The sequence below is a fragment of the Lampetra fluviatilis genome, chromosome 7 (assembly GCF_964198595.1).
Source record: "Lampetra fluviatilis chromosome 7, kcLamFluv1.1, whole genome shotgun sequence".
In the NCBI taxonomy this organism is placed as follows: Eukaryota; Metazoa; Chordata; class Hyperoartia; order Petromyzontiformes; family Petromyzontidae; genus Lampetra; species Lampetra fluviatilis.
In genome coordinates this window covers 17,654,855-17,726,943 of record NC_136281.1, presented here as the reverse complement: position 1 = coordinate 17,726,943, position 72,089 = coordinate 17,654,855, and the positions used below count along the sequence as shown (strand labels likewise).

General features: G+C 52.8%; 1 protein-coding gene across 2 annotated transcripts; it reads right to left on the bottom strand.

The window, feature by feature from the left end:
- Positions 1-16,169: 16,169 nt before the first annotated feature.
- On the bottom strand, positions 16,170-68,560 carry BCL11A (BCL11 transcription factor A). 2 transcript variants are annotated; one of them, XM_078858743.1, is made up of 4 exons: positions 68,351-68,560; positions 67,846-68,044; positions 56,897-57,325; positions 16,170-21,105 (listed from the first exon to the last, which is right to left on the bottom strand). In XM_078858743.1, the coding sequence occupies exons 2-4, from the start codon at positions 67,898-67,900 to the stop codon at positions 18,857-18,859; spliced, it is 2,733 nt and encodes a 910-aa protein (XP_078714869.1). In that variant the 5' UTR covers positions 67,901-68,044; positions 68,351-68,560; the 3' UTR covers positions 16,170-18,856. The 2 variants fall into 2 exon arrangements, with proteins under 2 accessions (XP_078714869.1, XP_078714868.1); XM_078858742.1 differs by lacking the exons at positions 67,846-68,044; positions 68,351-68,560 and adding an exon at positions 58,646-58,730.
- Positions 68,561-72,089: the final 3,529 nt, after the last annotated feature.

The window sequence follows — 72,089 nt, the reverse complement described above, 5'->3', positions numbered from 1 at the left end:
TGCCTTTTCTCCCCCGGCTATAAGGCCGCTTCAAACGCGGTAAATCTATATTGACAAAACTCCGCGTTACCCTCGCTTTAGCACACCCGCCATTAGCATTTCCTTAGCCGCTGGACACGGCCGTTCCAATAGAGTGCAAGATGCGGCTGAACTTTCCTTGTATATATGTTGTTTTACTCTTCGGCCATTCACCAAAATAATTTTTAGAGAGCCCGCGGTGCTACCGGAAATGTTTCAGAGGTGATGTGGAATTCAAATGAAAACACTCCATCTATTATTTATCTTTAATATCAAATAAATAGGACATTTAAAAAAAATGTCAAATCAATAAATGACTACGTGCATAAATAGATGGATAGGCATTTTGGGGGGTTTTACAAAAAAATAAATACAATGAGAGACAAGCCCACTGCGGGAGATGAAATTGCGAGCGCACTTTCAGCTTGTGTTTTTGAAAAATGTAAAACGGCATTTTTTTTGACGAGCAGGTGAATTTTAATCGCCTCCCGGGATGGATTTCCGTCCCTCATTGATCACCGTCTCGCTAGGAGCGTGACTTTTGCGAGGCGCAGCAATCAAACGGCAGAGCCACATATGGCTTGGGATCAAAAGGTGCTAGGTACAATGTGGTTTTGCTTTAATGCCAGCCAGTGCTGTTAATTAGACAACAAGATCAGAGGCAGCATTAAAATCCAATTAAATTGATATGAACAGATTGCCGAGTGATGTACGCTAATGTATAATTGAGTAACGCGGCAGAGCTGGTCCCCTGTCTTTGGGGTCCTGAATGAATAATAGAGGCACAGGAGATGCAGATTTGGGAATAAACAATTCTTGCGGTCATCAGAATCCGGATTTCTGACAGAGGATGAGGAATGACCACACCGCGTCTTAAACTGCTGAACCCGGCAAAAGCGTCATTTGCATGCAGCGAGAAATCTCCCCTTGGCCGAGATGAGGCCGCGGAAAGCAGCGGCTTCTTGTACGTGACGGCTCCACAGTCTGTGTGTGAGAACAACAAAAATCCAATTTAGAATCAAGATTTGCATTTGTTTTCTCGGATTTTTGGTAGCTCCAGAGGCCTCTTTTGTGGACAAAGGCATCCGAAGTGGTGCCGAGATGAGATAGTGATATTTTAATGATTCAAAGCAGCACGTAGATGCTGTGAAGGAGACGTTAAAGACCCTGTGATGCCCCTTGCCTGGCAGCGTGACTGTGCTCCTCTGTCACAGCACAATTTTCATAGAATTAAAACTGATAATAAATTGTCAAAACAATTATTGAATAATCTAACATCCTGGTCCCTTCCTTCCCAAGTCTCCTCGGTAAATTTGTTTTTAAGCGAAGACAGCTTTCATCTAATCTTAAAAAAACACGCATTAAAAAAAAAACCTGACAATATATTCTCCTTGTAAGCTCTCATGAAAAGATCATCACTGCTCAGTTGCTCGTGAGCTCTGCTAACTCCGCTTTCCAAGCCAATTTGTGCATTTTATCATCGCGGCCTCATCCTCAGATATGTCGTCCCCATGGCCATCCAGAGTGGAGTGTGATTCTCACGCCATTGTTTCTTTAAATGCCTCGCTGTTCAGAGGAGCCATCTTTATTGCACCGTAAATAATTGCTCCGTCCCCACTTACGTCCAATATAATGACGCGTGTTTCACATCATATTCCATAATTTTAAGGGTCACTTACGCAGGTATGAATGTCACATGGATTTCTCGTACTTACTGAATGAAAGCCCGCGCTCACGGACGCCCAGAACAGATAAACGCGTCCCAGGAAACGGAGTCAGAGTCTCTCCCGCCAGGGAACGAAACGTCGACTCGAGTGCCAGCGGTCACGTGACGACCTCTAACCCCGTGCTTCCCCAGATATTTCCAAAATCCAAAACTACACTAAACCATAAAAAAACAATCCATTTTACATGTACTTGTCCGTCTACTACAATTCATTATTGTTCATGAATCAGAATAATTTTGTGGTGGAGCGGTGGTGCACTAGTTAGCGCACCACACTTTGAACCTCGCGATGTAAATTCACGACCAAGACTCACAATGGTGGCGAGTGATAACCACCAGCCTGTGGGCGCCTCTTCACCAACCCACGCTGACCAGCATGGTGAAGTATGGTCAAATAACTGCCATGACCAACTCGGCATGGGGAGGTTTTCATCTGGCAGCTTATTCATAGAGGGGTGTAAATTATTGAATCATTATTTAACAGTGGAATCCCGATTTTTGCTGATGTCCTTTTTTCATCTTTACAGCAAAGTTATCTCGAATTTCAGAAATAAATAAAAAAAATGTGAGTGACAAAATCCTGTTGTAACACTTTAAATCGTTCAATAGCTTCAAGTGTTACATTAAAAATAATACAAGACACCATCGGGCAAGAAACACGGCATGTTTTAATAATGTTCACGCTGCCAAATGTTTCTGTTTATTTTATTTTTAAAAATAAATGGATCGGCAGCGTCTGGAGTGATTTGGTGGCTTGCTCAGTGCTCACGTTTGAGAAGTAACGGGCAGAGAGGTAACTAAAGCTAAACTAAACACGTTTTATTTGACCAGGCAAGGCCCACTTAGCTGTGTAGCTCTTTTTCAGAGGCGACCTGGCCGCAAATGATAGCTCAACGAAGTGGCTTATCACGTGGAAATGCATAGCAGCAGTCAAATGTTCTACACGGGGAGAGAGGTAGCGTGGAGAGCCATGTCTCACAATCAGCCCAGCACGTGACCTCGCAGTGAAACCCTGCAGGCGGCAACATTTCACAAACGTATAAAAAAAAAGCATGCAGATGTTCAAACAGGCGAATACATCACGAGGTACCGGCGGCACTCACTCCTTGGCAGGGCGAGTGTTATTCAGGAGGTTCGTAGCCTGGCAGTTGTGAGCACGTCTTTCTCTCGCCAGGGCTCATCAGTGAGGCAGTCCCAGCGACACGCCGCGAGAGATGCGCCGGGTGCTCGGTGTATCCTCGGAAGCCATGCTCATCTACGGACTGCCATGAATCCCGTGAATGACTGCGCGTGTTATGCATGCGGAGACCACAGATACACCGGGGGTGATCCCTGAAAGCCGGAGAGATTTTGAAATAGAGCGGTGGCGCAGTGATTCGCACACTGCGCTGTGAACCCGGATCCCTGAGTTCAAATACCGGCCACGGTTATAACATCGGCGGCGAGTGGTTCTGGTGGTGGTGGCGGAGACAGAAATTTCACTTGGATTCATCCCCTCCGAATTGATGAACTCGGAGTGAGTTGACGGACGAGGGGTAGACGAGAGATAAAGATGCCGTGAGACGGGAGAAATGTATAGAAGAATAGAGATGAAGTGAGATGAACTGTGCATGTACGCAGGAGAGAAATGCGACGAGGCGAGAGGAGAGAGATACAGACGAGACAGAGATGTCTTGCCGTGAGAGACGTCGGCAAGGTGCAAATGTGGGGAGAGGCGAAAGAGGAGATGCGCGGACGAGACAGGGATGATAGCACTCTATTATTTGTTGACGTTAATTGTCTTTATTTCGGTTTCAATTCGAGATGATATTCTTTCTCATGGTTCCGTGGCCCCGTGAGTTGCTAGGGGCCCTAACCGCGTGCTCGGTTTGCTTGAGCCAAGCACCGCCACTGGGCTCTGGCCAGCCCCTGTCACAACCCCCACAGCGTGGTGAAGTATGGTCAAACAGCCCCCACTCTATGTGGAAGCCTTCATCCATCAAGGGAATTGAGAAAAAGCCGAACAATATTATTTAATATTCATTATAAATGTGACTTGAATGAGATTTACAAACAAAAAAATTTAACGATTTTTATTATTATCACCAGCCATGATCTACCCACTGCTAGATGAATGCTTATTCAGTTATCCATCGAGTACCTGCACAAGAGGGCCGATGCCTCTCTCCTTGCTGCTACTCCAGGGCTCGTCTCGACCACTCTCGCCATACTTTAGATCCTGTTCCATGTCCTGTGTCAATGTCCATGGTCCTGACCCTCACTTCAGAGCAGGGGATTTGGATGGTTTGTTTCACTCAGCGACAGTGCTCGGCCTTTTTGCCAGACAGGTATGTATACAAGACAAAGATCCCCCGTATAGCCTTTAAAACAGACTGTTGGGGCAAGTGCTGTTATCGAGCACCTTTAAGTGCCGACACGTGGGGGTGGGAGGCCAGGACCACGCCCGGTCGCCTTTGTCTCCCTCGTGGAAATGTTTACACATGACACCAGATACGCATTTGAGGCTGAGTAGAGCTAGAGGAGACCTAGGCCTGGTTCAGATCATTGTCACTGGTGTTGGCCGTAAGCGGAAATCGATCTCGGGTGGCTGGGCTCGAAGGGCGGAGCGCTCGCCACGACACCACGACTCCCCTCTGTGTTTGTGTACACTCACACAAACGCAGCTTTCCAGATTATAATGCAGCAGCAGCAGTAATCGTGGAAATGTAAGACAACAAAAATCAATAATATGCATTTTACGATGTAGAAATGAAACTGTAATCGTTTGATCTGCAAGGGTGCTTCGAGATAAATATATTCACATTTTATTTTGCATGTCAACGTTTAAAAACTCTCATCTTTACGGACGTTTGAAAGAGTTACAATTAAATTAATCTCAGATTCAAACCGCCTCTTTATCTATTAGATGGTGTACAAACTTAGACAAAATGTTAGCTTGTTTGAGACCACATTCGACGAACACGTGTGTACGTACATTATCATTCTGAAGGCATCTAGTCGGCTCATAATGCCTGCAAATATCGCCACCGCACAGGGTCCTTATAAATGCATCGTCTCTAGCTGTCGTAGATACGCAACATTGCCTCAATGTAATGTATCCTTCATGACAATGAATCCAGGATGCACTTTTACCTTTCAGATTAAAACACTTGGGCAATGCGCCTCCTTAACATATCCTAAATGACTGTTGTTAAATTACGCCATTGCTCTATGGCAACGTGATGGCTTGCAACCTACAGAGCAGTTTCTATTTGTTCTTGCGAATCATGTCTCCGAGACGCTGTTCCAATATGCATCCCTCACGGCGAGCGGGCGGCAAGGCAGGACGCGACTCACGTGCACACTCACACGCCCTGAGCTTGGCTCTCTCTCCCTCTCTCTGTGCTTTTTAAGAAGCGCTCGCGAGTTGTAATTATTGCTTTGTTACTGCCTCGAAGTCATCCGCTCACCCGCAGCGCTAACCTGGACACGAGAAGCAATGCCATGTCGGGCTCTGTTCGTAGGCCCGAGTACGATGTGCTTGTCCATGACGAAGCCACCGACATCATCCACGTGCAACGTAGTTTATTTGTATTCACTCAAAGCCAAGGTGCCTTTCTGCTCAAATGAGCAGTGAAGCGGTGCTCATCTGCTACTTACAGCATTGAGCCAGTGGTGAAAATTCCACATTCCTATGACAGGTGCCGAGTCTTTAGAGAGGACAACCATTGTTGACTTTCCCACAAAATGGGAAAATTTGCATCGACCCCAGAGGGATGATGGGCTAGATCTACCCCCAGCCAGGATTTGAACTCGCAGCCCTGGGATTGCGAGCCACTTGCTCTACCACTGGCATCCACCTCGCCGGTTTGTCACGTGTATTGCTTTGAAGACGTTTATGGTAGGCAATGCTATGTTGTGGTGGACCATGCTATAATCTGGTGGCCCATGCTATGTTGTGGTAGGCCATGCTGTCGATGCAAATTCTTGGCGGGCTTGACACACCGATAGGTCACCCAGCCTGCTTGCTGTGCTTCCAGCGACATACCACCTTGCAGTTATACAGGTTCAATGACTTCCTAACAATGAGGTGATGTTTGCACGATCTACCAACCCAGAAGAATGACATGGTGCATGATGAATACGAGAGCTAAGTTAGATATGCACCATCAAAACACGGGCCGCTATTATGCCAGCGCGTATTGACTTATTTTGGTGAATGTCTTACCCAGGCCCTTTAGCACCCACTCTACGGTGACTGGCACGCTTCGGTGACACTGGCCCATTGCGTGGTGAAGTATGGTCAAAATAACCCTCATGTAGGGAGGACCTCATCCAGCAGTAGATTGACAAATGTGCTGTCTCACCTCCTCTTTGTCACAGAGTGGCACAATCGCTACCCACTGAGCTATTGATACGCCTGATATTCCTTCAGTAAGTGTTTTGAATTAGCTATAATTTACCTACAAGGTGGCGCAAATTGCACATAAAAAGAAAACAATTTCAATCGTAGAATAAGTTCTGACGAATATGAAAGCAAATGAAGGTTTGAAGACCAAGCTTCCGTTTTTCTCAGCAGGCTAAGAACCACTTGAAACTGTATTCTGGTGCACGTTAAAGTTCCACCACGCACTGCTGCCACACAATGCCAGTCGTACTCAGAGCCCCGAGCTGGTGAGGGACGCGCTCCCAGAGAAGGGCGATCGCATCTTTGTTTGTAAAAGGTGAGCTCGAGATCAGCCAGTGTCGGTTCTTTTTAAAAAGGCACAGGCTACAGACATTAGCTCGTAAGCCAAGCGAAACTAAATTCACGTCTCTCTCTCTCAACACATCCTTGGTAACGTGCCTTTGTTTATACATTTTTAGAGCTTCGTTTTTTTACGGTTATTTATTTAATTGTGCACACATTACACAATGCACAGACGTCTTACAATGCAACGTCTCATGCACAGTGTGTTCCCGGGGGCTCCATGGGGTCACGTGTCACAACGCACGGCAGTCAGCTCTTACAGACGGCACACTGCTATAGAAAAAAAAACACACACAATAAATTGTGTGTGTGCTGAGTGTAACTTATTTATTATGGAGTCAGGGCTTTTGGGGCTATTGCAGCAGTGCCGTCTGGCTGGTCAAGAGATCCACCGGCGTGCCGTTTGCCGATGACACAAAGCGATGCGCGCGGCAGGTCTGGTGCCCCGTTACATCGCCGCAGGAACGTTGTCAAATTAGCGTGGCGGCTGCCCTGCGCATTTACCGGCTTACGAACAGCAAAGATCCCTGGGCGCTGTGTGCGAGTGCAGAGGCAATTACGCGCCGTGTTCGTGGCCAAATGTGCCGACAAATTAACTTGCAGTTTTCTAAATCCTCCACTAGAGGCTGTTTAAAAAAAAAGTTTGTGCGTTTTGTGGAATGTGAGATTACCCACAGAAAACACTCAAGCGCGCCTACGAGTAACGAAGCATGCTTATGTGGTCAACTGCGTTTCAATCTCTTCCTCAGCAGTGACCGTCACAGGCGTGGATCTTTTTGATCGATGTTAGTTCCTCTCTTCTCACGAGTCTGGCAAAGACGGGCGTGTGATTAATAACGGAGATATCACTCGTGTGAATGATAACTGGGATATCATTCGTGTGATTAATAACGGAGATATAATTCGTGTGATTAGTAACGGAGATATAATTCGTGTGAATGATAACTGGGATATCATTCGTGTGATTAATAACGGAGATATCACTCGTGTGAATGATAACTGGGATATCATTCGTGTGATTAGTAACGGAGATATAATTCGTGTGAATGATAACTGGGATATCATTCGTGTGATTAATAAGTGGGATATCATTCGTGTGATTAATAACGGAGATATGAATCGTGTGATTTATGACGGAGATATCATTCGCTGAGCCGAGCGTGTCTCCCTGTGTCACTCCTGAAAGTAAAACGTGTTTTCAGCCACTCTCCTGGTCTCGCCAAGTCAAGTTTGAAACTTGCGATTATGAGAACACAATCTCATATTAACATGCATTTCTCGGAAATCTAAAGGTCAATGTGGACTGTTTCATGAATACCTGCATTGGTCAGCAATAATGGTAAACCCATGTACGTGTCTTTAAACAAATCTAACATCAAGGATGCGGTAAAGAGAACATTGCTTCACCGGCGTATTGATATTCACTCGAAATGAAAATGTGTGTGTATGTTGAACTTCTTTCGTACCGTACGTAGGCAACCGTGCTAATGGGAGGTGCGGGTGAGTCTGAAAAGATTGGATATTTAAACGCTTATGAGGAATTGGCCAATGTAGGAGAGGTTCTGCAAAAGAGTCTGAGGACTGCGTGTTCCCTTCTGGGATAAATAGAAACGTTATTATTATTATGATAACTGGAAACAAAGACCCCGTAGTAATGCCGGGTCAGGAAAACTCACGGATGAATGGCCGCACATTTCCTCAATCGAGCCCCGTGGTGTACAATTACCATACATTATGAAGTCTAAAATAACAAACTTCATTACATTTGGAGTAATTTCTGAAGTGAGTTAAGGAGAAACAGTACTGCACATTAGAATACGTTAGATTATCTGAGGGTCTTTGTTCTGCAAACTAGTGGTAACAAAAAGAAACCCACGTTAAAACATAATAATGAAATAAAATTGTGGTTTATAAAAACGTAGCATTTAAAAATATGGCACGCACCCACTGACCCCGCAGAGCATGTTACTCCGAATCATGTAGCGCTGACCAATATAGCCGTCGCATTCTCACTGCATTCTCCAGCAAACAATGCTTTTGTCAGCGGCGGCGAGAGATGAAAGGAAGTCCTTCCAAACACGCACGAATGCTGTGGTTTTAGCCGGGGAGGCTTTATTTTATTTCTCTCCGATAATCTGGAGAGAGAAAAAGACCCGGGGTGATTTTCCATGGCAAGTACCCCCCCCCCCGCCCCCCCCCCCCGTCTTGACCGCAGCACGTGACACGCCACCAGCAGCTCCTTGTTCCCCCCCCCCCTCCGGCAAGAGAGCATCTCCCAGGGGTTGCGCAAACACGCGGGACGTTCCCACTGTTGGCATTGCCACCGTCACAAGCTCTCAGCAGCCACGGGACTGCTACACCGATGCGCGCCGTGGCCAGTAAACAGAACCCCTTGACTGGGTGACTCAAAAAGCCTCCGACTCCGCCGCTCTGCTACCCCGCGAAAACGCCGCTCGCTCGCTCGCTCCCTACGCCGCCCCTCGCATGCTCCGCCCTCCCCTCCATTCTCCTCCCTCAACCCCCCGTGACACAGGATGTGCCTCGATGTGCCTCTTGAAGTAGCCGCCCCAACCCCCCACCCCCTCGATGGCTCAAGGGGGAGGGCCCCACGTGTGCCTCTTCCTCGCCTCTCCCCTGCCCGCCGCGCTCGTTAGTTGCTCGCCCGGTGCGGGAGGAGACTGCTCGGCTCCGGAACATGTGCTGCTGGGGAGCTCGCGCCGTCGCAGGGCGACGCGCCTCTCCGTGTTTTTTATTATTATAGGACGCGCAAGGCCATCGGGAATACCATTTGAAACACGAGCGATGCTGCGGCATTACTTATTCACGCCCGTTGTTTATCCCACACGGCGAATAAAACCATCCCAGGTTAGATTTAATGATTATTCCCCCTGACGTGAGATGTGGGTGTGTGTGTGTCATACGCTTAATTGAATGACTGGAAATAAAATCCATGCCCTGCTCGCCAAGTGGCTTTATTCCCACAAGCCTCTTGGCCATTTCTGCAGGAAATCACCGAAGTGCAGCAGCAGTAGCAGCAGTAGCAGCAGCAGCAGTAGCAGCAGTAGCAACAGCAGTAGCAGCAGTAGCAGCAGCAGTAGCAGCAGCAGTAGCAGCAGCAGTAGCAGCAGCAGCAGTAGCAGCAGCAGCAGCGTCTCCAAAGAGTGGGGCGCTAAAGATCTCGCGCTGACACCGCGGAGAGGAGCAGGCGGCTGCTGGGTGGCAATGTCACTTCCCATTAAACATTTTGACAATTAAAAAAAAATTCATCTCCATCGGGAACGACGCGTGTTCTTCTATTGAGGACAACACGCAGGAGCGGATGGCAGCTGCTCTCAGTTGGTCACCTCAAACATTGCATCAGCTCTGTTTTCTTTGTCCGGCAGTCATGCCGAGTGAGTGCAGGGGCATCTGATGCGCGTCTCTCTGTTTCGTGAGGATCTCTGCTCGGTGTGTTTTTTTAAGTAACACTGCAAGAGACGTGTAACTGAAAGGTCTGCGAAAAGGCCGAAATAAATAAATAAACTCATCGTCAGAGTAAATGTTTATACTGAAGTAATTTTCCGGGTCAGCCTAATTCATTACAGCAGAATTTCGCTCTGCTTCTTATAGGGTGGGCAAACATCAGGTGTGTGGGTATTCTGGTGTAAAGTATTATTTTTTAATAATGTCCATCAAGACCAAGGCAAACATTTAGGCAGCATAATGTGAATTCGCGATGAATCATCGTAATGGCGCAGGAGGCGCTTCGCAGCTGCTTCTCGGCAGCCAGGGCCGCTCGCTCGGGCCGCGCTGCCATCACGGGGACCTCCTCCGTCTCGGAGCGGCAACCCCGAGCCTCGCGAAGGGGTCACGATTTGCATAAGACGAGCCACGCGTGCCCAGAGCAATACTTCATCCAAGCTCGCGTGAACACGCGCTCACATTTCCATATTCTTGGTGGAATAAAAAAAATGACCGCGGTCATTCAAGTCTGTGTGTCTCCAAACAATAAAGCGCATCGCTCACAGGCAATGGTCTGCTGCTCGCACGCTGGAACGCAGGAACGCAATAGCGGAGGGAAGCGTAGGCGATCGCCCAGAGCAGACGGCGGTGGTGGTGGTGTTGGTGGCGGGGCTGTGTGGTGGCCGTGGTGGTGGTGGTGGTGATCCCCGTCCGGAAAGGAAACTCTCAAAGCCAAACTTGGACATCGCCGCTTCGCTCACCGCCTCGCGTCCTCGCGGCGGCCCTCGCTCGAGGCGCGCCTGGCGGGGCTCCCTTGGAAGCGATCGCCCCGCAATGCTGCACTTGCGAGCAGCATTGCGGGGTCAAGGTGGAGGCACGGAGGCCACGCACACAAGAATGTCCCATGAGCGATGGTTGTTAGCGTTTGGCAAGGACGGGGTGGGGGAGGGGGGGGAGAGGGGAGGGTTGTTGAGGAGGGGGGTTTAAAAAACATGGACAGACCGCTCCCATTACACGGAGCCAGACTGGCTCACCTGGTGACCTCGGCCTTGTTGTGTCTACGCGGAGTTTACATTCCTCGAGTTACCTGTCTGAGCCTCGCACTCACACACACACACGGGGTACGTGCGTGTGTCCACGCGTGACTCTTGCACCCACAAGGATATATGCACACACTCACGAATAAGCACGCACGGTGTAGACTTGCACGCCACGCACCCGCGGCACACCAACTATACACGACAAGACAACAACCCCTCCGCGCCCAAGCAGCCACCCCGTACAGCCCTTTAACGCTGTCAGCGAGCACCAATTACAACTGTGCCCCATGGGGTAGTATGGCCAAACCCCGCCGCCTTTGCCCCCCCCCCCCAGCGCTGATGGTCACACACCTGGCCACGTCTTCGTTTGAGGCCGGCTTCGCAGCAACACGAGGCCGATCACCGCTGCACCCCTCCAGCAACAAGACAAAGATCCCCCGTATAGCCTCAACAGAGGGTCGGGGCAAGTGCCGTTAGCGAGCACCAACACACACACACACACTGCTGCCAACTCACACGCGCGTCACAAGATACCCTTCGCTAAGCACCACGGGTCAAGAGTTGAAGGTTTTTTCTTTTAATGCCTTCTCAACTCACCTCTGTTTTGGATCTGTTGCAGCTGTAATGTCGCTTGGCCTTGCTTACACTGTACGCAGAGAGAGAGAGAAGAGAGAGGACAGCCAGACATGTGGGAGTGAAATTACATGAAAGGTTATTTTGCTGTCAACAGCCCATCACCTGAAACTCACCCCCTGTCGGAGTCTCTGCACGGAACGGTTCGAACTTCTGCACCACCCCACAGAGGCAAATTGTGACAAATATGTTTTAAAAAACCATAGCCGTTGACGTCATCGATGTTAATTATCGCACAAACGCTTGGGGAAAAATACGAGTCGTGTGTTTGCAGAAACAATTCCGAGCGAGCATCCCTCGTTTCAGGGCCGGTGCTGGGCTGGCATCGCCGTATTTGCGTTGTCAAATGTCTCGTGAATCAACGTTCAACCACACGGCTCCTCGCCCCGCTCACACGCGTCCTGAGAAAGGGGGCGCCCCAAAGCGTCGATCTGCCTCCACACAGCAGCACGGCGCAGCTAACTCCCCCACCCCCCGCGCCTGCATATCAATGTTTGACTCACATCGTGGTTCGCTCTTGAGATTCATTTTTGTTAATTTATCAACCGCCGACCACGTCTCTGTGTGTGTTATGTCACCCACCACCTCGTGTACCGTGCCAGCCTGCAAAGGTGCTCTCTAACAGCCCTTGCCCCAAAAGTCTGTTAAACGCTACACAGGAGATCTTTTAGTTGTTGTTGTTTGCTACCAGTACACACATCGTGAATCTCCAATCGAACGCACACAATTCCAACTCGTCCCCGAGTCCCCTTGCCGAGGGATATCGCGCGAGTCCCTGCGACGTTGCAGCGCGCGTGCTGCGTGCCGGATTGTGGGCCTCCCTGAGAGTCTGCGTGCACAACCCCGGTGCGAAGAACAAAACACTTTAATGAATGCTACAGTCCACTCGCCAAAACCTCCTCCTCCTCCTCACTTGCGCGGAAGCCCATCAAGTCGAATGCTTTACGCGGAAACTCCTTCGCCGACTGATTTCTGCCGACGCCGCGCGTTGTTTGAGCGCCGGCTCGCCTGCCACACTAGCGCAGAGCAAACGAGCAGCGGCGAAAATGTTTAACCGGGAGCGTGGTGGTGGTGGGGGAGTGGTGGTGGTGGGGGGGGTGGTGGTGGGGGGGTGCAGCGGAAGAGTGGGGACAGCACGAGCGGTGCGCGTTGGGCTCGACACGCAAAGCAAGCCCCTGGAAAGCCGGTGCAACGACTGATAATACCAATAATAAGAATAATACCTTGACAAATGCAATGAATGTGTGAAGGGATTTAATCGATGTGGCCCAAGAAATTACATGAACACACACTTCACACCTCTCCAGCATAGATTAACACCCCGCTAAATGTGCCATTTCATACACGAATATTTTTGTTCACGAATTTTTTTTTTCTGATGACGTGGCATTTACAAGATGACCCCGTGACTTGAATTAGCTTCCACCCCCCCGCTCGCGCCGTGGAGCTGAGATGCGGTCGAGCAGTGGAGTTTGTGGTTCGAGCGCACAGCGTTTCCCGTCGTAGAAACGTCTCCGCCACTCGCCACTGATGGAGAATGTCCCTTCACTCGGGGGTTCCTCATCTCACAAAGGAGACCCAGGCTTGAGCGAACAAAATCCTTTCTCTGCATATTGCACTTTTTTTGCAGCATTTCAATGAGCAAACTTTAAAATATATATCATCGCTAAATGTAAACGTCTTGAAGCTGGGAATCGAGGTAAAATTATTAAATCGATTTTAACGGTAACAATTGCGTTAAACGCACGGCTCCAGCGTTCCTTGTCTAAACACTGCCAAGCGCATTTCTCCATTGGTTGGCGAATGCATAAAAATAATAAGAATAATAATTGCGTGCGATTACATAGGACAGTCAAAGCGTAATAGAGGTCCATCACTTCCCGAAGAATGCTTTGTTTCCTTGGACAAAACCCAATTACACCAAAGATGTGATGCAATTGCTTACACAGTTGGCAGGCATCTGTTAAAAGCATGCAGAGTGTGGAAAATTGCTTAAAATTCCATGCTAGGGCCTTCACATCACCTCTCAGTCTCGTAAGCCTTTTTGTTAAAACATTTTCACACCGACCGCAAAATGGTCCGTTTTCTTTAACGTCCATGACTTCACTGCAGCGAGGTTTTTTTTCCCGCTCCCCCCCCCCCTCTCTCTATATTCTTCACGTTCTGATGCTCCAAAGAGAATTCCTTCTGGAGAGGTTAGCAGCAGGAACTGCTGACAGCCAGTCGCTCTTTGAGGCTCGCGAGGGTGGCACGGTGATAATCGGGTCCGGCGGAGCGCGAGAAAAATTACTCGACTTCTTAGCCGCTGTATTTCCATGCAATTAGAAACTTAATAGGAACATTGTCAATTTTCTTACACGCCACCGATGCGGTGGATTTAGCAGTCGAGAGCGGAGTAATGGAGGCTTTAGGTGGAACACTCGCGGCTCCCAGTTGCGCACCTCTAGCGATGAAATTCCCCATCGTGAGAGCCAGCAAAGTGTCGTGCAGTAAGAGCGCACACAAACATCAGCTTTCATCAGCGCTGTCAGGTAGAAAGCAAACGCTATATATTTTTTATTTACTTTTTTCTCCCACTTTTGACAAAATATCTGCCCCACCACACACCTCTCCCGTCGCTCTCTCCCACGCTTGCTCCCCCCCCTCCAACACGGCTCCACACCCACACCGAATTCTCCCCATTGCACCCACCTCCAGCCACAACTAATGCCTCCACTGGACAGCGTGCCAAAAAAAATCCACCTTGTCGAAAGGCAGACAGGCCAGATCCGAGAGGCGAAAGCTGCAATCAAATCTGCCCCTAACCCTACCCGGGCCCCCACCCCTCTCCAGACTGGCGCGCGCACACTTAACATTCCAGACACCTCGTCGTGCAGTCATTCCACTTCGTCTTGGCCCCCGGATGTTTGGAAGGCTGCCAAGGTGCCTCGTTGGGGGCGAGGTGAGGTCTGGGGGTTTGGGTTGGCGTTTAAAAGGTAGATGGGGCAGTTTTGGCCCGGGCGGTTTTCATCAACAAGTCGGGAGTGAAGGGGACGGCGACGAGCCGGGGCTCTGCGGGACGGGGATCGACGCGAACCGCGCGCGGCAATGGGGGTGGGGACTGCGAGCTCGGAGTGTGGGTCGCGGGAGCAGACTTCTGCCGCACCGCAAGCCTGCATACGGGGACTCGTTTGTCCACGATGCGGACGCCCGCATTTGTCAAAGGTTGTGGGTTTCACGGCTCTCGAAATGCAGACGCTCACACTTAGTGGAGACGGTCCGCTTTGATGGTCACGAAGCAAATTGGTTTAAAAAAAACAATCGTCCCCACAACACAAGAGTTTGGCCCCAGGTAAAATAGGGAACGTAAAAACAAAAAAACGCTTTCATTCCTCAAAAAGGCAATAAGTGAAATCCAGTGTTTGAAAAGTCATTTTAAAAAAACCCACTTTATTTTATTTTATGCATGCGGCGTGTTCCTCGCGTTAAAACGGAGAATCCTTTTAGGCGGATCTTCGAGCACGTGACCCCGATGACCCCCGACAAACCATTTGCTTGCTGCGGTATTTTGCGGCAACCTGTGAGAAATCAATAAATGGGGAAACAGTAGTTGGAAGAAACTTCCAAAATTTTTATTTGAAATGTTTCAAACAATAACAAAAAAGGAGGCTTTAAAAAAGCTAAATGAGCTATCGTTTTTTTTTGTGTTTTTCGTGTTTTTTTTGAGGACGCATTCATAACAATGGCCACAACAGCGTGCATGTTGGGTGAACCAATTTTGCATCTTTAACATTGACGGAATAAATACTCAAATGTCAGGGTAAGGAGACCTTAGGCCAACCTCTGACACCTTACAGATTTGTCTTTTAAAAAAATTGACAAAATTAAAAGAAAAAAAAACAGACATTTAAACCGCGCTTCCATTTTTAACAGAGCGCCTTGTAAGCGAAAAAAATATAACGACGTTAAAAAATAAATATAAAGTTTCATAGCAAATTACGAACATATCCAGGGTACCAAGAGAGCATTTCCATAATTACAGGGTTACTAAACAAACGAAAAAAAATTACCAAATAAAACAAAGAGGGAGATAGGCATGTAGCAAATTAACTCTGTCTCGCCATTTACAACGCTGAACTAAAAGGAGAAACAACGTATAAAACCACTGACTTAAGTGACATTTGATCACTTTGCATATGATGTTCAGTCAAAAGTACAAAAGCACCATGAGTGTTGGCAGTAAGGAAAGAAATGTAACTGAAGACGTAGCGGACACTTAGCTTACTGCATATACAACAATATCAAATATTGGAATGTAAAAAGCATGAGGGGACCAAACTGCGCTAAAAACACACCACCTATTGTTTGACAAAAGGCCTGCATTCAAATCATTTAGATGCCATATATAGAAATTATTGACAAAAACATTTGTACATCACCTACAAATTCCAAGTGACAAAATTATTTTTTCCCCATTTTTTTCGTATTATGCTTTTACAGTCGTTAAACGACACCCCCCTCCCCCCACCCGTGCCCCCCCCCTCCCCACTCGTGCCCCCCACCCCGTCTGTGCAATATTTTTTGTCTGCAGCCCCCCCCCCCCGTAATTTTAGTTTTGCCCGACCTCAAGAACGCACAGCACCACCAATGATGCTGCACGCCTTCCCCACACTGTATATTATCCTGCCAAATTAAAAAATATACCATGGCAGCCTGCGTACCACTAAAGTCCTACCAAAAAACATCAAAAAGCAATTATTATTATTTATTTTTAAAAATTACACGCCCAGTTATGGACAGCATAGTGCCAACAATGAACATCTACATCAAACAACATAGAAATAGTTACCGATAAGGACCACAGCTGTGGCGTTTCCATTGTAACTAGCATTTTTAAATATGTATAAATGCATAAACACCAAACGTACACTCTTGCTTCTCTCTCCATATATAGTTACCGGTAACAATGACACATTTTATGCAGCATTGAATTCTTAATTCTTCTGTCTCGTCACCTTACTCATATGCCTCTTCTCCGTATACTTGAATTATATTTTGCTTATTGTGATCCAAGATCAGCGACTATACTGACATGTAAAATACAGCATCTGCAACCTAGCGAGTACCAAAGTTACTGGAGAAAAAAAGGGGATGAAACGGATTCTCTCATGCAATACTATTTTTTGAAGATCCATTTTCACGTGTTCAGTCCTTAAAAGATTCATCCATAGCAAATAAGATAGTACGACAGGCTAGCTTAGAGCTAAAATTACACCAGCCGCAGTGGCCGATAAGTGCGTTTTTTTCAGTTAAGTGTTGATATCAGTAACAAACGGTCCTTTTTAAGTGACGCATTTCATTTTAGTTTACATGCTTTAATCCCTGAACAATCAGGGATGCGAAAAACAGTGCTAGGATCGACCCCTCTCTCACTCTCCGCTTGTGCTACAACTGTTTATTAATGTGATAGTCTTACAGCTTATAATTTAGGCAATCTCAAAATTAAATATCTAGCATCTCCGTGTGTGATTCCTACTGTACAAATGGCGCGTGCAGTGCTTTGCGTTTCGCGCGCACCGCTACCGAACGGGATTCCCTCGACGCAGGCAAGGCAGGATTAAAACTACAAAAGCAGTGATGAGCTCTTGCAAGCATTCATCCTGACGTATACAGTTAGCAGAGCGTGAGATTTTAATCTCGTCAGAAGAAAAAGGCCAAAAAAGCGCTTTTAAATGCGGCAGAATATTCCTGGGAAGTTCTGGCCGGTAAATGTCGTGAAGGCTCCGTTTGCTTCTGGGGAAAGACTGTTTTACAAGGCACTCGCACATTAATTTTCCGATCCCATTATTACTTGAAATGCGACCTCGACAGAGCAACGCGACTCGCTTCGGTGGACGTCTTGTAGCGCTCGTCTTTTTGAAAGGAGGCTCGCAAATGTTTACTTCTATTTTGAGAGTCGCCGTCTATTTCAACAGCTTGCCGATATATTTTGTCAAATCTGTGGTAATAAGCCACTGTGGATTTGAAAAGGCGCGGAGGATTTTTGCGGAAAACTAGGAACCTGTGTGACCTGCGATCGACTGGACGCGCCACGCGGCCCCTCCGCTCTCCCCGCCGCACGCGCGACCGTTATTGCACGAGAGAGAGAAAGACGGGGGACGTCGCCGGCGCGTAGCATCGGGGACTTCTCTCACAGCCACAGAGTTGCCCAAGAGACGGTCGCGTCTCCTCCGTCCCTCCGTCTCACCCCCCCCCCCCCCCACTGTCTCCCTCCCTTGCTGTTCTTGTTCAATTTGGTCCCATGGGGAGTGAATTGTTGACGATCTAAAAAAAAACAAGTTGTGCAAACTTTCTGGACAACAAATTCTTGAATGACTCGGGCACGTTAAGTTGAAAGAACGCATTAACGTTATTTATATTTGTACATTTCCCGTGTGCGTGGTGCTCACCGTTGCCATTATTGGAATTCTAAGCAGTGCTACAAAGCGAACAACCTCACTCAATTTAGTACTCAACCCACCCAGAAGTTGGCTCCACCAATTAAATATAGCTGCTTGCGTGTTGTCCTCAACGCTGGTGGGCACCATTGCAGCGACCACGCTGCCGTCGAGGTCGACTGTACGGAATGTGATACACTCTCAGGCGATATTTAAAGTCGATATTTTCGTTGCCATTTTGCAAACATTAGCCTTGACTCAAAGATAATGGCACAATGAATGAGCTTGATTTGCAAGCAACGGGATTCAAAGTCGGGTCATTCCTTGAAACGTTCGCTTGAAAGTAGAGGCGGGATTTATTTTTGTTCCCGCATTAAGTGTTTCCATTCGAGTTTCATGGCAGAAAATCAGCACAACTTTTACATTACTTTACAAGCTTCCAGCTCGCACCCAAAGCAAAGGAAATAAATAAATAAAAACGTTTGAAATATATAATTGCTGGGACGGGCGGGCGGGCGGGCGGGCAGGTGGCAGGAGGAAATGAAAAGCCCCCGCCAGGGCTGGAATGGAGTGTAGCGCGACGAGAGGCCGCTGTGTGTGCTCGTGCGCCTGAGAGGGTGCGTGGGGGCAAACGGCCAACACGGCAGGGGGCGGAGGGGGGCGCGGGGTGGAAGGGGGGAGCAGAACGGGTCCAGAGTTAGGAGCAGAGCAGGACGGCCATGCGGTCTAGAGGAGTGGTGGCGGTCGATGTGGGGGGGGGGGGGGTGGGGGGGTTTGGAGGAACCGGGCATGGACCGGTGGAGCGGCCGGCCGATGGGCGGGCGGGCGGGCGGGAGGAAACGTCACGCCGTCCTCAACTGGTCTCCGTGTGCTCCGACTTGACTTCGTCGTCAGTGGAGATGAGCTGCTCGCCGTGCCACTTCTTCATGTGCTTCTCCAGCGTGCTGTACACGCTGAAGGGCATCTGGCAGATGTCGCACTTGTAGATCTCCTTGCCCATCTGGCCGTGCGTCTTCATGTGGCGCGTCAGCTTGCTGCTCTGCGCGCACGCGTAGCTGCACAGCTCGCACTTGTAGGGCCGCTCGCCCGTGTGCGAGCGGCGGTGCACCGTCAGGTTGCTGCCGTTCTTGAACACCTTGCCGCAGTACTCGCACGTGTCGCTGCGCCGGCCGTCCTTGGAGCTGGGACGCCCCGACAGGTTGGGCGTGCTGTTGCCGCTGCCAGTGCCGCTCTGGCCGGAGTTCATGCCGTCCAGCAGCTCGCCGGGCGGCGTGGAGAAGCGCAGGCTGCCGTTCTCCGACGAGTGTTCCGAGGAGGAGGCGAACGGGGACCGGCGAGAGTCCCCGAACCCAAAAAAAGGATCCTTGCTGAGTTGGCGCGACGCGGCGTAGCCCGCCAGCCACTGCGAGTACACGTTCTCCGTGGGCAGCATGGGCGCGGGCGGCAGCTCGAACTCCTTCTCGAGCTTGATGCGCTTGGGGTAAGTGCTGAGCGGGTTGGGGCTGGAGATGGGCGGGGGGTTCCGGGGCACGGCGGTGCCCGGGAGCTGCCCGGGCGAGAACCCTCGGCCGTTGACGGGACTCTCGGAGACGTGGTTCGACTCGGCGTGGGAGGAAGGGTCCCTGTCGACGGGGCCGTCCCTCGGCGCCCTCATCGCGTCCGGCGGGTGCTCGGGCGGGGGCGGGCACTGACGCCGCTTGCCGGCCAGGATCTGCTTGAGCGCCTCGCTGTAGTGCTGCATCGGGTTGAGGCCGACGCCGTCCATCACGTCGTTAAGCGCCAGCGGTTTGCGCTCGGCCGGCTTGCCGTTGCGCTCGTGGTCGCGGCCGCCGCTCTCCGCGTTCAGGTCGAAGGCCGAGTCCGGCCGGCCCCGGCCGCGCTCCTCTTCGGCCAGCTCCTCCTCGGCATCTTCCTCCTCCTCCTCTTCCTCCTCCTCTTCGTTGTTGTCGCCGTCGCCCTCGCAGCGGTACTTACGCTCCCTCGAGCCGCGGTGGCCCTCGCTGGCGCCCGGCTCGGGGGAACTGGCCTCCGAGCGGCCGTCCTCCGAGTTGCCGGCGGCGCCGCCGTGCGACGGCGACGAGCCTCCGGCCGGCGAGCACGTGTGCGTCTTCATGTGCCGCTTGAGCTTGCTGGCCTGCGTGCAGGCGTGGTCGCACACCGGGCACTTGTAGGGCTTCTCGCCCGTGTGGCTGCGCCGGTGTACGATCAGGTTGCTCTGGAACTTGAACGTCTTCCCGCAGAACTCGCACGACTTGGGCTTGAGCGACGACTGCGAGGACGCGGCCGGCGAGACGGAGGCCGGCGGAGGGGGAGGGGGCGGGATGGGAGGAGGCGGGGGGAGTGGCGGGGGAGGGGGAGTGCCGAGAAAAGGCGACTTGTTCCCGGCGCCGCTACCGCCAGCCGGAAAGGGCTGCAGAAGCCTTGGCAGGGCGCCGTGTCGGCCCGGGGAAAGCGGCGGCGTCGAGTTCCCAGCAAGCTCGCGCAGCCGCCGCGAAAAATCCATCGGCAGCGGTGGTTCCATCCCAATGGGGTTCAGCCTGAGCGCCCGCTCGAAGCCGCCCGGAGGGTGCGGGTGGGCGTGCGCGTGCTGGTGCGCGTGCGCGTGCTGGTGCGCGTGCTGGTGCGCGTGCGCGTGCTGGTGGTGGTGGTGGTGGGCGGCCGCCGCCGCCAGCGCCATGCTCTCGGCGCTCAGGCAGTCGAGCCGGTGCGGGTCCAGGTGCGGCCTGGGGGGCGGCGGGCTGAAGAGCGGCGGCGTCGGGGGCAGCCGCCCGCCGGGGCCCCCCGGCGCGCCTTCCCGGAGGCCCGGGTGGTGGTCGCGCAGCACGGGGGGGCCCGAGAGGCGCAGGAAGCTGAAGGGGTTGGCGTCGGGCAGGTGCAGGCCCGGCAAGGGGGGCGGCGGAGGCAGGGGCGGGGGCTGGGCGGGCGAGTCGGGGCCGAGCGAGGGCGGCAGGCCCGCGCGCGGCGCCAGCGGGCTGATCGGGTGGCCGTTGTCCAGGTAGATGCGGAAGCCGTGCGTGTTCTGCGCGTGCCGCAGGAGGAACCAGGCCGAGGAGAAGGGCTGTTTGCACGTCGTGCACACGTAGCTGCACGGCTCGTCCTTCCCTGCGAGCGACAGCACGCACACACGCACGCACGCGGGGGCCGGAGGGCCACGGTCACCTCGGCGTCGACAGAGAGGCGGGCGCGGTAGAAACGGCCGAGTGAGATTTCATCGACGTGAAATTAAAATACTGCGCAAATTCACCCGGCTTCACCCACGCTCCCCCCTCTCCTGTCGCCCACGTAATAATATGAATAATTATATACTCATAGATGCATCACTTTTGGTTCATTTTGTACAAGAGTAACGCTTTGTGCGGGAAAAATACTTAACTGCAGCAACATTCGTCAGATAATGAAGTGCGCCGGTGTCTGTGTGCACGGCGTGTCCGTATTCAAAATAGGTTACCGAAAAAAGGTTAATTTCTCCCCATGCAGCTTATCTGCAATTGTGAATGTGGTCATTCTATGGTAATTAACACTTTACCTTGGCAAGTTAATGCCTTCCTCTGTCTATAGGACCTCGTATTATCACCGAAAATGTAAGTGGGCGGCGGTCTATTATTTAATTTGAAAAGGCCCCTGCTAAAATGACTTAATGATGATTTGTGTTATTGTTAAAGCCAGTCAGTATTGTTGCCACGTGTGCCGTCACTTTAACCCACGGGGAAATATTGTCGCGAAAATGCAATTCTCTATGCGGAGGAGCGCTCACGACGCTGGCCCCGGCACGGCACCTCGATCGCGTACCGTTACCGCTCTTCAATTCGTGTTGCCTTCTTAAAAATGTCACGTGGTACACCGTGACAAACGGGGCACGTTTGGTTGCGTGATTTACGTTCGACGGGGGCTCGGGCGTGGCGATGAGAGGAGGATTCCCGCGGCCGGGGCCGCTGACAAACCCTCGCGGAAACCAAAACCGCCATCGGCCCTCATTGATCGTGCTGAGATAACGCGATTCCACAACGGAATCGAGTGAGCACAGCGGTTACTCACTGAGAAGTACAGGAAATCAGTTTCTATTTGCGTCGTATTTCTGCCAAGAGACACGTGCGGCAAGCGGCCAAAATTAATTTCAGAGAACCCACTCCACAATCCCTTCGCAGCAATTAATGCAATACTCATGCTATTGGGCTAATTAACTGTATATGTGGTATTTGTATCCTCAATTGCTGATAATACATTTCATATCTTGGAAAAGTGATTGAAGATATTTTCAAAAGTGTTTTAAAATGCAAAGCAAAAATCTAATTGCCTGCTGGTGGAATGCATAATGCAAAGCAGAACATTGTCCATTACCGCTGTGCCTTATTGGCCCCATCAAACTAAACTATAACCAACAGATATCATCCGAGGCATGCCGACCGTTATTGGCACGGGTTTTCAGTTGGCGGCTCGCAAAGCGTTTTAAACGGCGTTGGATACACTCTCAGCAAAGCCCCTCCCCCACCATTTAGCGTGACCAATAAAACAAACGCAACGCTTGACCACGTCGACTGCGAGGACTTAAAGACGCAAAATGATAATCCGCCGAGGACAGGGCCGCTGGGGAAACGCGGCGGAGAAGCCGCGAGCGGTCACGAGCGAAGGTGGAGGCAACCCTTGGCGCGGGTGACACGAGGCACAGCCAACCACAAACCACTCGACGTGGTGGTGGTGGCGGTGGTGGTGGTGGCGGAGAAGAAACGACTCCCGCAAAGCTGTTTCCCCCCCCCCCATCGTTGTTATTTTGACCACAGCCTCCCCCGAGCACGATGTCGCATTTCAAATTACGACACGGCGGCTTTGACTTGTTTTCTCTGCAGGTGTCCTTCTAATCGGAGGTTGGTGGCACGTGAGGAGCCTCCTCCAGCTCTGTGGGACACGGCCGCCGTTTCGCCAGCCGCGTGTCGACCGCGTGTCGGCCGCGTGTCAGTTGTGTGTCAGTTGCGTGTCGGTTGCGTGTCGGCTGCCCGGGTAGTACGAAGGCCGCCGTGGCCTCGGCTCGTTAGGAGGTCCGATTAGCACCCCCGGCGAGAACGAAGCGGCGTACGGAAGGGCGGCCGGCCGGCCGGCCCCATCGCGGCGCCACCACTCCTACCCACGGGCACAGGGCCGTTACCAATTGCAGTGGCTGTAATTTAATTCACGCTCTGCTGCTTGATTAATTTTGATACGTTATTGTTCGTTTGTTAAAACATTATTAACCTTGACCATTAAGGAATAAAATACGATGAATTATTACATCTGAAACGTTTATCGCTATCATTGTGAGTTTCCATGCTCATTCATAACTACGATGGATTTTGACTCAAGCTTTGGCTCTGCCTATGTATTGGATTGTGGTAATCTCATGCACTGTTATAAATATGCACAAAGTGGAATTAGTCACAGAATCTGCATTCATGGACAATAAGGGAAAAAAAAGCCCCCCCATTATCCATCACTATTCAAGACACCACATTCAAGCTTTGTGCGCACGCATAGAGACCCACACAAAAGACATCTTCCACAAAGGTAGAGAGAGCATCTATTCATTGTGGCGAGCGTGATTTCAGTCTTTCTATTCTGGTCACCTGTCTCTAATGCCACATCTGGTCAGTGTGAAAGATTGACCTTCACCCCTTTGGAGTCTAATGGAAAGACTATGCGAGATGAACACAAATGGGACGCACCTGCACGGGCGCGAGACGCGGGCTCACAAAGCCACGGTTTTAGCATTTCAAGTGAAAGGATCGAGAGAGGAGGGGTGGGTGGGGGGGTGGGGGGGAGAGAAATTAAGTTGAGATGGTGGCCTTGCCGACGCGCTGCCCTCTCCGGCACGAGTCGCCGAGACTCTTTGCCTAATTCTCCGCCGGTCGCACCGTGGCCCCGCAGCGGTGGCGCACCGTAACGTTTGAAAGGGGCCCGGACCTCTGACTTCGGCTTTCAATTCCGAGCAGGGCGCAGAAATCCACAAAACGGCCCCGATTTATGTTGTTATTTGCGCAGCGTCAGTTTTACGGTAAGCGCAATTAGTTTCCTCATCTGGAAAGAAAATGTCCCAAAGAGTATTTCTAATTAAAAGTTACCAGCTGATTTTTTTTATGTTCTGCGTGCGTCTTAAGAAGATATCTCATAATGTCGCTTTTATTGTTTTTGTTGGTCGTGACTGAAACAAATTTCAAAAGCGATAATTAAGAAGCGCAGAACGAATGTCGCGGTTGTGGGGGGCCCCTCCGCTCAAACGGCGCTGGCGGCGCCGGCAGGAGGGCAGCGGGGACAGGGCCCCACAGACGCCAGAGCCTCGAAATTTCACTCGGCCATGGGGGCACGGACGCGGATGCGATTTGACAGCCTGCCGTGGCAAAGAGAGAGAGACTGCACCCCATGAATGATGCATGCAATTACTTTCTCCACTTAAATATACGTTGCTCGGAAGAGAACAGCCTGCAGACAAAAAGCTTTTATAGGTAACGGCTGGAGACAGCTCAAAGGGCTGGGTCGTGGTAGGCTAACTGGCTTGGGCTGTCTTGACGGAAACTGCCTTGCCATTTCTCGACTCCTTAAATGACGGCGGGAACCCCACCACGTCCTCGCGTGTGCCGCTTTGCAGCGATGATAGGTCTTTTTTTCCGTCTCATCTTTGCGTTCGCGATATACACACACACAGGTGTACCTACTAGGCAGGTGGGAAGCGGTTGACCATTAGGTGGACAATATCGGTGGCACCTCGCATCCGAACCTGTGCCGAGCGCCCCCTCGGTAAATTCAGCCCCAAATTAGTAAAGTGCTTGGCGTGACGTCACTCACTAGCGCAGTGACACTCACTAGCACAGTGACACTAGCACAGTGACACTCACTAGCACAGTGACACTAGCACAGTGACACTCACTAGCACAGTGACACTAGCACAGTGACACTCACTAGCACAGTGACACTAGCACAGTGACACTAACACAGTGACACTCACTAGCACAGTGACACTAGCACAGTAACACTAGCACAGTGATACTAGCACAGTGACACTCGCTAGCACAGTGACACTCACTAGCACAGTGACACTAGCACAGTGACACTCACTAACACAGTGACACTCACTAGCACAGTGACACTAGCACGGTGACACTCACTAACACAGTGACACTCACTAGCACAGTGACACTAGCACAGTGACACTCACTAGCACAGTGACACTCACTAGCACAGTGACACTAGCACAGTGACACTCACTAGCACAGTGACACTAGCACAGTGACACTAACACAGTGACACTCACTAGCACAGTGACACTCACTAGCACAGTGACACTAGCACAGTGACACTCACTAGCACAGTGACACTCACTAGCACAGTGACACTAGCACAGTGACACTAGCACAGTGACACTCACTAACACAATGACACTAGCACAGTGACACTCACTAGCACAGTGACACTCACTAGCACAGTGACACTAGCACAGTGACACTAGCACAGTGATACTCACTAGCACAGTGACACTAGCACAGTGACACTAGCACAGTGACACTAGCACAGTGACACTCACTAGCACAGTGACACTCACTAGCACAGTGACACTCACTAACACAGTGACACTAACACAGTGACACTAGCACAGTGACACTAACACAGTGACACTAGCACAGTGACACTAGCACAGTGACACTCACTAGCACAGTGACACTCACTAGCACAGTGACACTAACACAGTGACACTAGCACAGTGACACTAGCACAGTGAAACTCACTAACACAGTGATACTCACTAGCACAGTGACACTAGCACAGTGACACTAGCACCGTGACACTCACTAACACAGTGATACTCACTAACACAGTGACACTAACTAGCACAGTGACACTCACTAGCACAGTGACACTAGCACAGTGACACTAGCACAGTGACACTCACTAACACAGTGACACTCACTAACACAGTGACACTAGCACAGTGACACTAGCAAAGTGACACTAGCACAGTGACACTAGCACAGTGACACTCACTAACACAGTGACACTAACACAGTGATACTAGCACAGTGACACTAGCACAGTGACACTCACTAACACAGTGACACTAACACAGTGATACTAGCACAGTGACACTAGCACAGTGACACTCACTAGCACAGTGATACTAGCACAGTGACACTCACTAACACAGTGACACTCACTAACACAGTGACACTAGCAAAGTGACACTAGCAAAGTGACACTAGCACAGTGACACTAGCACAGTGACACTCACTAACACAGTGACACTAACACAGTGATACTAGCACAGTGACACTAGCACAGTGACACTCACTAGCACAGTGACACTAGCACAGTGATACTAGCACAGTGACACTAGCACAGTGACACTCACTAACACAGTGACACTAGCACAGTGACACTAGCACAGTGACACTCACTAGCACAGTGACACTAGCACAGTGATACTAGCACAGTGACACTAGCACAGTGACACTCACTAACACAGTGACACTAGCACAGTGACACTAGCACAGTGACACTAGCACAGTGACACTCACTCGCACAGTGAAACTCAATAACACAGTGATACTCACTAGCACAGTGACACTAGCACAGTGACACTCACTAACACAGTGACACTAACTAGCACAGTGACACTCACTAGCACAGTGACACTAACACAGTGACACTCACTAGCACAGTGACACTCACTAACACAGTGACACTAACACAGTGACACTAGCACAGTGACACTAGCACAGTGACACTCACTAATACAGTGACACTCACTAACACAGTGACACTAGCACAGTGACACTCACTAGCACAGTGACACTCACTAGCACAGTGACACTAGCACAGTGACACTAGCACAGTGACACTCACTAACACAGTGACACTAGCACAGTGACACTCACTAGCACAGTGACACTCACTAACACAGTGACACTAGCACAGTGACACTCACTAGCACAGTGACACTCACTAGCACAGTGACACTAGCACAGTGACACTCACTAACACAGTGACACTAACACAGTGACACTAGCACAGTGACACTCACTAACACAGTGACACTAACACAGTGACACTAGCACAGTGACACTCACTAACACAGTGACACTAGCACAGTGACACTAACACAGTGACACTAGCACAGTGACACTAGCACAGTGACACTAGCACAGTGACACTCACTAACACAGTGACACTCACTAGCACAGTGACACTAGCACAGTGACACTAACACAGTGACACTAGCACAGTGACACTCACTAACACAGTGACACTCACTAGCACAGTGACACTAGCACAGTGACACTAGCACAGTGACACTAGCACAGTGACACTCACTAGCACAGTGACACTCACTAGCACAGTGACACTAGCACAGTGACACTAACACAGTGACACTAGCACAGTGACACTCACTAGCACAGTGACACTCACTAGCACAGTGACACTAGCACAGTGACACTCACTAGCACAGTGACACTCACTAACACAGTGACACTAGCACAGTGACACTAGCACAGTGACACTCACTAGCACAGTGACACTCACTAACACAGTGACACTAGCACAGTGATACTAGCACATTGACACTCACTAGCACAGTGACACTAGCACAGTGACACTCACTAGCACAGTGACACTCACTAGCACAGTGACACTCACTAACACAGTGACACTAGCACAGTGACACTAGCACAGTGACACTCACTAGCACAGTGACACTAGCACAGTGACACTCACTAGCACAGTGGCACTCACTAGCACAGTGACACTAGCACAGTGACACTCACTAACACAGTGACACTCACTAACACAGTGACACTAGCACAGTGACACTAGCACAGTGACACTCACTAGCACAGTGACACTAGCACAGTGACACTCACTAGCACAGTGACACTCACTAGCACAGTGACACTAGCACAGTGACACTAGCACAGTGACACTCACTAACACAGTGACACTAGCACAGTGACACTCACTAGCACAGTGCCACTCACTAACACAGTGACACTATCACAGTGACACTAGCACAGTGACACTCACTAGCACAGTGACACTAGCACAGTGACACTCACTAGCACAGTGACACTCACTAGCACAGTGACACTAGCACAGTGACACTCACTAGCACAGTGACACTCACTAACACAGTGACACTAGCACAGTGACACTAGCACAGTGACACTCACTAGCACAGTGACACTCACTAACACAGTGACACTAACACAGTGACACTAACACAGTGACACTAGCACAGTGACACTAGCACAGTGACACTAGCACAGTGACACTAGCACAGTGACACTAGCACAGTGACACTAGCACAGTGACACTCACTAGCACAGTGACACTAGCACAGTGACACTCACTAACACAGTGACACTAGCACAGTGACACTCACTAACACATTGACACTAGCACAGTGACACTCACTAACACAGTGACACTAGCACAGTGACACTCACTAACACAGTGACACTAGCACAGTGACACTCACTAACACAGTGACACTAGCACAATGACACTCACTAACACAGTGACACTCACACGCACAGTGACACTAGCACAGTGACACTAACACAGTGACACTAGCACAGTGACACTCACTAACACAGTGACACTGACTAGCACAGTGACACTCACTAACACAGTGACACTAGCACAGTGACACTAACACAGTGATACTCACTAGCACAGTTACACTAGCACAGTGACACTAGCACAGTGACACTCACTCGCAGCACTCTCCCCTCCACTCTTCGAGGCTATCCAGGGGACCTTCGTCTTTGCACGCACGCGTGAGCTCACCAGGGTTGCCGAATCAAGAAATTAAATCGTAAGATTTAAAATTCCCAATGATAATAAGTAGTTATGATAAGGTCAATGAGCACTGATATGTTTATATATTATACAGTTAGTTCAGAAATAATTTTAGCCGCTGCATTGTTTAATAGAAAAGCCAACACGACATCCGGCTGCATTCAACACACGATCATTAATTTCTGGAGGGGGTGTTTAAAGAATACGCTCGGCGCTTAGACCATGAGACGTGGCGTAAACTCACAACAAACATTCCGAAACAAATAATTACCCTCACCGACGCCACAATTTATTCCCCTTCACACTTAAACCAATTTCATCATTCTCGTGTTAATTTGTGCGGCCAACACATTCGCACCGTGACGACAGCGACGCATCGCATATCGGTGGGGGGGGGGGGATCGATCTCAACGTTGCCGACGACCACGCGTGGCGCTGCACGGACGGTCGGACGCGCAACGGGAAATTGCCGCGTCAAATCGGTGGTCAAGAACAACGTCTATGAAGACAATCCAACTCTGAATCGGTCATCCCCGAAGCAATGGCGAAGCCAGGGATTGCTTTATTTTCATTATACACCACTAAAGAAACAAATCATTTCCAAAGTCCCAAAGCCACACGCCTTCAATATTTCTAAAATGTAAACTTTGTGATAACCAAGCCTTGTTAGTGAAGCAGCAGAGGCCGACCGAGAATCATAATTAGCGACGGAAATTATGGCCCCCCTCCCCCCCTTCGATATGTGTGTTCTCGCTCGCGCGCGCACGCACGCAGAGTCTTGGCGGCGCCGTAATTGCATCGCCTTTATCGGTGCGTTCGTGGCAGCGGGTCAAGCCTCGGGTCCCCGTTTCGCCTCCGTGTCGGGCGCCCCCAGAACATCCGCCTGCCGCGGCCGGGGTCCCGTGCCGGCGGCCGCTCCCCCCGCTTGCGCCCGGGGCCCGAATCATCTCCTCCCGTGAAACACGGCGAGCTAATGGATTTGTCAGGTTCAGCACGACGCTGTCACTTCCCCTCGCGCCCGCAGTCAGCCAAACGCGGCGACGGCGGCCAACGGGGTGTGCGTGGGCCATCCCAACGCTAACACACACGCACACGTGTACACACGCACACACCCACACGTACGTCTGCACGTGCGTCCGCATGCACACCCACACATGCTCGTCCGCACATTCGCATGCACGTACGTAGATTCGTACACGCGCGCACGTTCACACGCACGCACGTGGACAAGAGTAAGCTCTTGCCGCTCCGACGTTATGTGCTTCAGATATATTTTACAGAAATTATTGAAACAATTATATAAAATGGGACAATAACGATAAGCGCCAACTTCAGAGCAACATGTACGGCGAGGCGGTGAGCTGGTGAGCGTACCACGCTGACCCAGGTGGATTCCAGGCCGTGGCTAACACCAGTGAGGGTTGAACCGATTCTGGGCCACCCTAAACCCCTCATCACCCTGCGCGAACCAGCGTGGTGAAGTACGGTCAGAAAGCCCTCTGACGGACGTGACATTGGAAGGCATTCAACCAGCAGTGGATCGCCAAAGGGCTGTAATTCACGAACAGGCTCTCGTCTGAAAACGTCAGGCTCTATTTCTCCGAATTAAGAAGTCATGACAATGGAATGGCTGCTGCTGACCCATGCACAGAGCGAGTGCGTGTTGTTCTGGAGACGAGTCACAATGGTTCAGCCATCACCTGCCGCCTCCGACTTCCTCTCAAGCTGCCGTGCAAGCAAAGTGCCTCCACACATTCTGTCCACCTGTATTCGCACAAGCGAGTGAGTGCTCACGCGAGTACTAAAGACGGCGATCACAACACACTGACGCTGGCGCGGACCGTGAGCTCGCAGGCCTTCCCTTGCTCAGCTCGAGAACGTGGCGAGCAGTGAGGAAGAGCTGCGTGCTGTCGACTCAACAAGAGACCCGCACCGCCGTGCGTCGCTCCAGGACTACGATGCAACTCCTACTGATTGGCCACCTCGCACATCTGGGAGGCTTAACCACGGCTAACATTTGAGCAACTGTGACGACACCCGCTTGAAACTACCTCCGATTGTACGGTGTGTGATATGCCCTCTCTGTATGTCTCCATAGGGGAATCGCTGTTTAAAATCCTCCAAATAAAGCGCTTGGCGGGAAGTATGCAAACAACGTGGAGTTAAACGCACACACGCCCGCACGCACATACGTGTTGTCTCGCGCCGCCGTCACAGCCATTGGGCATTGAGCGCTTAACGTAGGAGCGCATGAACCCCAACCATGTTTATTCATGAAATAACAAAAACACTAAGGACCAATGAAGCAATGAAGCAACGCATTAACGAGCGGAGCGTGCAGAAACCGCGGCCCCACCACGAGCTGCCGGTGTTGCGCGTTCAGGAACCCTTCGGATTCACTGCGCGAGCCCAAGGTGCAAACTTCTCTGCATTCAGGTCTCTCCCAGTTGGGCGGAACAGCGCGACACGGCGCTGTACCCACGGCGCCACGCCAAGACGCCCAATCGGCCCACAGTCCGTAGCGACCGCGGCGTGCGGAGCGCTACGGGCGCCAGGAGCACGCCGCGGGGCCACGCGGCCACAGGGGCCACGCGCGGTGCAACGGGCACGGGCCACGTGGAGAGTGACGACAGACCATTCATTATCGCACATCGGAAGAGCATTTAGCAAGTGACAAGATCAAGCTCTGTCTGCTGGCCAGGCTGCCAGATGACGCCACGTGGCCTGGCTGTGTTCACAATGGCTGGCGCTACATGCCGTGCGATGGAAATGACCGTGGCGGTGGCGGTGCTGGTGAAGGTGGCAATCAGGAACTCGACTCAAACTCAGCTCAATAACTTTGCAAGCAACACCACAGGTCGGATCGATAAAAATGGCTTTGCTTTGTTCTTTAAGTGGCAACACCTAACGGGGAACGTCGCGAGTTTCTGCCGTCATTTATCGATTGCTGACGTCTGCAGTAATGAACACCCGGGCAGTGCCGTGCTCTGAGAGAACGCGGGCAACAACAGCAAAGCCATGAATTCAAATTCTGGTTCCAGATGGAGTCAGCCCATCTTCCGTCCGGGGTGGGTAAAAGAGGCACCATTGTGTCGGCAAATCGCCAGTGGTGTCCAGTGTAGAGGCCGTTGTCTGCCAAGGAGATGAGGTCACCCTCTATTGACCCATTCCACGAAGTGGGCGCACATTGGTATACCGAGCGAGTTGCTTAAACGGAGCAGCCACGCACTAAATAAATACATTGCAAACTGCATGGCCACGTACACCCTCGGCTATACCCGTAATAACATCCAAATCCTACGTTTTCTCGACTCCAGGCTCCAGGGGATGGAATCCATCTCCGCTTTTCCTGCACACCAATCAACAGGCCGTAGCTTTAATTCACATAGCGCGGTCCGCACAAGACGGAGCGGATCGCGGGGCCGAGAGCCTGGAGTGGGGAGGTAATACCAGCGCCGTCCCTGGGGATCCGGAGCCACGGTCCGGGAGGCGTGGGAGCCCGAGAGCGGCTCACCGTGCAGCCTCGGTCAGGTCCATCCCCATTAAAAATAAAACGCTGCCAAGAGAATGAATTGGTGAAGCTGTGCAGAGAATTATAGGCTGCCAAAGCAAGTTTTCAACAAACCACTGCGCAAATGGACTACAGAGACTTTGAGAAAATCCATGTCAAAATATAGACTTGTAATATATATATAAAAAATACAAGGGTGCAATGGCCACGCTACATTGTTAAGAATTTTAAAACAATAAATATACTACAACAACAATAATTATAAGGCAGATGTTTGTCAAATCACGGTTGTTTTCTTCCTCCAAGTGCTCGGTCGAACCCATTGCAACATGTCACACAGCGGTGTGTTTATATGTATTTTGTAGATTATTTGTTATCTAGGAGGGACCGCTTTAGTGCACGCGGGGGAAGTGGTGGTCCCCATCCCTCTTCGCCAGCCCACGTGGGCCAGCGCATTTAAATACGGTTAAATACGGTTAAATACGGTTAAACAATCATGCTGACCGACATGGCGTGGGGAGGGCCGTTATCCGGCCGAGGGATGCTAATTATTATTTTATCCAGTGCACACACAGTCATCAGGAAGAGTAAAGCATCAATCCTTTTTTTACAGGAACAATAAACATCAATAAACAGAGTAAATGCAAAAAAAGGCAACACCTTAAATATACAGTGAGGAACGCAGCACGCGTGCGCGTGGGTGAGCACACACACGCACACACGCACGCACGCACACACACACACACGCGCGCGCACACGCACGCACGCGCGCACGCACGCACACACACACACACGCACACACGCACGCGCGCACACGCACGCACACACACACGCGCGCGCACACGCACGCACACACGTACGCGCGTGCACACGCACGCACACACGCACACACGCACGCGCGAGCGAGCGAGGCGCTGGTAGCGCCCAGCCGAGGGCTGGGGGTGTATTCTCTAAAACATGCATTGGGGGACAAATATTTATTGCGGTGGCAGCTCCTTGTCACAGATGCCTTGGGCTGCTCTATGTCACTGTCAAGGTCAATGCCGGCGAGCCCAGCTGGAGATTACTCAAGAGTGGTGATACTGGCCGGTGACTCTACTCTGGGTTTTTTTTTAATGTAGCAGGGAGGGGAGGCCCGCTGTCCGTAATGCACGCATGCAGAAAATCCAATCTACCAGACGACCTGTTCTGATGTTTTTTTTTCTAACACCAGCCAGCCAGCCAGCGCATTGCGGATGGCGCCTCGGCCCTCTTGGGAAGGAGGGCTTTATTTACAGCTATAAATCGTTAAGGATTTTGTGGAAAATTGGAACTGCTGTAGCGAGGCCAAGGCACCTGAGAAAATGTTTCAGCGATAATCACGGCCGGTGTGATGGCAAGCAACGTGACAGTCAGGCTCTTTTTTTCCTATATTTTGGATTGGGTTCTGGGATGGCAAACTGCAATTGATGCTGCGCGCTGGTCGACAGCGGCAAGCACCGCACCGCTGGCGGTCCCACGGGGCGCCGGCGGTACCAGCTAATGGTCGCTTACCACCGCACGGAGGCCAGGGAGGCACGGATTGCGAAGGCCCCCACGGCCCCCGCACCCCCAACCACGTCGCAGCCACCAAAAATCTTCCCCACCTATCACGGATTCAATTAGGCTTCGTTTCAGAGCACCAAGTGCCCGATTTAAGAAAAGTGGCGCAAAGGTAATTAATCGGCGTATATTTACACGCTGTGACATACGGATCAAGTGACAAAGCTAATGGAACAAACGTTGAAAAGTGCGTGTTGAAGACGTGTGCAGAAGGGCATGCTGGGAATTGCACTGCGAGACGAGGAGCCGTGTGGATCAGAGAGGACGCGCACAAGTCAGGCGCGTGTCAATGAGCGTCGAGTGAGTTGGCGCCAGAAGGGACGGTGGTCGGCAACCGCGGCCAGCGGCCAAGCGGCCGCCGCCGGAGGGAACACGCTGAGACTGAGCTCGGCCGCCGTGGAGACGGACCAACGGAATCATTTTGCGTGCAGGAGCTCTATGGGTTGACCCTCAGCCGGCAATTGAACGAACCACGCTGACACAATAATCCTGTTCACGCCGTTGATCGTAAACACAAACTAAGCACTCGTCAATGGCTCCAAATGACTATTCAAGCAAAGAGAGATTTTACAAAAACGGTGTTTTGTTATCCAAATCGAGCTCTCATTGATACCCGGCTGACGTGAGAGCGCGGTGCGTCTCCACGAATACGCCTTCAATGACTCCTTATTCATGTCGTGCTACAATCACTCGTGTGCAAATTGCAATGAAAAGGGAATTAATAATTTCATATTTGTGCGGCTGCAGTGTCCACACGTGTAACGGCGGCAACATTAACAGGTGGTTCGCCGAGTATGCAACTTGAGGGCTTCACGCCAAAGACAAAGCAATTATTTAATTATTTTAGCGGTGGAAATCTAAACATATGAACCTTATGGCGGTACCCCAGGGTACCATAGTACTCCGGCTCTCGACAATGTCCGTGATACAGTCATCTTTAGTCTGTTGATGGACGGCGACGCGGCAATCGACTCATCTCGACGAGCTGTGCACTACGATGCACCACTACGGTGCGTACCGCGAGCGTTCAGGGTTTCGGCGCAATCGTCCTCGCTGTGTTTCGACATCGTGGAGTGGCACTGATTTCGGATTGATCGGTACCCCAGTCGCGGAGTGAAGTACACCCCTGGACAAAAATAGTGTCCCAGAAATAAAATATTTAATTGCCTCGGGGTACCGCCATAAGGATCATTTGTCAACAGAGGAAAATAGTCGAGGATAAAATATTATCGGAGCTTGATGAAGCAAATGTTGTAGCGCATCATGTTCACAAAGGGTTAAGTGAATGTTCACAGGAATATGATGATAACTTGACTGTCAGTGCCAAGCCCAATTGTTTTTTAACTTTGCTTGTCGTTTTATCACCAACGATCCCTTTGGCAAAAAATAAAACGCCGCGTCTCAGCGTGGTCTGAGAAAAAGTAAAAAATGTAAATAAAGATCAAATTGATTCGCCGGCGTGTGGAGCACGTGGCGACGTCAGGTGATATAACCCGAGACAGAGCCCAGCGCTAAACCCAATCCAACAACGGTGATAGACTATTGACACTTTCACCATACGGCACTCTGCCCAAAACTTTCAAACTATTCACATTAGCGTCCAAAACATTTAATGACGGGGCAATTGAAGCAACACAAATTACCGTCCAGGCGTATTCATACCACGTCTCTTGCTCTCTGCATTCGTTGTGTATCAACCGCGAAGCGCAACTAAACCTCGGCCACCCTGAACGCAGGCCCCAGTGAAACTGCGCTCACGCTGCGTGTTTGGGACGGAACGCCGCGAGGTGCCGGTGGCCGCGCTCTCGTCTGAGGAATCTTGCTTACACCACCGCCTCCTTGTCGCCAGCTACGGCCCCACGGCACGAGCCAAGCACGGCACGGCAATCGTAAATAAAAATCCACGCACAGCCTAACAAAACACAAATGCGGCGAAGAAAGTGCCCATTAAAGTAAAGGGAGGTGGTGGGGGGAGAAGCAAAGGACGTGTTACTGGGGCACACACATCTCTGGTTACTGGCACACACATCTCTCTGCTAGGCAAGGATGGTGGCAAGGCGCGTGCCGCGCCGGTGCTGAGGTGGACGCGGCGGCTTCGGCGAGGGCTCGACCGGCAGCAGACGTCGCGAGGCGCGGGCGGGCTTGTACGGTTTCCAGAAACGCAATTGTCATCCACAGCAAATTTTGTACAAGTGCTAAAGAACGATTTATGGGCACGGCATTTGGTTGGCCGTAACAATGCAAAGGGGGCAACCTATTTCAGTTGTGTTTATTGTAGCAGGTAAGGCCGACTGAGCTCTATGGCACTTGTACAGGAACGACCTGACCACAAATGATAGCTCAATGCAGTGGCTTATCATGTGGAAATGTACAGCAGCCAAATACTCTGAACGCATGGAGAGAAATAGCAGAGGACACGGATAAAAATTCACGCGACCAAGGGGAGAACATGCAAACTCCAAATATACAGGCATCAGGATCGGGATCGAACCCACGACCTCCTGCATATCAGGCGAGGGAGTTAACATCTCAGGAATGCGTCGAGATGTTCCTAAACACTGGAATACGAAGAGAACATCATGTCACATTATTGCTAATAATATAAGGCATAGTTCATGAAATTATGCAAGGCATAATTTAAAAGTTATTTAATTGTACAACTGACATCGTGTATTTTCCATGCGCCCTGATTTTCCATGCAAATCGCACTGAACGCAAGACAACGTGCGGCTTCACACTGGTAGATTGAGGTCAGGGTGCGAATAGACCATACCCTGCTGCTTCAGCTCATCTAATAGCCCTAATAACGGTTGCTCACTCCAAGGAACTGGAAGATGTGTAGATGACTGGTCTGCTGATGAAAACCAATATATCATGATCAACAAATGCCAATTAAAAAACATTTAAGTTGCGGGCCTGTTAGCTGTATTGCTGTCTTATTCAGTTCATTAAAGTTAGATATTTTAATGTTGAATGTATTTAATCCACTGCTGGTGGACGAAAGCCCTCTTCAAGCCACGCCGGCTATGGGGGTTATTTTAACCATACTTCACCTCGCTGGCGAGTGCCGGAGCCGTGCGGGGGTGGGGCGGGCAGGCAGAGCCGGTTCAGATCCCACTGATGTGAGCCATGGCCGGGATTCGAACTCAGGCAACTGGTTGCATAGCACAGAGTGCAAACCAAAGCACTGCTACTCCTCTCTGAATACTACCTTCCTTAAAAAAAATACACAAAGAAACCCCAGAAACAGTTTCAACGCCAGCAGAAGAATAGTTAAAATTATAAGTCAAATGATTATTCTTTTTAAATAATGCAGCATGCTAAGGTCACATCCTATTTTAGTCTAAGCCGGCCCAGGGCCGTGCTGTGTACACCACCAGCCTCCCCAATGGCCCGGCTCTGCCTGAGTGTGAGATGTGGCTTGGCAGAAAAGGTGAGGGGCCAGTTCCTGAAAATTCCATTAAACAAACTTTCGGTGTTTTTCTTTCTGCAGAAAAAAAGAAAGGATTAAAAAAACGGGCCAAAGAGCTGTAATTGCAGTAACTGAATCCACAGAGCTTGCTTATCGTGCTTTATAAGAATTTGTTTTAACTATTCCGCTGGAAATAAGGGAAATGAGAGGTCAGACGTACTTTATTCGAATTTGCTTTAAGTTCTCTTGTTTAATAAACGAGAGGAGTGCTCCGAGGTGCCGTGGCGGTGCGTGCGAGCGAGCGTTCGCTGCTGCCGAGGCGACCGATGCTTCATCAAGGAAGCTTCCATCGGCGGCAGCCAACCACCTCCAGCCCGGCCTCCGCCGAGTACAGTGCCGGCAATTTGTAAACGAGCAACGCGATAGGAACGCAATCTCCGCCTGCGCGTACCTTCACCGGCACACCTACCGCACACCCAATGGTCGATGCTGTGCGCCGTTACAAAAGCCAGACTTGCAAGAAATAAATGCCCCCTTATCTTTGAGTGCGTGTTCCATTAGTGCGAAGATGCCCGTGCATCACACACCAGATGCACACTTAAGCTCGCTCTCCCTTTCTCTTACCCTTCAACACATCACCACCTCGCGGCTCGTGTGCCGAACAGATTCACGGGCCATTTGCATATCCGCAGGACAACGATCCAGCGGTGGCGTTGCATCTGCCGACGAATGTCGACATCGTAGGGAAGTACAGAAACTAAACCTCTTAAGTGTTTAAACTGCCGTTTACTGTTTTAGAATGATTACAATTGGAGTAAAATCGGGCCACGCGAAAAGCATATTAGAAATACCGCATCCCAATCGCTCTCTCACTCGGAGGGCTTGACGTGAAAACGCGAATGAGCATGATGCAAGGTCGTAGAACTTTTGCAAGAAAATGCCATTCTGAGACGACAACAAATGAAGGGGCAATGAGAGATAACAGACCAACTCAAGCAGGCTTCTATTGTCCTCTCTCTCTCTGAGCACAGAGTCGCGTCCATCTAAGATTCGTAGCATACCACGCCGACAAAAAAAAACATCGGGCCCCTGAACGCGCCAACGTCAAAGCCAAATTGTTCCAACGTGGCCCTGCCCTCGGCCCTCCTCCTGCGTCTGTGCCAAGTGCCACGTGGCAGGGGCCGTGCTCCGTGGAGCCGGTGGCCCGGCTACTCCCCGCCGTGTACCATTCACGGCTTCTGCATAGCTCGAGGGTGAACCTCAGCAATAAGCCGATCAATTTGGTTTACTCACAATTTTGTATTTCTTTAGTTCATTAAAAAGTGACTTTGAGGGGGGTGGTGGTTCTTTTAATAAACGTTATACAGTTGTGTACGTTTCGTTTTGGTTGTATCGTGTTATGGCCGCGCAGTTTATGAAGACATCGATTCTGCGAGAGCGTGTCAACTATAAATGCATTTTATTTGAAAATGCAGATGGGTAGAATGTTTGTCTATCGCTGAAGGAGACATTTCACAGATTTAAAAACATGTAATCAAATGTCTGTCTAGGTACGTTTCACAGTGACTCATCATCGGCAACGTCAACCCACAGATCTCCTCTCAATCACCGGCATCCCCCGTCAGGGATAGCTCCTACACACACCCATCGCGTGCTTCATAGTCGCCCCCGTTTGGGGTCTTCAAACAAATGGGGCTCCACAAGTAACTCTCCAGAGCGGCAAAACACAGCACTGGGGATTTCAATACCCATTGACAAATTAAACAAAATAAACTTTAAAAAAACAACCGTACATATATAGGCGTTTTGAGAACTAAAATTCAGTGCTGAAGTGGTCTGTCAGCTCATGACCCATCCACGAGCAGTGCGGTGAACTCTAAATGCATTACAAATACATTATACATCCCAATAGGGAACACCATTGCGGACATTTTTGGAGCTGTAATAAAAATCGTGGCACGCGTGATGGAGGTTAAGCATCGAGGCATTATAAACCAGACAACAACTAAAACTCCAGCACCTGCGACAAGCCAGTGGGAGGGGCGGTCGTGTCGGAGCGATCTGAGTTTGCGAGTCGTTGTGCCATCATCATCATCATCGCACTGCGCTATCACCGGGGCAGCAGCAGCAGGAGCAGCAGCAGCAGGAGCAGCGCGCGTGCGGTTCGTCTCGCCCCGAGACCAGACCGACCGGTTCCTGGCCGGGTCGGCCAGACCGCACGTCAACACGTCAACACGAGTCGCCAGTGAGTCGAAGAGCGGGCGACTCGTCTCGCCCCCGGCGGGGAGCTCACGCAGCACAACACAGCACAACACAGCACAACACAACCCAGCCCAACACAGCACAACACAACCCAGCCCAACACAGCACAACACAACCCAACACAGCACAACACAACCCAACACAGCACAACACAACCCAGCCCAACACAGCACAACACAACCCAGCCCAACACAGCCCAACACAACCCGACACAGCACAACACAACCCAACACAGCACAACACAGCACAACACAGCACAACACAGCCCAACACAGCACAACACAACCCAGCCCAACACAGCCCAACACAACCCAACACAGCACAACACAACCCAACACAGCACAACACAGCACAACCCAACACAGCCCAACACAGCACAACACAGCACAACACAGCACAACACAACCCAACACAACACACGCAACCAAACACAGCACAACACAGACCAACACAGCCCAACACAGCACAACACAACCCAGCCCAACACAGCACAACACAGCACAACACAGCACACGCAACCCAACACAACCCAACACAACACACGCAACCCAACACAGCAGACGCAACCCAACACAACCCAACACAACACACGCAACCCAACACAGCAGACGCAACCCAACACAACCCAACACAACACACGCAACCCAACACAGCACACGCAACCCAACACAACCCAACACAACACACGCAACCCAACACAGCACACGCAACCCAACACAGCCCAACACAGCACACACAGCCCAACACAGCACACAGCCCAACACAGCCCAACACAGCACACACAGCCCAACACAGCACAACACAGCACACAGCCCAACACAGCACAACACAGCACACAGCCCAACACAACCCAACCCAACACAGCACGCACACGCGCGCGCGCGGCCAAGGCGACAAGTCGGGGCACAATTGTGGTGCTCTGCCAGCAGCAGCAGCAGCAGCTCTTTGATTCTCATCTTTGTCCCCCACCCCGCGCGGCTCCCTCTCTCCGCTCGCTGCCCCACTCGGCTGACGGTCTTGTGGGAGAGGAGGGGGGGGGGCGTGCAAGCGCCGCACGCAACCCGGTCGAACTTCTTTGCCAGAATCCGAATGTTTATTTATACTGGAGGAATCCGATGAGCTATCGAGCTCTTTTCCACAGACGTCCCGTAGCGAATCCCCCCCCCCGCCCCCTCCTAAAGGGCCGTCACCCACGTGCGAACAAAGGTCCCCGTGGGCCCCGCGACAGGCCGTCGGGCTGCGAGCGCTGCGAGCGGACAGCCGCGGCAGCAGCAGCTTCGCACGAGGCGCGGTGCAGGGTGGCGACGTTTACACACCAAACGAACGCCGCAAGTGACGAGATACAAAACACACACACACCCACAAATCTGACACTTAACAGACAAACAAACAACAACTAATTACAGGTCAACTGGAGTGAGTTGTTGTTGTTGTTCACGATGGTCAAGGGAGCGGTGAAGACAGAAGACGTGGGGCTCAGAGCCATGTGGCGGCGCAGCGACCTTCTCGAGCTGAGCCGCCGGAGAGGTGGGGGGGCAGGGGGGGTGCGGGACTGGGGGTGTGGGGGAGGGGCCGGGCTGCCCGAGCTCACCCACCCACTCACCCATCCACCCCCCCTTCGCCCGCTCCTCCTCCTCTCCATTGTGTCTGAGTCTGTGGAGTGAGCGCCGGGGTTTGGGAGATGTGGGGGGCATGGGGGGTGGCGCTCTGCGTGGAGCAGCAGCTGCCTTTCCTGTCTGCCTGGTGACGGCTGCGAGGGACGCGGCCTCCTCCTCCTGCTTCCTCCTCCTCGCCGCCACCGTCGTCGCTGGGCAGGGCCCGGCCCCCCCTCACCTTCTCTGATCCCGCACCACGTTGACTGTCCGACTGCCGACATCCCGCGTACGGCCACTCGCTCCTTGCCCGTCGTTCTCTGTCTGTCGCCTTCTTCTTCTCCTCACCCCTTCCACTCCTCTCCTCCCCACAGTTGGGCTGAACCCCCCACGGTGCCGCGCGCTGCCCTCGCATCCCGCGACGCAGAGAGAAAGCGCCCCCCCCCCTAGACCCCCTAGCGCCCCCCTAAAGCCCCCTAGCGCCCCCCTAGCGCCCCGCCATCTCCTGCCCAGCGCCCCCCACCACCACCCCCCACCCTCCCGCTGTGTTCCCCCGACTCAAATTGCCAGGACGCGTACAAATTGCTACCTTATGACAGCAGAAACAAAACCCAAAAACAAGAGGGGGACCCGATGTCAAACATTCACATTCGCCTCTTCTATTCCACTTTGACACTGATCTCTGACGCTGCAGTCGCTGCCCAACAATTAACCAGGAGACTTGAACCACTCTCATTTTGGCTTTTTTTGGCAAGACCTGGGAACAGATTTTGCAAGGGAAGGAGCTTATGTATTAATTAAGTCAAATTTGGGACTTGGACGATGACATAAGCACACAATAGCCTCTGGAGGATGATGATGATGATGTCACAGGCTCATTAACGTCCAATTTACCGTGGTGAGATGCATTTCGGTAATATCGCACAGAAATTTCCGGGGCGGCTGTGAGAGTTGAGCGATTGATTTGACAGGGCGGACTGTCTCCGTGGCCAGCGCGCGCACCGCGAGGCCCTCCCCGGCACGCTCACGGCTCGCTCACGGCTCGCTCACGACTCGCTCACGGCTCGCTCACGGCTCGCTCACGACTCGCTCACGGCTGGCTCACGACTCGCTCACGGCTCGCTCACGGCGCGCTCACGACTCGCTCACGGCTGGCTCACGGCTCGCTCACGGCTCGCTCACGACTCGCTCACGGCTGGCTCACGGCTCGCTCACGACTCGCTCACAACTCGCTCACGGCTCGCTCACGGCTCGCTCACGGCTCGCTCACGACTCGCTCAAGGCTCGCTCACGGCTCACTCACGACTCACTCACGACTCGCTCACGGCTCACTCACGACTCGCTCACGGCTCGCTCACGGCTGGCTCACGGCGCGCTCACGACTCGCTCACAACTCGCTCACGGCTCGCTCACGGCTCGCTCACGACTCGCTCACGGCTCGCTCACGGCGCGCTCACGGCTCACTCACGACTCACTCACGACTCGCTCACGGCTCGCTCACGACTCGCTCACGACTCACTCACGACTCGCTCACGACTCGCTCGGCTGTGCCATAGCCGCTGCATAGCCGGCGCACGGCGGCACTGCAGCGGCCTTCAGCAGTCGCACAGAATGCGCATTGTTTGTGCACACGTCCTCCTGTCGCGGGAACACATCGACAATGACCTTTGTCCAGCCTTGAACAACGTGAGGCCAAGAGCTCTGAGTAAGCGTCTATGAAGGCCGGCGTGGAACGTGACAGAAGGGGTGGGGGGGGCGAAAGAACATTTGGCTGTTTTCGTCTCCTCATTGCCGGTGGCAACACCATGTACCACGTGCTCCATTTAGGCCGAGTCAACCAAGGAGAGGCCAGGGTCAGATTCAAATCACACACATTCCAACCGGCGTTGTCGCTGGCCAGGAATCAAACCGAGGTGGCCCGGGATGTTGTGTGACGAGATGAGAGCTCCCGAGACGAGGGTGGACCTCACGTGCGAGCGTGACCTGGATCACCACAGTGGTAAGGCCTAGACTACCGTTCTCTCTCCATAGAAAATGTTTATAAAAAATAAATCCTCACAAATAACTTTGTCATTAGAAGTAAAAATACGTTTTAAATTGTGTCTGAATATCAAAATGTTATAAACACATTTCGCACGCACGCATAGATACTCTAAATGGTGTACAAATACGCATGTAGAATGACGTAAATAATTTGTGTCAAGCTGCCAACGGCCTTATTTAAAAGCACACACACACTGTGTAATATTCACCTACCATTACAATAATGTACAGCTCAAGCCACTGCTGGATGAAGGCCTCCCCACACCGAGTCGGCCGTGGTGGCTTCGGTGAAGGGCAGAGTTTGAGGACCGGTTCAGGATGTCACCCCGCACCTCCGAGTAGCACGGTTGGCTACGTATGGTGTGAAAGAAGTTCAAATTACGTACTTCACTCATGTTTTAGACGTAGCTGGGAATAAAATCCGGGTCGTCGTGTTCACAGCACAGTGCACTAACCACTGCTCCACTCAATAGAATATAGCATTTGAAATTAAGACACTTCCGTAATGAACCTGAACAAATGGTAGTGTATACCCATACACCAACATCACAATCTCAAAATGCACCTCAACACATCCCATGTAAACACACGCAGGCGTTGTAAACACACGCACCGCTACAGACTTTACTTTGCTCTTTGCCTCTCTATTCGCATGCAATAGTGTGCGCCGTATTCATAAATGACATGTATGGACACACGCACGTGCGGACACACGCAGGCACGTACGCACAAACACACCGCTAATTGGCTTCACTCCCTCCGGAGCAGGGGAAAAAATGAGAGAGCGTTAAACGGAACCCAGCACCGTTTTTTTCTCGTTTGGAGGAATCTCACGGAGCTCGCGGACACGGCACCCAATCGCGACGATGGCGGCATCATTAAGCGGCACCGTTTAACGGGCAACTTCGCGGCGCCAGCATCCGCGCCGACTCGCAGGGGGAACGTCTCGGCATTGGCGGGGTAACGACAACGGGAAAAATTGGAAATGACACAAATTCAGAATGAAACGCGAAACCCAAACAAATGGCAATCTGACAAAAGCAACCGCACAGCGCGAGGCGAGACCGGTGCATCGCGGCCGGGGGGGGGGGGGCCCGCGAGAACGCACCGCGATGGCGCCGTGCGGAGAATGCTGCACGCCGAAAATCTGGCCCATTTTCAACAACACACACACACATACTCGGGATCAGATCATAAAATATTCAGCGCATCCCACAAGCCTCATATAAAAATTTACAACTTTCCATAAAGAGCGGCGAGCGCTCGTTGCTGTCTGTGGGCGAGCCGGCAAAACGCGGCGCTCGTCGACGGCGTGCCCCCCCCCACCCCGAGCGGGCGCAGCGACGGTCCGTGCAAGGGAATGCGAAATAAAGAGAGTGGCCTGGCACGCAAGGATAAACGGCACGGGCAAAAGTAATAGTATGGACAAAGAAATGCAAATAAAATAAAAAATAAAGTGTCTAAGTTCTGCTTCTGACGAGCGCTGTTGTCGTTGTGAATTATTGTAATAAAATGGAAGGCAAAAAACAGGTGGGCAGCTCTGAGCAGTCTCTGTTCGCTGCGGTGCCTTTTAGAAAATATCTCTAGGGAGGTCTCGGGTCGCACGCCGCGGCAGGAGAGTGGGCGATCAATCCACGGCATTCTCGGGCAAACTCGGCGCTCATCGAGACGGTGACAAGACGGAGCAAACGCACGCGCGCACGCGGCCACCACGCGCTTACGCCATTAACAGAGTGACGGGCGGACGCGGGGGCCTGCATGCTCGCTGAATGCCTCGTGCGACATCGAGTCCGCCGCGTCCGTGCGCGCTCTCTCAAAGAGTGGCGGCATGGCAGCGTGCAAACCGCGCTGAAAATATTGGTGACCGGGGTACGGTTTGAGGCCACGCAATCATTGACCGGAGCTACCTGTGGTTGGCGCCAATGGCAGTGCCAGATACCGAAAGTCGTGCTCGTATGCCAAGTCAGCCGCAAGTGAGTGCCGAGTGCGACGTGTCAATAGCAAGGCCAGAGAGACAAATGAGACTGTGTGTGGCCTGACCTCTGTAGACCGTGCTGGCTGTGATGTGCGCTCGCTAGCGGCACTTGGCCCAACAGTCTAGGCGAGCAAACGAGGGCAGCGTTTAATCTACTTGCCTCTCGGTTGTTGCTGCTTCATCTCGATCCAAGTCAGTGGCCTCCCCTCTCTCTTCCCCCGCTATCTCCACACCCGTGCCACTGACTCGTAACGTCTCTCTCTCTCCCTCTCTCGATATTTGCGTTCATTCCATGCTGGCTGGGTCTGTAATGCTCTCTCCAGCCCTCCATCATGCTGCAATCGCCAGTGCTTTCAATTAGCAAACCTTAATGTCCGTCGAGAGATAATATTCATCAAAGTGTTCCATATGGAGATGGGCGTGGGGTGGCACTCAACTCAGCTGGTGGCTCTGGGCCAGTTGCGCATATTCCACGGTGCCGCCGTGGCTACCAAAATTTATCCACGGGAGAGCCCGCCGCTTGATTTTCCACAAAGCGGTACTCATTTTAGTAACCCCCAGAGGAATGATGTTATGGGCCAAGTAAAACCCAAACTGCGACTTGAACTTGCAATATTCCGACCGGTCGCGAGTCGAGCACTCTGTCACGTCGCCGCACGCTGTAGACGCTCGCGATCGTCGGTTTTAAATCCCACTCGTGATTTTAAGGACAGGGTTGTGCGTCGGCCGTGCGCTAAAGCAATGAAAATGAGGAGCAATCACTCTTCTTGCTCTGTCTGCCACATGATTCAAATTGCACGAATTCCCTGACAAGAATGTTAATTCACATCAAGGGAAATGGTATTATAAAGATTGCAATAATCCCAGTCATTATTCAAACACATTAATTGGATAAAGCATTCAATACCTAACACGGCCACTGCAGCACATTCCGGCACCATGACCGCGCCGGACTCTGATGCCGCGGTTTACAACAAAAAAATAGAGAAAAAATCCTTTGTCCCAATTGCACTTTTTTCTATAAACAAAACGTGCCTTGCTTGTTGCTTTAATGTTCTAATTAAAGGAGAAAATAAATTGACTTCTGCTCTCGTGTGAAATAAACTTTCACCCCGAAGAGCAACCCGGCACCGAAATGAAACCATTCTGACAGAGACGGAGTCCCACAATAACAGTTACCCTCTCGAGCTATGTACAACACAAAGGCTCCGTACTTACAATTTGTACGCAAGTGATCATAAAATTCATTATCTGGCGAAATGCAACAGGACCTCTCAAATAAATATGCACGGGGAAAGGAGTCAGAACCCCGAACAATCGCCGCAAATGAGAAGACGCACTTCATTAGCGGCAAGCGGCGGGTTCAAGTTTATGACACCGTTCTACACGTAAATAATTCTTGATCGTTTTTTGTTTAATGAGCGTACTTTTCTTTTGTTATATTCCTTGCGGTCGCTGTTGTTGTTTAGGGGCTGACGGCTCGTCGACTGAGAAAGGAGTCACTTGCCCTCTGCAATGCGAGCCACCGAAAATCAAACAAATCCTTCATGCATATTTATCTGTCCTCGCGTCTCGTCCGAAGGCCTCCGTCTCGCTGCACTTGCAGCCCCAGGACTTTGTCGCGGGGGCGGTGAGCTGGGAGAGGACGACACGGAGCTTGGGAACGGCTCATTAATAATGCAGGAACATGATGAAAAGTAATTAACACTAGCTTCATATGCAAATTACTCTAATGAAATAGCGGAAAGTAACCGGGAAAATTAACAAGTCAAATTTCGCTGCAGATTTAAAAAAAAAATCAGAGCTGCTGATTTTTTGCAGAGCATTTTTTTAACACTCTCTCATCCACGTGCCCCCCCCCCCACCTTCCTCCCTTCGGTGCAGCCCCCACATCCGTTTTTCTGGACATGAAGAATGCCACTAAATGACAGCAGCCTACACCTCGTCAAGGTGTTTGGAGACACGGACGCAAAAACCTCGGAATCCCTCCCCTGCTTCTACTCCCAGACTCCCCTCCCCCTTATCACCCCACCCCCCTCCTCCCACAGCCAGCTCTCTCTCCTACCCCTCCCCCAGCCTTCCCCCGCAAAAGTGTTGGGGCAAGGCAATAGGATGGATGTGCTGCTAGGATTTTGATGGTCATTTTGGAATTAATTACAACTTAATGAACTAGATTCTGGCCAAAATGAATATTCATGAGCCCATTTTGCCTTTGAAGATTAAAGAAGTTTTTAATATTCAAATGAGCGTTAGTAAATCTACAAAGCACCGGGAGAGATGGGGAAGGGAATGGCCCGTGTTTTTGCGACATCAATTACAGCGCTATCCGCCGCTTCCTGAAGCAGGAGGCTGGGAAAGAGCCCTGGGGCAGCTGTGCCATTGAACTGTTGTGGAGTGATAGCGGCGCTGATTTGTCTACTTGGGATTTAATGTCCTGGGCCCTCTCGCTAAGGCAATGACACCCCGTAATTAAAATGCGGCGCACGCCCAATCGCGGCATTTCCCCCCCCTTACCACCAACCTCAGCCCCACCACCCCTGCCGACCTAAAACACTCGCCGCGCTGCCCGGCCCACCCTGGCGACCCCGCGGGCACCCACCGACCACCGCCCTCGCCGCCCCCACCCCAAGCAAGCCCCCCGAGTCTCTGCCGCGGCCGCCACGAAGCACCCCATCAGCCGGGCCTGGCCAGAGCGTGAGCCCGTCTCTCTCCTTGTCTCCTCGTCCGCCACGCGTGCCCCTGTCCACGTCACCTCCTCTTCACGAGGAGTTCATCAATATCTCTGAAAAACGGGCGATGGCGATTTTGACACCATTGACACTTTTTCGCATTGTACAATGCGTTTGTGGGTGGGAGTGCGGGCGGTGTGATTTGCATATGGAAATGTACCCTCGGCTCGTCACCTTTCCGCACGTTGTTAATGCGCGTGGTTAATGCGCTATTACTATCAGTAACAATAACGGCATTATTTTAAACAACAGCACTCCAATAGCTTTTAGTGTTGCGGTGGCTGCGCCGTCGTCAGATGAAGTGACTGCGCGACAATTAAACTGCGTGCATTCCGACCGCCACCGCCTCTAAATCTGTGCCACTCGGAGAGGCGTGGAGATAAGGACGCACCCGTGACGCCGAGCCCGCAGGAATCACTCGGCGGCGAGAATAATAACACGCGGTATCGACCGCGTACGGCGACCGTACCGCGACGGCAACCCCAGAGCTGGCGACCGCGCTCTCCCCACGCCTTCACAGAGGCAGACACGTCTCCACTCCACCCCCCTCCACCCCACGGCGACACGTCTCCACTCCACCCCCCTCCACCCCACGGCGACACGAACCCTCGGCCCACACGGCCGCCACGCCGCCACCGCCGCCGCGTCCCCACGCCGCAGCGATTGTCACTCCGCAGGAACGTGTTGCGGGTTAGACGGCACTTTGAGCCTAAACGAAAACATGTGCCTGTGACGAAACATGTTCACCTCCGGTGGAAATTCCACATTCATCTGGCTTGGGCGGCTCTCGCCATGCGGCTAGCACTGCTAAGTGTGCACAAACAAAGTGCTACTGGATTCGTAGGCCACGGTGGGGGTGATGGACCGGGCCGACCCCCGACCGCGATCATAACTCATAACCTTCTTATCGAGGGTCGAGGCTCTAACCACAGTGCTGCCCAGCGGGATTAGCAGAATGTTTTTGTTGTTCGGGCAAAGTAGATTTTGAAGAGTTCAGGGGTGGTCGCGTAGTTTGCGGGGCTCCCAGTGAAAGCGCTGATGGCTTCCCATGATGAAGCGTCGTGAAACGCACCACAGCACCGTTTTAAGGGCTTTAAAGTGAGGGCCCACGAGCATTCTCCTCCTCCACGGATCGCGGTCGGGAAGCATTCAAAGCGGCTGTCTACGGTCCACTCAAGTGCGAAAGGCTGCATTTGAAAGATCCGGACAATGTCTCTTGTTTGAAATAACGGAGGCGTCTCTCATTTAAACGCCCTGTGCTCAAACGAGCGATGGGCGGTGGCTCGTCTCCGTCGGAAGCTCTGAGCCAGTGGAGCAAATTCCACATTCGTATGGCTGGGGCCAATCTATCTGTAGGACTACCCACAACGTGAACTCACACTCTGGGATTTTAAGTTACGCGATCTGATCCAAGATCGCGAGTCGAATGGGTCTGCCCCAGCATCGCGCCGCTGGATATCCTCGTCGTGAGTCACGTGTCCGGCACCGTGGGCCTGCGTTGCGTGCAAGCGTGGCGGCCTGCGGGCCAGTGCAGGAGCAGGACTCGGAATTTGGGGAAATGGGGACGTCGACTCCGCGGGCAGCTCTTCGTAGCCGAGGTGAAGAGATGGAGAAGTTTACGATGCACACACAGACCGTCTTCAGCGGCCTCAATTAGCCACACTCGCTGCTGAGTAATAAATCAAACAAGCGGCAGACAGCACTGTCTTCCTCAGCCAGGCCCTGACTTCCTTACTTCTGGCATGACAAAGCCACTCTGGTAAATTGTGGAAATATAGCAACATTAAATTACGGCTGCACAAGCAAACCTTTTTCTCCTCTACATGACAGCAATACAATGCAACTATTTGTAAAACAAATTGCGGCAGAAATATCAATCCGTTCTCTTTCGACTCTCAGTGGTTGCTCGTACTTTTCTCTCTCTCTCTTTGCCCCGCGGTGTTTCTACGCGAATTCATCCACCGCTGTCGTCGTCGTCGTTGTTGTTGTTGCGGCTAAAGTGCCGCTGTTATTCCATTCGTCCATTACAATCGCCGTCTCACAAGCTCCCGGCGCCCGGTTGGGCAAATTGCCGAGCCGCAGAAACGAGCACGCCAAGAAACGCTGCGGCCGGGGCGCTTCATTGGCCGGGCCAGGGTCGGCGGTGGCTTCGCGACGGCCGGCGGCACTTTGCGAGTACTCGCCGCGACGCTTGGCAGCGCCGCGTGAGCCCCGGGCTGCCTCGTGCTGCTGCCAGCCACGCGGAGGTGATGGCTTTGGACGCCACTTTTACGGCCGCCCGCTGCGGTCCCACCGTAAACGTTTGCGGCCGTTTCCTCCGCGGGGATTGCGCGCACTTCGCCCGGAGGCCAACGAGCGTGGGGAAGGAACGAGGGTTCTTTTTTTTCGTTTGTGCCGATATGGCGTAGATTGAGTGGGTGATGGCGGCGGTGGCGGCGTTGTGTATTTATTCTGCCGCAATCGCTTAATCGTAACCTCATGCACATCAAATGCGTGGGGGCAAAAATCCAAATGAAATTGGCTGCATCCGCATCAAGAATTATTGAATTAGTCGACCGAGGGCCTCATAGAGCGGAGTTGTTTTCAATGGCGGCGGTGCCGTTGTCAAGACGCAAGTGTGACATTTTTATTTATTTTTCTAGCTCACGGATTTCGGACGTGAGTGATACAGAACGTGAGACATCAGGAGGACCGCATCTGAGCTCCGTCTCCGAAGGGACCCTGTGGCTAGAACTGTGACGCACGGCTCTTTGCCAGCGGGAGGGGGTGGGCGAGAGGGGATACGAGGGGCCCCATCTTCTAAACGAACCCTCACCGAGCCCCACGGTGCCCCCTGTCAACCCCTGCATGCGCTCCCCACGTCCCTTTTCCCCAGAAGCCCAAAGGGCCCTCTCAGGCGCATAATGAAGACAGTGTTTAAACACCTGCGTCAATCGATGAGATGCAGAGAAATGGCTTGAGGGACAGTGTTCATCAGGGGAGACGGAGGGAGAGAGGACGGAGGGAGGGGCGGTGTAGGAAGGAGAAGGCTACCCTGAACCGGCCTGCGCTCTTGAACCGCGTCTTTCTTACGAGTTTTTTTTGTTGTTGTTATTTAACAGTGAAAAGAAAAAAGAAAGCACCGGGGCTGGACGAGATTTTCTTTCCAAATTTGGTTTCCGTTGTTGTCGGGGCCACGCCGTTCGCCCGCGGCGGCCGCGCTCGCCGCTCCGGTCGACCCGCGACCGGGCCCCGGCGGATTTACGGCCGAGATGGAAATAAAGAATGAAAATAAAGAAAAGGAAAGGAGAAAAAAAGGCGGGACGGATTTTGACATTCCGCGAGAGGTATCTGATTATTCCCCGCGTGCGTGCGTGCGTGCCTGGACAGTCTCAAGAAAACAAAAGGCATTAATTACGGCAATTTTGGGGTGTTTTGACAATGGCCGTACGCCGCGTGTAACAATCCGCTCGCTGGCAAGGCGGCCCAAAAAGTTAAATGTGAATAAACCAGCAAGGATATTTCTAGAGAGGGTGGCGGTGGGTGGGGGGTAGAGAGGGGAGGGGGCGCGAGGGGAAGAGGTACACAGTCCCTGGACACTCTCTCGCTGTGCTGTACCCCCACAACAACAACAACCTGTACCCCCACAACAACACTACACACAACCTGTACCCCCACAACAACAACAACCTGTACCCCCACAACAACAACAACACACAACCTGTACCCCCACAACAACAACAACAACAACCTGTACCCCCACAACAACACTACACACAACCTGTACCCCCACAACAACAACAACACAACCTGTACCCCCACAACAACAACACACAACCTGTACCCCCACAACAACAACAACCTGTACCCCCACAACAACACTACACACAACCTGTACCCCCACAACAACACTACACACAACCTGTACCCCCACAACAACACTACACACAACCTGTACCCCCACAACAACAACACACAACCTGTACCCCCACAACAACACTACACACAACCTGTACCCCCACAACAACAACACAACCTGTACCCCCACAACAACACACAACCTGTACCCCCACAACAACAACACACACAACCTGTACCCCCACAACAACACACAACCTGTACCCCCACAACAACACAACCTGTACCCCCACAACAACAACACAACCTGTACCCCCACAACAACAACACACAACCTGTACCCCCACAACAACAACACACACAACCTGTACCCCCACAACAACAACACACACAACCTGTACCCCCACAACAACAACACAACCTGTACCCCCACAACAACAACAACACACAACCTGTACCCCCACCACAACAACAACACAACCTGTACCCCCACAACACACAACCTGTACCCCCACAACAACAACACACAACCTGTACCCCCACAACAACACACACACAACCTGTACCCCCACAACAACACACAACCTGTACCCCCACAACAACACTACACACAACCTGTACCCCCACAACAACAACACACAACCTGTACCCCCACAACAACACACACACAACCTGTACCCCCACAACAACAACACACAACCTGTACCCCCACAACAACAACAACACACAACCTGTACCCCCACCACAACAACAACACAACCTGTACCCCCACAACAACACACAACCTGTACCCCCACAACAACAACACACAACCTGTACCCCCACAACACACACACAACCTGTACCCCCACAACAACACACAACCTGTACCCCCACAACAACAACACACAACCTGTACCCCCACAACAACAACACACAACCTGTACCCCCACCACAACAACAACACAACCTGTACCCCCACAACAACAACACACACACAACTTGTACCCCCACAACAACAACACACAACCTGTACCCCCACAACAACAACACACAACCTGTACTCCCACAACAACAACACACAACCTGTACCCCCACAACAACACACACACAACCTGTACCCCCACAACAACAACACACAACCTGTACCCCCACAACAACACACACACAACCTGTACCCCCACAACAACAACACACAACCTGTACCCCCACAACAACACACACACAACCTGTACACCCACAACAACAACAAACAACCTGTACCCCCACAACAACAACAACACAATCTGTACCCCCACAACAACAACACAACCTGTACCCCCACAACAACAACAACACAACACAACCTGTACCCCCACAACAACAACACACACAACCTGTACTCCCCACAACAACACAACCTGTACAACAACCGCCATTCGCCACTAAGTGGCGGTGACGTCACCACGCGGTGCCGGACGGGCAACACTGTCGTGGGCAGTGCTGTGGGGGGATGGCCAATGCCCATTGGCCTCTCCCCTCATGGCGTCTGTGACCACCACAGTGGCTAAACGGGGGCTCTGGACGGGTGCGAGGGGCTGGTAACCCCTGCACCTTCAATTAACCACCACTAAACTACGAATTAAACAACCTGTACCCCCACAACAACACACACACAACTTGTACACATACCCCCAACACTACACAAATTGTACACATACCTCCAACAACACACGACCTGTAACTCGATAGCAGGAGGACTCAAGATACTGCCGCTGGCTGTCGTGCTGAGTGTACACACCCCATGTGTGTGTCTGTGCGTACACGTGTGCCGGTGTGTTGGGGTGTTTTGTGAGTCCGCGTCGAGCATCTGCTGTGTGTTGTGTCCTCGCGCTCACGCCCATGCACACGCACACATACGCACGCTTGTAGAACAGACTCTGGGATACATGAAACGCTTAAACTTCCAAGGAACTAAATTTCAAATAAAGAACACTGCACGTGCATAGAATGCGTGAGGATTCAACTCATCGGGTCAATTCAGATGTAGTTGGCATGATGCCCCGTGATAGAACCGCACCGTACCTGACATCTAAATCGTTACACGCGCCGGAGTATACACGGCAAGTATGCGCGAGCGTGCGTGTGCGTGTATATTTATTCTTGCAAGGAAAAGTCCAAATTGGTTCCACGCCGCCCCCTCACTGCGCTCTCATCCCCTCTCCGCCGGCGCGGTGCCTGGGAAGCCGGCGCGTCCGTGGCTCGCGAGGCGAGCAGGAGACAAAGGCGTCGCGAGCCCCTGGCCGCTCAACCCAGTGACCAAGGTCAGTGCCGAGAGAAAGGGGCCCCGAGGCAGCTGTGCGCGCCGTGGAAATTAGGCATGCAATCAAATTCAAAGCGACCGCCATTGCCACTACAGACCAGGCCAAGAGCATTAGCGATTTTCAAAGGGGCAGACCTAAATCAAATTATATCTGTCAAAGCGGCAGGCTTTAAAGTGACAGAGGCTTATAACGGTTTATTTGGATAAGCGAGTCTTTTATAAAAAAAAAAATGAGAGAAAAGAGAGCGATGGAGAGAGAGAAATAAAATTATTTTAAAAATAAGATTTTTTTTTAATACAGCCATAAAATTCTTTAGATAAATGTTCAATAATAGAGAAATCAATTCATCTTCACGTGTCACAGGAATAATGTATCACATGTACTGTAGCTTAATGCGTCTGCCCGGAGCTCGCGAGCTGCATGCTTGGATTCAGAGTAAAAGGCAATCAGCGATGTCTGCGGGTTAAGGTCGCAGCCAAGGCTGATGCGAACGACCTTGTTTCTTCATATCCTCTCCGGCGGCTTTACATCGCCCAACAACGGCCTCGCGTGCGACAACAACGGCGTGTCCACGCGGGAGGCGTGGCGTGTAACGGGTGACCAACCATTGAGACGAAGGTCAGGGGCCCTTTAAACACCTCGTGCGAGTAACCCGCGCGCGGGGCCCGGGCGTGCGCGGCGAGCACGCGCGCGTACCGCGCTGGAAACGCGCGCCCTATAAATAGGGTTCGTTAGTCATCTTGCGACGGACGAAACGTCTCTCCTCGCCCTCGAATCGAGCACAACAACCGGGCGTACGGGGCACGGACACGCGGGCGCACACAGTACCACACGACGACGGCGACAACGATGACCGCGCCGAGCGGGCCCTGACGAGGCAAGGCTCGGAGGCCGCGCTCGGGGAAGCAGTGCCGAGCGAAACGGAGGTCGGGCGCCATCGACTCCACGTGCGGCCGCGGACGGGCGTCCCACGTGACGCTCGTTCCTAGGCAGTGTCGGCGGCGGTGTCGGCGGCGGCGGCCACGCGACAGCTGCCTAGCACGGCGCTCGCGCCACCCCCCGCGGGCTGCGCTCCTCATATGCACGTCGCTATCGATCGGTATAATCCCGCTCCGCATCGATTTCCAAGCAACGTCAGGCTGATCCCAACACCGTGGGCAAAGCCAGGCCATAACGTGTTTGGCGTTCATGGACCAGCCGGCAGACAAATGTCATTATCTGTTCTTGGGTGCATTATAAAATATCAAAATATTGTCGTGCCTTTTCAATATTTTATGGCGTGCACACAGATTGTTTACTGAGGAGGCCCTGGTTGTGCTTTGGTCGAATGCCACACGCAGGATTCTTTGTCACATCACCACACAGCAGTATAACCTGCAGCAGCACACGAAGCTATGGCCTGACAGAGATGTGGCCGATGTCATCTCACAGTGGGGAGAACTATACAATCTCACAATGGCGCAGCCTGGCAAAGACCATTGGGATGGAGGCCCCTTCTACCCACAATGCTTCACCACAAAAACGACAAAGTGGTTTCCCACTCAATCGCTGGCACTCCTACCATATTTATTACACTGAGCCGTTGCTAGAAATTCCACATTCCTATGCTAGGGGTGAGTTTTTCCAAAGGGGAACCACTTTTAATGTTGCCACTAAGTGGCACCCATTGTATCGACCTGGAATGGATGAGTTGCTGAGTCGATCCCCGACCAGGATTTGAACTCAACCTTCCGATTGCAAGCGACGCACTCCACCGGTCCGTTAACTCACAACCTTCCGGTGGCAGGGCGCTTGGACCGGTGGTCCTATCGTGGCGACGGAGTCAGCGCTCCCTTACATGGGCCACCTGGGCAGCCCGGCACACCGCCCCGGCCCTCCCGCTAACATCAACACAAACGGGCCTGGTTGGCAAAACACGTTCCCTTTCATTTGCCTCGATCAGCCGGCGGTGAAGCTGACGCGATGCCGCGGCGATCCGAGCGGGAAGTGAAGCGCAGCCTCCAACACTGGCGTTGAGAATGCGTGGCAAGTTAAAAAAGCCAAACGGTGTGATGCAATCCATCTCTCCGGCAACAACACCACAAAGGCTCCATTTGCAAAACTGGCATAATCGCACGAAAGCAGCAATTCCGACCGTTATAGCATTTTGTAAATCGCTTGAAAAAATATATATGCATCTTTCTCAAAGGATTTTTCGTGGCATGGCTATGACGGGCGACACGAACGACCGTGGAGTGAGAACCGAGTCGCCCCACGCCCTGAGCCCCGACGGTCGTCAGTGGCTTCGGATCGCGAGGCGGGAACGCCGCGTCCCTCCGTGGCACGCAAGCTCCTGCTCGACCCGCCAAGGCCGATTCGGCAAGGTCATGGACAGATAAAATAGCCAAACAAATATTCCTTCATTTACCCAGAATTCCTCAGCAGAGTCTCAAGAAATTCCCGAGGGCCCCCACCGTCGGGGATTTTTAACCACATTTCTGATCGAGGGTGCTGTGCCCGGGGGATCGCAGGGGATGAGATTAAAGTGTTATGGGAAACCTACTTGCTGTACTGCCTTCTGCAGGCCACCTCAGAGTCCCTTCAGGTGAGCGTCAAATGCGAGCAGATTATTTATTTAAAAGTAAAAATCGCTAATCCGCAAGGGTGGCCCTGCGGTGACAGCGCAAAAGAATGTAAATTCAAACCGTGGGTAGACGTCGACTCATCCCGTCTTCCCTTCAGGGCCAATACAATGAATACCACCACTTTTGCAGAAAGTTAACAAAATGGTCTTTCTTTGAAGATACTGGACCCTACCACGGGAACGAGGGGCAGAGGGGGCAGGTCTACGAGCTGGGGGCCGCGCCGCGCTCACCTTGCGCCGGGCCTTCCCGTTTGACGGGGCCTCCTTTGGCGTGCCCCGCAGCCAGGTCGTCGTCCTCGGGCGACACCTGCACGCCGATATCCACGGGCGCCCGCGCCAGCGCGTGCGCCGGCGGGGAGGCCCGCGGAGCCCCCGCGACAACGCCGCCGCCACCGCCGCCGGCACCGCCGCCGGGCCCCTTGTCGGCGCAGAGCGAGGCCTCGCAGCCCTTGCGCTTGTGCTGGATGAAGAGGAGGATGTCGGCCAGTGGGAACGTGAGCTGGCACTGCCCGCACGTGAGCAGGTCCTGCTCCGACGCGCCGCCCGCGCCGCCCCCCGGCGCCTGGGCCTCGGCCGCCGTCGCGCGGTCGTCTTCCTCGTCGTCATCCTCCTCCTCCTCCTCCTCGTCGCCCATGAGCGCCTCCACGCGCTCGGGCTCGGCTGCGCGAGCACACGGGAGAGTAGCGCGCGGGGGGGGGGGGAACGTCACTGACGCGCGAGCGTGGGGACGTCATCGACGCCAGCGTCACGCTGACGTCGTCACGTTTAAGCCAACAGGGCAAATACAACCAGACAAACGATGCACTCAAAAATTTGGAACAGCACAAAAAAGACGGTGAAGACGAACGGCCGGGGTGATGGGACGTTAGACCCCTAAATGCATCTTTAGCCCCTCCCTGTCGCACCATCCGCAGAAACCCAGGGTCTGCTGCCTGGGCTTCTTTCCTCAGATCTTGCCGGACTAATACGGCACAGGCAACTTAATTATAATAAAATCAAATAGATTAGCAGAGTTATGCTAGACAAGTAAAGAGCGGTGTTAGACCCAGACACGGGTGGCTTCACTCCGTCTGAATTGACCTGCAGGGTGTGAATTGGCTTTGAACGAACCCCTGCTCCGACTCTGGATGGAAGAGCGTGGGGGGTGTAATCAGTGCTCAGTAAATGATCAAGTCGCGCGCCCCAGAAATGTGTCGACTCTACTGGTAATGACTCTGCTGCAAAGTCAGGCTTTGGCCTAATGCGATGAATGAATGAATGGATGTTCAGCCTCCATAACAGCGCTATGAATGTGGTGAACAAACCGATACAAATTTAACCACAACACAACAGACCAGCAGAGTGAAGTATGGTTAACGAACCCCCACGACCAACACGGCGTTTGCAGGCCTTCGTCCTGGAGTCGATTGACGAAGAGCTGCAGATAATTATTATCGTGATTATTATTTCAAAAGATAATCAACACCGATCTGTCACCGATGATTCTCCGTCGGCTATGCCTGACGTGGGCGCATTGTTGTTATACGAGTAACGCCCGGTCCGTTCTCCTGATGGCGACCAGCGCAGATATCGGCATCATCGACAGCGCCGCCTTCGTGTCCTAAACAGCGACAAATATTCCACGCATGGCCGTTGGGCCACGGCACCCACAGGCGCGCCCCCACCATCGGAGACGTCCACTTCGCGCCAGGCCGTGCCCCGCCGTGCCGCCGGCCAGGGGCGGCATTCGAACCGACAAACCAGCGCACTGCCACCGAGGGGCGGACGCTCCAACCACCAGGCTATGGGCGGCCTTGCTCTTTGCGCGGCTCAGCACTAGCGACTCACACGCACACGTGTCCGTGCGTGCGTAAGAAAAACGTACGGCGCGAGCTACTGTCCCTGGCGTACTGACCCGTGGGAACGATACAACGGTGAGTTTGTTTGCAGAAACATGTGCGCCAGTGCGGCCCTGCGATGTTTAAATCCTGCCGGTCTCACCTAAGTCGCCATCAATGACACGGCATCCGTTGACACTTTTTTTTCCCCTGGCTTGAAACCACGCACACATCAATGACAATTATATTTCTGCTCCATCTCAAGTGAAAGGGAAGAGCTTAAAGATTGAGGACTGGGGGTGAAAAGAATAAAAAATAAAAAAGAACGAACGTGCGATAACGCGTCAGCACGGGCGGCGATAGCACTCGACCGTGAACCCACGGAGGCCGGACTTCCCTCCCAGCCTCCCCAGTGCCTCCCCAGCGCCGCTCTGGCCCTTGTGAGACGCTCAGCCACAAATAGCTCGACACTAGCGCGCGTTGTGCTCACGCCCCTTCCACACGCATCGCCACGAAGTCCCTCGCAGCGATCGCGGTCCCGCGGCGCAGGTGAACGCAAGCGGCGTTCCGAGGCGCTGTTCTGTTTTTGTGTTTACGTGTTTTTTTTCTGGTCGCGAGCGTAAGGTCAAAGCTCGGCTAATATATTTTTTTCCCCCGCCGGGGTTCCGGAAAAGAAAATAAATTAGGAAACGTTCAGCATCAGGATTACGGTTTCCGTGAGGGAAAACATCATAGCGGCAGAACAATATGCAAGAGAGGAAACACAGAGATGACAAATGGAGCCGTGGTGGTGCAAGCCCAACGACATTTCGCCAATCTCAGGGTAAACGACAGGCAACGGTGGCGATGGAGATCATGTGAATTGAGATAAACAGACACAAATCACAAGGATGTGGACAAGGCAATTGACACGCCAGTGTCTCTGCTCAAATAAAATACCTACAGCGAAATTCCCGAATTTAAACCGCCAATTTTAAAACGAATTCATATTTAATTGCAATTATCTGAATATCTTTAGAAGAAAAAGATAATGAACCTCAATGGGCTCTCGCACAGTTAATTACAGGGAAGTGACTCGGTGGCATTACACGGTGCGTACATTACCGCGGCGGTGGACCTCCTGCAAAGAGGCCACAGCATCACGCTGCTCGTTCTGGGCCGCTGCGCGAGCAAGGCCCCGGCGGCCAAAGTGGCGGCCGTCGCGCGTGTGATGCTGGCGAGCGTGGGCGCCGCACGCCAACAAGACCGACGACGGTTTAGCGACGGCTAACGAGGCGGGCGGCTCTCCGCAGCACCACAGGTAGCGGCAGAGAGACAGCGGCAAAGTTCCAGGTAGGACGACGGCGCAGCAGGAGGGCACCACGACGCCGTGATGCGGCGCTCCCGACAAAATTCGTTCGAATCTCAGGATTTTTTTCATTAATTTGCTTGGAACGTTTTTTTATTCATTTGCTTGGAATTCATTAAATAGGGGCGATAAAATTAATCGCGCCATATGGCTGAGCAAGAATGTGTTTGGAAGCCCTCGTAGATCGTATGAAGATAGGGAGCGCGTGCGTGCGACATCGAGAGATGTGTGCATGTTCATCTCCGCATTTATTGTCAGCTGATCTGATTTTACATGTTTATTTAAATATATTTTTTGCTTTCTTGCTTGTCCCTTAATTCTGGTTTCGACATAAAAAAATATTTTAGGCATGTTAATTCAATTCACGTCCAAAAACGTTTCTGCGAGTAAGTGTGCATCTACAAACTCAAGTCGATAGCATTTTGTGAATGACACAAATTGGTTTGCGCACACACGTGCACACATTTGTACACAAAGACAAAGATCTCCCTATAGCCTTTACAGACTGTAGGGGCAAGTGCTGTTCGCGAGCACCTATGAAGCCTGGCACGGCACATGAGAGGGTGGTTGGCCGGCACCACACCCGACCGCCTTTGTCTCCCCAGTGGCGAAGTGTACACACTGCACCAATTACGTCTTTGAGGCTGAGTGGACCTAGGGGAGGCCCAGAATCCGTTCAGATAATCGTCACTGGTGTTGGCCGTGAGCGGGAATCGAAATCGGAGCGGCAGGTTGGTGGCACAGCGCGCTAACCGCTGCGCCACCGCTCCCCACACAGACACACACATAGGCAGACATGCATGCACAAGCCCAACACACGACTACCATCACTGACATGAAGTGCTGCAAGATTTCAAACACAAACGGCAATCCGTTGACCTTGAAGCGATCTCCACGAACCAGAGCAACCACGGCAATGCGTGTGTGCGTGATCCTGAAAAACTAAACTTCCTAACGGATGTGCTGCTCGCAAAGAGTCAAGAGCAGAGTTCCCACACCTCCAGAATAATTTTTGCAATAGGAAGCCTGAAATAATCCGTACAATTCTTTTGCCACCGCGGAGCGTATTATGTAGCCGGTTTTGCGATTCCATAATCGCGCGCAGCCCCCTGACGGAGCAGGCGCCGGGCGGCACGGGGCGCCGGACGCTCGGAGTCGAGGGACCCCCGAAATGGGGCCCTTTCATCCCCGCGACGACGCTTCCTCGCGAGCCGCCACGACCGTCCGCCGGCTCGCGAGACAAAATCATCAATGCGCGACGGCGAGATGCCTTGCATGATGAAACTCGTTTGCGGGATTTATTGAAAGGATAACTTTCGTTTTAAAAAACGCCGTCGGCAACAGTGGTGCCGCGAAAGGGGGGGGTGGGGCGGGGGGGGGCGTCTGGCTTGAGTTTGGGAGAGAGCCGACACCTGGAGCTGTGGAGAATTTCACGGTGCGCGAGCCAAATTTCCTGCGTCTGGGACCGTGGCGCGATCACGGATGGTACAGACGGGGCGGCGATCCTGGCTTTCGTCACGAGCTCGCAAGCGGGGCCGAACGGCGAGCCGCGCTGCGTGGCTCGCAAGCTGGTGGCGTGCCCGACACCGTCAATACGCCGCTAACGAGACCGGGACGGCACTGATACCTTTAAGGAGACCGACTTTGAGCGGGAACGCAACTCAAGGAAATGGCGCAATCCGACTGAACGGCGCTAATAATCGAACGCTGAAACACAACGAAGGACACGGCGTAGTGATTTGACGCTTGGGCAAGACGGCACACAACACGCAGTACATCAGCACAGCACACCCACACATAGCACGGCACACATAGCACACACCCCATGCCAAACACAGCACACGGCAAGCAACATACAGCCCAACATAAACAATGCACACCACCTATAGCATAGCACACGAGACGCACCATCCACACGGTACGCCACACACACTACACCATTAAGACTGCCCCCACATTCGGCACAGCGCACTTAACAAAGAACGAAGTCAACGCAGCACACCACACGTAGCATACCACATCCAGCACATCACGCTAGCACCCCACACAGATTACGCCACACACAGCACACAATCAGCACAGCATAGCATACAACACACACACACCACTCATAGCACACCAGAGTATGCCACACACAAAACAGCTCACCACACATAACACAGCAAACACAGTCCACCATAAACACAACACACTATACACAGCATACCACACACAGCATACTATTAACACAGCACACCAGACACACCAACAGAGCACACGACACACACAGCAAGCCAGACACAGGACCCCGTCAACACAACATACCGCACACTGCATACCATCAACACAGCATACCACACATAGCAAGCCAGACACAGGATCCCATAGACACACCACACCGCACACAGTGCACAATGTCTTGAGACATTGAGACAGCAAAACATCTGAAGACGGCAAATCTAATTCCAGTGGCCCCTTTCTTTGATACGCACATCCACCGCCACCCCCTGTACGGACAACAGCCCGGGCCGCTACACAACAAGCAGAGGGCTCAGAACAAGCCCAGAGCCTGAGAATTAAATAATGTACGTGTCAGATGTTACGCCAAGTGTGCGATTCTTTTATTCATGACAGAATGCAAATCCGTGCATAAAATTAACTTTAAGGCTGATGAGTTGGAATATTTGATGATGCTCCAACGACAGAATAAAAAACACACAAGGCAATTAAAAAAGTAACAGAGGTGTGAATTGACCATATGCTATGTACATAACGGTTGGCGGGCGCGTGGATGTCTGACATTACTCTCAGCACTTTTCATTATGCTCAACGGTAATTTAATGCCGAGCTACATTAATTAATCATATTTGTGGAAGGGAGGGGAAAGTTGCCGCAAGATTGTCTGCGATTCGCAGCTTCAAACTCCGCGGAGTTGGCCACGCAGTCTCACACGCTCACCTAAAGTGGCTTGCAAACATTTGGCTGAATGCGAAAAACAAATTTACATCCAATTATCTTGATACAGGGTTCAGTTAAAAAATATATATGAAGCCCCGCCACCACTTCAGTCGTTCACATATTGGCCAGAAGCGCGTTCCTAAACATTGTTTGCGTCTCTTGACGGCGATCACGACACAATTGCCGCGTAATGTTTGCGACGGAATAATAAAGGCACCGCATTCACACGCTCACGCGTCACGGGACTCGCTAAAACGGTCAAGCGAAAAACGGTCAAAGTGTAAAGTCGCAACTTCAAATAAGTACTCCTTTTAATCAATAGTGGGGATATAACATCTGCAGCGCGCTGCAAACTAATCTTATCCAGAGGCGACGCCGGATCGGTGCGAGCGTGGCCCGGGCGTTCGTCGCCGAGCAGCGCTCTGCGGGAAAAAAATTATGAAACATCGCATCGCTGATCCTGGGTTAAGTGAGTGCCTTGCGGTTGGACCAGGTGAGGCATTCCCAATTGATTCATTAATTAATCTTCGCTGCACGCGATCGAGTTACGTAACGAAGGGGTGCACGCGAGGCTGTCGCCAGGCCCCAAGGAAGGAGCTCTGCTGGACTCAATTGCGCAGCGGAATCGACTGCAACAACACGCGAACGGCTAATCATTGCGGTGAACTCGACAGGTATACTAGCAACACGGTGGACGCGCGTGTGTGTGTGTGCGTGCGTAGAACACGTTTGCTGAACACGCCTCCTCGTCCAAGCGGCCGCGTGAAGGGTTAATGCGAAATTCAACAATGCCGCGGCGGCGGCAACAATGACGACGGCAATCAACATCGGTGCCCATGAATCGCAGCAGCAGAGCCGCGAGTTCCTCCGCACCGCGGGGGCACCCCGGGGGGCACCCCGGGGGGCACCCCGGTGGGCACCCCGGTGGTGGTGCGGAGCACCTGGCCGGCTCGGTGCCAACCGCATGACGCGGGCCGAGTTGCAGCGGCAGCCCCGAGTGCAGGAGAACGCTAAAGTAGGGGGGCGGGAGATGCCCACGGCGGTAAGGTTTGAGGGTTTTGGGGGGCATCGGGATCCGAGCGGAGCCGAGTTACCCGACTTCAGCCGAGGCGCGTGCGCTCACTCGCGCGCCGCGCGGGTTAACGAGCCTCACCTGGCCAACAGTGAATTCATCATCATGGTCACCACCACCACCACCACCACGATCATCGTCACCCATAAGCATTGCACGGTTTGATGCTCCCAACCTCTCTCTCCCACAACCCCCTTCCCCACCGCCCGTTAATTCATCGCCCCCCCCCCACCCCCCCAAACCTCGATGCACCAGACACACGGACACACACACACATATATATACATACACACACATATATATACACGCACACAGCCCCTCACGAGCCCCCCGCCCCCCACGCCCGGCACTGATGGGGCGTCTGTCGAAGCGCCCGCACTGCCAGCGCGCCGCACAAGTGCGATGAGCGCACCGCACTCCTCACCTCGCCCGGCATGGCGCACGGCGCGGGCAACGCCGCCCGCGTTCAATGATCCCTTATCCTGTCCACGTCAGCTCGATATTAGGGACTGGGACTTCGTGATCGGACGAGAAGGGCCCGATCTTGGGTGGTGTTTTAGTTATTTATAAATGAGCTAGGTAGGCTGTGATGTCAAAAAAGAACAAATATAAAAGCCGTTATATATCTGCCATCTGTTGTTTTTCTATCAGGAGCTAGCTCGCGGCGTCTGTGAGTGGTACATGTCCGCAACATGTCCGTGCGTGAGTGCGTGTGAGTGCTTGAGTGTGCGAGTGTGCGCGTGAGTGCGTGCGAGTGAGCGCGTGAGTGTACGAGGCTTGGACACAGACACATATCGGTGGATTGAGAGGAGAGAAATCAATTTCGCGAGACACAGGCTACCGACCCCGCCGTTCTCCCACCACCGGCGACCGATATTCATCTCATTTATATTTTATTTCCATAGGAGCCGCAATTGGAATTTGTAAATACGAGCTTTGGCATACGAATAAGCGGTCACATACGTATTTTTTTGTATTAAATCGGTTCTGATGAACAGAACTAGTTTCGCAATGCGTAAACATCTAGGGTCGTTAAAATATGTCAACTTCACGTTGGGGAATTAATGCCAAATTATGCTAAATTTGTTGAGCAAATGGATTAGGAACGCATCGCGATATGTGCACGTATACACGTGATTTTTTTTATTAACCACAGTCTTACAATTTAGGCATCTCAAGAACTTAAATCAGAAGCGTTGTGCAATGAATTGGATCATCCTTTACCACCGTAATCATCATCACCATCGCCAGACACTATTCAACAATCCCGACCCGCTACACGGAGCTGCAAAGTGGCATCACTCGGCCACACAATTCAACACGCAGACAAACGCAGCCAAGGTTCAATGAGCTCAACACGAGAAGGCACGTGTCTGACTACATCGACACGGGTCTACAGAACGCACGTGTCTCACTCTACATCGACAGGGTCTACAGAACGCACGTGTCTCACTCTACATCGACAGGGTCTACAGAACGCACGTGTCTCACTCTACATCGACAGGGTCCACAGAACGCACGTGTCTCACTTTACATCGACAGGGTCCACAGAACGCACGTGTCTCACTCTACATCGACAGGGTCCACAGAACGCACGTGTCTCACTCTACATCGACAGGGTCTACAGAACGCACGTGTCTCACTCTACATCGACAGGGTCCACAGAACGCACGTGTCTCACTCTACATCGACAGGGTCCACAGAACGCACGTGTCTCACTCTACATCGACAGGGTCCACAGAACGCACGTATCTCACTCTACATCGACAGGGTCTACAGAACGCACGTGTCTCACTCTACATCGACATCGGTCTACCGGACACGCGCCCAGAGACAGACGCGGCATCCGAGACATCAACGGGCACGGGAAATGGGCGCCTCGTCAGTGAGCGCGGAGTTTCAGAGAGAAGAGCGCGAATTGGTGAGAGAGAGAAGCCTCAAGAATCTCATCTTCGCGACACAGGGTTCCACGGGCGCGCAACGCGCACAGCTTGTCCCGAACACGCGGACACCTTTCACCACCACTGACATCAGCAACATCACCGTCGTCGTCGTTATAATTATTGTGGCATTCGTATGCATTCCTCGCCTGCGTGAGAGCCTTGTGGGCAAGGGAGGAGTGATTGCTCGTAGCCGCGACCGGGATGTGGACGGACGCCGGGACCGCAAGCGATTTAGAAACGCCGGTTGTGAGCTGAAGCTGAAGCCGGCAATGAGCTGAAGCCGGCTGGAAGCCGAAGCCGGCTCGCTCGGTCCACTCAGAGAACGCGGGGCTCCAGAGCGCACGCACCCAGCCAGGGCTGACCAGCGTTGGAACAAACTCCCCAGCTCCCGGCCAGCACCTACCTCGTACCTGCCTACCTACTACCTCTTCTGCCCTCTCCTGCCTACCGGCGTCGCTTTACTGAGCCCTACAAACGTCGACATACACAAGGAAGCTTCACGTACGTGCACACGCGTGCTGTGTCACACGCACGCGGACGCACACGCACAGGCGGACAAACGCACACGCGTTGCATCGTACAGGCATGATAGATGCGGGCGCGCATCGCCATGCGAACGTACTCGAGTGCATCGCCTACATAAATCCATTCATGCATATTTAACGGCATACAGACACACTGGCGATCTGTATAGAGAAGCGTACGTTCGTACACACACACACACAGATGCACACGTACATCATGCGGGTACCCAGCACGGCGTATACACATGTACACATGGCGTTACACTCGTCTCGACAACGCACGCTACAAACATACACCAGTGACAATGACACGTCCATACACTCCGTGCCAACGCATCATATAGACATTCGTTCACCACTTACGTGCCACACACACTCGTAGACCATCTGCCAACACACACACGATATATTCATTGGTACACCAATTAAATGACATACATTAATAACACTTCGTGCCAACGCATGATATGAGCATTTGTATACAATTCACGTGACACACACACTCGTAGACTCCCTGCCAACACACACACACTAAATAGACATCCGTACACCCAACACAAGACATACACACAGACGCACACTCCCTGCCAACACACACGCGCACGATATATAGACATCGGTCCAACACATAAATCGCAAGCACCCTCACTCACACGTGTACCGCCTGCCCAGCACACGCACGCGACAGAGAGAGAGAGAGACCGGGCTTGGGATCACAGTACAGGATGGGCAGCAAACACCAAACTCGCACGGCAACTGCACCACTCGTGGATCTCCCCCCCCCCACCAACCACCCCAAGCGTGCGAGAGGGAGACTGGGAATGCGTAAAAGTGCCCCGCGGTGTCGGCACCGCGCGCGCGAAGTGCTTCGAGCTCCGCGCCGGACCCCGCGGGCTTCCCGAGCGAGGCACCCTTCAGACCGGCACTGCCACCACGACCACCACCACCACCACGACTACCACCACCACCACTGCTACCACCACTGCAGCTACGACTACGCCGGCTGACAAGCGCATCCGTCCGTCGCCAATAGCCACAACCCACCGAACGCACGGCAGTGTTTGCATGACACACACACGCGCGCGCACGCAGCCGAACACACACACAGAGAGAGAGAGAGCTACCGATGTAGCAACCAGGATCATCACAGCGACGCTGGGCACGATTCATCCCAGAATGGAGACAGTTGTTTTGAGTTACAACACAGACGAGCACACAGCGCGAGCCATCGAAGACGGGAACAGCACGAAGAGCGGCGCCACTCAAACTAAAGAAGCGAAGAAGAGAATCCGAGCAGTTTTTGTTTTAAAAAGCAGCAGCAGCAGCGGCGGCGGCGGCGGGAACAGCGCGGAAGGGCAGAGGCAGTACGTGTGCATGTGTCACGGCACAAGTGCTGAGAACAGGCGGCAGCAGCAGCAGGAGCAGCGGCGGCAATATTAAGTGCGGTTATCTTAAAACAATGCTCGGAGTGGGATTGTGTAGCAGCAGCAGCAGCGGCGGCGGTGTTGGTGGTGGCAGCGGCGAGTGTGGTAGACTCACGCGAGAAGTCCCGCTTGCTCAGGTGCTGCGGCTTGCCCTGCTTGCGGCGCGACATGCTGCTGGTGGCCGCACTCGCCCAGTGGTCACATCGACGCGCGCGCCTCTGGTCCGGAGAAAATCAGCTCCTCAATGGCCGCGCGCGACATAAAATAAATCGGAAATAATACAAAGATGGCGGGCGGGGGCAGGACGGGGGGGTCTGTGGGTGGTTGGAGGGGGTGGGGAGACAGGGGGGGGGAGGAGGTGGGACGCGGATCGCGGGGATAGCGCTGCCGTGATGCGACGCGCGAGGGGGGAATGTAACCTCTAAGTTCAAGTACACTGCCTCGGCGCGTCCCTCTCTCGCGGTCCCCTCCTCCCCTATCCTTGCTCCCTCCCCTCGCCTCGCATCCCCTCCTCCGCACGACACCACCCCGCTCGCCTCCCCGCTCGCCGCTTCCCAGCCGCCCTCCTCCTCCTCCTCCCCAAGCGCACACGCACACACACACGCGCGCACCCTCCTCACCAGCCTGCGCCTCCACTCGCCGACACACGCGCGCGCGCGCCTACCCACGGCACCCTCTCGCTCCCCTGCCAACACACACACACGCGCGGGCTCACGCACTCTCACGTACCCTCACCATCCTCCCAAGACGCACGCACACACACACACGCGGTCACACACAAAGCGCAGAGCCCTCTCCCTCGCTCTCTCCACCCTGCACCCCCAGCAGCCTCGCCTCCCGCCCCCTGCCACACCGCCACCCCCACTCCCTCAACCTCTCCCTCCCTCCCTCCACCCCGCACGCCGCTCCCCCCTCCCCAACCTCGAGCCCCGCCACCGCCGCCGCCCCTCAACTCGAACTTGGACGCCGCCGCCACCGCGACTCGAGGTGGTCTCGGCGCGTCGCGCACGAGGCCCTCCCTCCCTCCCTGCCTGCCCGCCCGCTTCAGACGCTTCAGTCGCCGCCGCTGCGCGCGGCCGCAGAGGAGCGGTTGCCGATGCAGCCGCTGGCTGCGGGTCCATCGCCGATACATCCCGCGAGGCAGAGAGAAGGGAGGGAGGGAGAGGCCAAACAAATGCAGAGGTAGACAGAGGGAGAGAGAGAGAGAGGGCGAGAGGGAGAGAGGGAGCCGCGCGTACCGGGGCTGCTGCACGGACGCGGAGCCGCCGCCGCCGTGGCCGTGGCACGGTTACGATTTTAATTGATCTGGACAATCAAAACAGCGCGGGCTTCGATTAGAACCATCGATTCGAGGACAACAGAGCCTCGCGCTTTGCTCGAAAGGAGGGCTTCTACGAAAAAAAGGAGCCGTAGGCACAATTACTTTTGTATGTTAGTGAACATGCCTTCGATCAGTGTTTCCTTCCACGCTTGAAGTTAGCCATGCCTGTGACCTCGGTCTGATTATTCAAAGGCTTTCAAAGTCAGGCAGGCGAAACGGCTCGGGGTTAAGGCTGGCGACCCCTGCATTATTGACCAGGCAGCCCATTAAAGTGACCGGCTGAGTAGACGTTGGATGCCTCTGAGGTTAGCCGGCATGGATTGAATCGATCCAGGAGCCGTTTTCACTCTCTCAGTCCCGCAGACAATATTGATCTCGCTCTTCTTTTGAAGGCGAGAAGCGGTGAAGGCGATGGACACTGCGAAATGCAGTAATTAAATAAATATATAAAGCGCCAAACACGCACGCTTGGATGTGCGGATGCGGCCGCGTCCAAAATAAACACGCACGTGACCGCCGTGTGTGTCAAAGCGCCGATTTCAATCAAGCAGCACGTGCATCCGATGGATAGATAACTCTGCACAGACGCTTCCACGGGGCACTTCCTCAACATCACCTCCTACAACCCACACTTTGTTTCAACCCTTCATAACACCGACATCATCATCACTACCACCATCACCACAGGCGCAATCATCCCTACATCTCCCCCCCCCTACCTCTTTCTCCAATAACCACCCTGCCGAAGCCAGCCATCCAGCACACAAAGCAGCCCCCGCCACTCTACCCAGCCGTGCTCCACCACGCAGAGGCGCATGCAGCAAGGGACGACGCCGGGTGTGTAATGTGTGCACTGTGTGTACTGTGTGCACTGTGTGTACTGTGTGTACTGTGTGTAAGGGGTGTACTGTGTGTAAGGTGTGTAATGTGTGTACTGTGTGCGCGCGCCGTGTTATTTATTGGGATCTCGCGCTCTCAGCGAATGCGCTGCCTGGCGCTCGGCGTCGGCTCGCTCGCTACTCGACATCGCTCGGGCAGCGGCAGCAGCGGTGGCAGCAGCGGTGGCATCGCCAGCAACAACAGCAGCGGCAACAGCAGCAGCAGCAGCAAGTTATTTTATTTATTTACTTAAATCGGAAACCGCCCGTCGCAGCCGTACACCGAAGTGCATACCGAGAGACACGGGGGGGGGGGGGGGTCGGGCAGCGAGCGTTGCGGGGCGGCCCCCCACGGAGCTCCCCCTTCGCCATCCACGCCGCGCGCGCGGGTCGCGGGCCTCACCTGCGGTCCTGTTTACACAGGTGTGCTGTAGGTGGGCTGTAGGTGTACTGTAGGTGTGCTGTAGGTGTGCTGTAGGTGGGCTGTAGGTGTACTGTAGGTGTGCTGTAGGTGGGCTGTAGGTGTACTGTAGGTGTGCTGTAGGTGTGCTGTAGGTGGGCTGTAGGTGTACTGTAGGTGTGCTGTAGGTGGGCTGTAGGTGTACTGTAGGTGTGCTGTAGGTGTGCTGTAGGTGGGCTGTAGGTGTGCTGTAGGTGTACTGTAGGTGTGCTGTAGGTGGGCTGTAGGTGTACTGTAGGTGTACTGTAGGTGTGCTGTAGGTGGGCTGTAGGTGTACTGTAGGTGTGCTGTAGGTGTGCTGTAGGTGTACTGTAGGTGTGCTGTAGGCGTGGGCGTGCAGTACACGTGAACGCGCGCTCAGCAAAGCGCGCTGCGGACGGGCGGTGTGTGCGGGGCTCCGTCGTGGTCATCGCCGGGACTCGTGCGGGTAGGGAGGGCGCCTACACCGCGCGCACCTCGCACTGCAATTAGTAAATAAGTAATGGCCTAATGTAATGAATTAAAAATGTGCTAGGTATGTTGTAGTGATTTCTATATATATGTGTGTGACCGGCGGGGTTTGTGGTGTTGAGACAGGGCGCGGGGTGGTGGGGGTGTGGGGGGCTGGGTGGAGTGAGTGAGGGGGGGGTGTCTGTGTGTTCATGGCACCGGCGTCGTTTTCCCGGGCCGTTCTCTCTCTCTGTGTTTTTTTTAATTGTTTGCGCTCCCAGTGCCGGACCTAGGGCCGGGTGCCGGGGCGAGGCGGCCGCCATCCATCAAACCGCCGAATCAATGGCAGGCGGGGCCGACCTTGACCCGTACCGCGACCCCTTTCCATCTGCTCGCGGCTAATGTTGATGTCTGGGCGGCCGTCAGGCAGCGCTGATCAGCGGCGAGGCGAGTGCTGAGCGGCCCCGTTGCGAGGTGGCGCGCCGCCGCCGCCGCCGCCGTGGGCAGAGCGCACGGAGCAGCCCGGGCAGGGCAGGGCCGGGCTCGTGGGTAGCGCGGCGCGACTCGCGTGCGTGAGTGGGTGAGGGTGTGGGTTAGGGTGTGGGTGAGGGTGGTTAAGTGTGTGTGAGAGTGTTGGTGAGGATGTGGGTGAGAGTGTTGGTGAGGGTGAGAGTGTGTAAGTGTGTGTGTGGGTGAGAGTGTGTGGGTGTGTGTGAGAGTGTGTAAGTGTGTGTGTGGGTGAGAATGTGCAAGTGTGTGTGTGGGTGAGAGTGTGTAAGTGTGTATGTGAGAGAGTGTGTAAGTGTGTAAGTGTGTGTGGGTGTGTAAGTGTGTGTGGGTGAGGGTGTGTGTGTGGGTGAGAGTGTTGGTGAGGGTGAGAGTGTGGGTGAGAGTGAGTGGGTGAGGGTGTGGGTGAGAGTGTGGGTGAGAGTGTGTAAGTGGGTGAGCGTGTTGGTGAGGGTCGTTAAGTGTGTAATGTGAGTGTTCGTATGTGAGCTAAAGTAAGTGTGTGTGTGTGGGGGTGTGTAAGTGTGTGAGCGATAGTGTGTAAGTGTGTTTGTGGGTGAGAGTGTGTAAGTGTGTGTGTGTGGGTGAGAGTGTGTAAGTGTGTGTGTGGGTGAGAGTGTGTGGGTGAGAGTGTGTAAGTGTGTGTGTGGGTGAGAGTGTGTAAGTGTGTGGGTGAGAGTGTGTAAGTGTGTGCGTGGGTGAGAGTGTGTGTGAGAGAGTGTATAAGTGTGTGTGTGGGTGAGAGTGTGTAAGTGTGTGTGTGG

Bases quoted from the DNA above. Each gene is read 5' to 3' on its own strand.
- BCL11A (XM_078858742.1), bottom strand. From the start codon at position 58,715: ATGTGTGCGTGGTTTCAAGCCAGGGGAAAAAAAAGTGTCAACGGATGC. The intron at 57,326-58,645 runs GTGAGACCGGCA...GTGCTCGCGCAG, and splicing joins TGTCATTGATGGCGACTTAG to CCGAGCCCGAGCGCGTGGAG. The intron at 21,106-56,896 runs GTGAGCGCGGCG...TGTCGCTCGCAG, and splicing joins ACGGGAAGGCCCGGCGCAAG to GGAAGGACGAGCCGTGCAGC.